General features: G+C 34.4%; 2 protein-coding genes across 2 annotated transcripts; one reads left to right on the top strand and one right to left on the bottom strand.

Moving 5' to 3' along the window:
- The first annotated feature begins 32502 nt into the window (after positions 1–32502).
- CSN1S1 (casein alpha s1) lies at positions 32503–47338 on the top strand. Its single transcript, XM_015074457.3, has 18 exons — positions 32503–32594; positions 33965–34027; positions 35574–35606; positions 36076–36096; positions 36514–36552; positions 37060–37083; positions 37718–37741; positions 37828–37869; positions 39066–39089; positions 40350–40382; positions 41191–41214; positions 41353–41397; positions 42390–42431; positions 43796–43813; positions 44250–44291; positions 45290–45448; positions 46071–46112; positions 46948–47338. Exons 2-16 carry the CDS (start codon positions 33977–33979, stop codon positions 45446–45448), a joined length of 621 nt encoding a protein of 206 aa, XP_014929943.2. The 5' UTR covers positions 32503–32594; positions 33965–33976; the 3' UTR covers positions 46071–46112; positions 46948–47338.
- Positions 47339–57835: 10497 nt separating this feature from the next.
- CSN2 (casein beta) lies at positions 57836–62060 on the bottom strand. The gene is made up of 7 exons (XM_015074456.2): positions 62010–62060; positions 61273–61299; positions 61151–61177; positions 60080–60103; positions 59939–59983; positions 58125–58646; positions 57836–57925 (listed from the first exon to the last, which is right to left on the bottom strand). The coding sequence occupies exons 1-7, from the start codon at positions 62058–62060 to the stop codon at positions 57836–57838; spliced, it is 786 nt and encodes a 261-aa protein (XP_014929942.2).
- Between the last annotated feature and the right edge of the window lie 10029 nt (positions 62061–72089).

Genomic DNA, 72089 nt, shown 5'->3' with positions numbered 1-72089 from the left:
AAGACTTGAATATAAAAAATAAGTATCTCAATCATGTTATCAAACACAGAGAACTCAGTATTTTTAAGGAAATATTTGTACTCTATGTAATAAAATTATTCTATATAATAAAATATCTGTAGAATAGGAGCACCTAGGTGGCTCAGTTGGTTAAGCGTCTGACTTTGCCTCAGATCACGATCTCTCATTTCATTAAGAATAGAACCATTGTTAATAATCTGGCCTATCATTTTGCTAGCCCTGATTGTCTTTGAAAAATAAAAAGATATCAGATTTATTCTTTTTCTGAGGTTTACTAGGAAAACATACTCACCTAATAGTTTTCCCTCTCATTTTTATGAGACATTACCACCGATTTATATTACTAGCTAACATAGATTGAATGTTACCATATGCCAAGTACTATTTCAACCCTCGGAAAACTCTATAAAGTAAACAGAATTATCATCTACATTTGGTATGTAAGGAAATAGAGTCACAGTAATGATAGGAATGCACGCAACATCCTTCACCTAGAAGGTAAGACAGCCATGATGATTGTCCCAGAATTCATACTAGTTGTTTTACTAAATAATATTCTAAAATTCTTTTTATTTTGTTTGTTTAATCAGGCTTATTGAGGCATAATGTATAGGGAGTAAAATTCACTATCTTTTATGGGCCAGGCGCTGCCCTTAATTCATTCTTTTCCTTTACAAATTTCTCAAAGTGGGATCCCCCGACTAGCAGTGTCAGTGTCACCTGGGAACTTGTTGGTCTTCCCTAGTCTTACTGAATCAGAAACTCAGGAGGGGATGAGATCCAAAGCATGTTGTCATATTTGCTAACGTTAACATCAACAGTGATAAATCATGATAGTAGTGTACATCCTTGAAATGCTGAAATGAAATAGCACTTGACCTGTGTGCTGCTCCTTCCCACAACTCGTGACTCCACTCTAATGATGAGGAAACATCAGACAAATGCCAATTGAGAGACATTCTACAAATAGCTTGAGAGTTACTCCTCAAAATTATCAAGGTCATCAAAAAGGAAAAAACTGTTACAGCCAAGAAGAGCTGTCAGAACAGCTCTTCCATAGACATAGGACATAAGAACTAAATGTAATCTGGTACCTTAGATAGAATTCTGGAACAGAAAAAAACACACTAAGTGAAAACTAAGAAAATCTGAATCAAATGTGGACTTCAGTTAATAATAATGTATCAATACTAGTTTATTCACTGTAACAAATGCATTATACGAACACAAGATGTTAATAGAAGAGAAAATTGGGCGTACAGTATATGAGAAATCTATGTTCACAATTTTTCCATAAATATGAATTTTCTGTTCTAAGATTAAAAGGCTATTAGACAATTAATGACATAATAATTCAACTTAAAAGTTAGAAAAAGAATAATATATCAGAATAAACTCTGCATATGCAGAACTCAAATACAAGTAAAAGCAGAAAATGAAAGAGTAGTTAGAGTAGAAAAACAAAAGCAAACAACTTTTTTTTTAAAAAAATAAAGATTAAAATTGAAGAAATCAAAGCAAAATGAACTAAGATAAAAGTATCACATATATAAACCATATTGCAAATGAGAACAACTGATTTATAAAATGAAAGTGATGAAGACATCTACAAACACCTTTGTTTTTGCCAGTAAATTAAAAAATACATGAAATGGAGACATCTCTGACAAATATGATTCTAATCAGCAAGAAATAAAAAGAAAACATCAATAACATGATTTTGACTACATTTCATTAATGATTATTGAATGCTATATTATAACATTAAGAAATGTAATAATTTAATAAGCAATTAAATATGACTATAGTCTTTAAACTTAAGCTATTTAGTACTTTAGAGAAAATAAGTATCAGATTTGACAGTTTCAGAGGTCTATTAAATATTCAAAGAAAAAATAATTGCTAATGTTTTAATTTCTTTTTTAACTTTATTTATTTTTGAGAAAGAGGGAGAAAGAAAGTGGAGGAGGGGCAGAGAGAGAGAGGAGAGAGAGAGAGAGAGAAAGAGAGAGAAAGAATCCTAAGCAACTTCCATGCTGTCAGCACAGATCCCAATGCAGGACTCAATCCAATGCCTCTGAGATCATGACCTGAGCTGAAACTAAGAGTTCAAGACTTACCTGACTGGGCCACCAGGCACCCTGATGTTTCAATTTCTGATGGTGTTACAAGTGATATTCTCTTTAGTTCCAGTAGGAGGAGGTAAAACTTAAGGATTCTTAATGGAAACATCAGAGAAGAAACATTGAAAGCTAAGAGGAAACCCAGACTTCAAGATTTATTTTAACTCCACACACTTTTGTGAAAGATGCTACAAGTCTTGAAGAGGTACCAAGTTTTGCTTTTCAGGTTAGGTGTTTTCCAACCATTCTAAATGAAAATATTTAAATTTTGTGTCTGGGAAAGAGTTGTGGTAGCAAACCAACGTTAAATAAATGGACTGGGGTACCTGAGTGGCTTAATCAGTTAAGTGTCTGACTCTTGGTTTTGGCTCAGGTCATGATCTCAAGGTTTGTGAGTTTGAGCTCCTCGTGGAGCTCTGCACTGATAGTGCGGAGCCTGCTTGAGATTCTCTCTCTATCCTCGCTCTGCCTCTCCTCCACTCATGCTCTAAATAAATAAATAAATAAATAAATAAATAACTTAAAAAAATAAATTAATGGACTAGGGGAACTACAAAGTACTGCCACTTCTCCCTTCCACTTCCTTATCTTCCTCTTCTCTTTCTCTGTCTCTGTCTTGCGCACACACACACACACAACCAGGGAGACTAAATCCCCTCTCTACCCTATAGATTTGAGAAAGGACAATAGATCTATTTTTATTTTGATTCCTTTCTTTTCAGAATGATATCACCTTTGATCGTTAGGTGGCACCAAAGACCAACATAATATGCTTAGATAAATAAATAAAATAAAAGGGAAAAACTAAATAGGTCCTGCAATAAATTATCTTTAATTGGGCAGGCAGGGACTCGATATCTGGACTGAAATAATATTAAGCAGACTTATTAAAATTTTCTGAAAAGTAACCTGTCAAACACTAAAGATCATAGCAAAATACTTTAATACACATAATCAAATACATGAATACATACAATCAAATATATGACTTTATCATAAGAATTATTTTATCTTTGCTGAAAAAAATATTACTAATTTTATTTGTCTAGACATTTGTATCAATGGATCAGATCCTAGATATTTAAAATCATTAGGTACTAGACCTCAAAATACTCAAATAAATTTATTACCTACATACATGTCCTTATTTGTTTCCTTGAGTTTATGTCAAGGCTATGGAGTTAGGGATGAATAGCTAATTCAATTGCAGTTCCATTTATATTTTAAGTGCTGTAAGTTGCTGATGAAACAATGATGTCTGTCCTTGTCCTCAAATAATTCATAATCAAGAAGGGAAGATAAATGTGTAAGTAGAAATTTAAAACATGGTGCCAATATAATACAATGCTGATTATGTGGAAATTAAACACTGTCCAAAAGACCTCAAAGAAAAGTCACTTAAACAGTGGAGGGGAAGTGGTGACAAAGCAGGGGTAGGCCAGGAAGAGCAGGGATGTATTGAAGTATATAACATGGAAATATTCCAGGTGAAAGAAATAACATTCATAGGGATGGAGGGGTAAGAGCTTCATGCATTCTTGAAAACAAAAGAAGTTTTCAGTGGTTGTATTCTTCAGAAAAGGATGAGTATGCTGGTTGGTGAGAGGTGGGGCTAAAGAAGGCAGCAGCACTCATATCATGCAGGGATTTATAGGTGAGTTTAGGTGATTAATGATTTTCCTATAAACAATGGGGAGCCATTGGAAAGAAGGGTTTTAATAAGACACCACGATCAGCTTTGCATTTCTGAGACTTGTTGGGCTAATGTGTGGAACACAGAGCAGATAGAAACAATATTCAAGGCGGTGACAAGAGTGAAGAGATGACTGTTCTAGTGAGATGATGGCAGCTCCCCTAGAAATGGAACATTTGGTAGGTAGACTCAAAACCATTTAATGCTAGATTGGTGGCTGGAAAAGAGACAGAGGTGTGTCTGAACTGAGCAATCGAGGGAATGATCCAGAGAAACAAGAGCTAGTATCAGGCAGAAGGCGATACGCTCTTTTAGACTTACTGGGTTTGACATGCCTGTAAGGCTTTCCTGATCTTTTCCACAGAGTTCACGGTGTCAGTGAACTCAGTTAGTGCCCACTAACATCCATGCATGTGTTATTTTCCTTACCCTCTATATCCTTGCTGCAAAGTTCAATACACATAATGAAGTCTCTTTAATCTGTCCAGTTCTTTCCATCTCCACCAACCCTCTTATTTAACATTATCATATCCTATTTGGGTAACTTCTGGTCTACCTGCTTTCACTCTTCCGCTACTGCATTCTCTTCTCTTCTCTGAAGTCAGGGTGAGCTTTTTAGTACATACGTCTGATCTTGTCACCTCCCACCATAATCCTCCTTAAAACCTTTCAATAGCTTCCTGCTGTTCCCAGGGTTAAGTGCAGATCTTTAAACTGGCCTACAAATCTCTTAATGGCCAAGTTCATATATCATATATCACCTTCCTGTTTCCCATCTCCCCCTCTGCTCCACTTCAACAAACATCAGGTTGTTTCAGTCCTCAACTGCATCTTGATCTTCCCTCAGCAGGTTCTGCATGTCATGCTCTGTTTTTGCCAGAAATGCTCTTCGATACTCATTTCAGCTCTCCCATTCTCTTGACTGCAGCTTTAAAAATGAGTTCGTCAAGGAAAGATGCTTTTACTGGCCTGTCTACATCAAGCACTTCTTTCACAGCACCCAGAGCACAATGCACTTCTCCTTCGTGGCACTTGTCCAAATTGCACTTTGCCACGTATATGCTGATAATGTCTCCTGATCCACTAAGTGTCAGGTTTCGTGAGGACAAGACTGAGTCTGATTTTAACTCATCTTTCGCTTTCTAGAGCCTAGGCTGATGTTGGCATGTGGTGAACACATATCTCTTACTTGTGGAATGAACAAATGAAGCAGAGAGGTACAGAGCATAATTTAGATACAGATATGGAGCTTACGAAACAAGTCTGCATGGTCATATGATTCAGGTGTCTTTAACATAAAAATTGCAGTCAAGGGATCATTTTAGAGTAATTGCAGGGTGGAAAAGAAAGAAAGAAAGACAGGAAGGGAGGAAAGAAGGAAGAAAGAAAACCAAGACTGTATTGATCACTATTCTCAGTTGCTGACATAAAAACCTATTCTCAGTTGCTGACATTAAACAGGAAAGGGATACATACACCGAAAGATTTTTTTTAACTTTTTTAATGTTTATTCATTTCTAAGAGAGAGAGAGAGAAAGAGACAGAGTGTGAGTGGGGGAGGGGCAGAGAGAGAAGGAGACGCAGACTCTGAAGCAGGTTCCAGGCTCTGAGCTCTCAGCACAGGGCCTGATGCAGGGCTTGAACCCACAAACCATGAGATCATGACCTGAGCTGAAGTCAGATGCTTAACCGACTGAGCCACCCAAGCACCCTGAAAGATTTTTAGTAATTTACAGAATTTGGTTTAGAGATCCGGGCCCGGCACTAGACAGAGCAGTGCTAAAACCTACACTCATGGTATTTGTAAGGAAATACTGAAGCTTACACAGATCATGCCAGTCCCCTGAGGACTGGTAGTTTGTATACATGATGCTGGAGAATAAACACCAGAAGGTCTGCCAGAAAAGAGCTAGAGCCCTCAGTCATCATATTAAGAAGTTAATTCCCCCAGATACCTACTTCTTCATGTTCACTGAATTTCCAATTATAGTACCTTGAGAGTGGATGTGATGGGCAGAACCTAGGTCACACGCTTCACTGTAGTAGCAAGGGAGGCTCACAGAGTAAATTTTTAGGTTTAGGTTTCTACCTTCAGAAGATGAGGAGTCATAATATGAGAAATCAGCAAAATACAGAGGTAGCATTCCAAAGAAGTTGAGTACCACTCACACACAAGAAATATCTACTATAATGGCTCAGAAAAAAACCCTGAAAATATCAATATATAAGGGACGGTTAAGGAAATAGAGCTAGCAAAAGAAACCAGCGAGAGAAGAGGAAAATCAAAAGGATGTTTTCTTAAGGATAACATATGAAGAGAGTGCTCTTTGAAAATAAGAGAACCAGTGGCATCAAGTGTTGCACAGAAAAGTAGCAGGATAGACTAGGAGTATCCACTGGGAATTGGCCAGAAGGAGGTCATTAGTGACCCTGGAGAAGGCAGTTTTGGGGGATAATGAGGCAAAGTGCAAATTATGGTACATAAAAAACTGAGTGGGAGGTAAGAATGTAAACAGAGTAAGTGTAGGACATTATTTCAATAAACTGTTGAAGGCCTAGCAGTAGAATATGGAATAAAGAAACCTTTGTTTTTATTGTTTCTTCCAAAGAATTTATGGTTCTGGAAAAAATAAGTAAATGGCCAATGTAGTGAGGTAAGTGTCGTGATAAGGAAGGCATGAGAGGTTAAGAATACAGAGGAGAGGCACCTAAATAGCCTTAGGGATTATGGATGGTTTAGGGGTTTAGGCAGGAGAGTGACCGTTTCATATTTAAGATTAGAAACTTCACTGTAGCTGCAGTATGAAAAAGTCAAAGTTAGTCCAGCAAATGGAGGGAGATGGAATGGGTGTGAAGATTATATTGAAGAGAATGGAGAGGAGACTGATTTGCAAGACTAAAAAAGTAGCTCTGATATAACTTGCACTTAATGGAATGTAAGGGTTACCAAAACATGATGAATCAAATACACCTTGACCTAGACCCCTGGGAACATTCATTGTTAAGACGAGTATCATAAAGGGGTCGCCTGACTGGCTCAGTGGGAGTAACATGTGACTCTTGATCTCAGGGACATGAATTCAAACCCCATTGGGTATAGAGACTACTTAAAATAAATAAATAAAAATTTTAATAATAGTATCATAATAGATACAGTTTTGCTAACCCAGTTGATAAATATAATACATTATTTCTTCCTTAAATTCCCATTTATTTAACACTCCATATAGTTGTATTAAGATGCAATTCCTTTTATTTCAAGTGAATAATTTAATATTTGGCAAAATAGTTCCCAGAATGTTTCAAAGTCTGGTATGTTTTTTAGCACAGTCACCCAATAATTCAGAGGGGTTGGGGGGAGTACTATTCATTTCTAAGAAGAAGGGTCAATGTCTATTAACAAACTGGATAAGAAAAGTATGTGTCCTTGAGTAGTTCAGTTGTAATAGCTTTGTGTTTGAATATTTTCTCCTTCTACTGATGAAAAAAAGTTGCTACTGAAAATACAGTCATTAAATACCATGGTAGTGTTAGCTCTGAGACTGTGTATCTGGGTCCAAATCCTGGATCTGCCACTTTCTATTTTGTCATGGGCAAATTGTTAAACCTCTCTCAGACTCAAACTCTACATCTATACACTAGACATAATTTCATAAGGTCCTTATAAGGATTAAAAGGCATAATTTAGGGGCACCTGAGTGGCTCAGTCAGTTGAGCTTCCTGCTTCGGCTCAGGTCATGATCTTACGGTTTGTGATTTCGAGCTTCACTTCGGGCTCTGTGCTGACAGCTTGGAGCCTGTCTTAGATACTGTGTCTCCCTCTTTCTCTGCTCCTCCCCTGTTTATGCTCTTTCTCTCTCTCTCAAAAATAAATACATAAACATTTAAAAAAAGTTTTAAAGACATAATTTAGGTACAGTACTTGGAATTTAATTATTCAACAAATATCTATAATTATTATAGTAAGCAATCTAAGTTTTTTTTAGGTGCATGGAAAAGAGTATAATACAATTATTAAAAATCTTGGCGTTCTTTCTGGGAGTTAAGATGCTGGAGTAGTAGGAGTGGTTATGCTTGCTTTTTCCCTTGAACACAGCTAGATAAATATAAAATCACTCTGAACACCCAGGAAATCTATCTGAGGACTGAGAGACAAACTGCACAACTAGTGGAAGAAAAGAGGCAACATAGTGGAAGGTAGGAGGTGCACAGATGTGATTTGGGGGAGAAAAGAATTGCCAGTGTTGCAGAGCGGAGGGAGACTGGATGAGGGAGAGAGAAGAGAGAGAGACAGAGACAGAAAGAAAGGGAAAGAGAGAGAAAAAGCAGGGTGCAGGGCGTTGCACAAGAAAAACGTCTCCCCAAAATCATCAATGGAGGAGCTGATTATCACAAGTTTTTACATGCAGCGGAGCTCAAAGCCTGGTGGTCATAGAGGTGCTCCTGGGGAGAAGGAGGGCAGAGGCCTGGGAGCATATAGCATGGTCTGAGGATCCCCTGGTTCACACTGGGACAGACTATTCCCCTTTCTAGAGTGCAGTTGGGAAAAGATGCAATTAGAAAAGGGACCAAAGAGATGGTGGGTACCATTGAGCTGCTCCATTCATTAGCATAGGAGCAGAGGCAGCTGCTGAGGGCAGCTACCTGGACTCAGACCTTTTGCCGCAGAATAGAGAACCCAGAAATGGGTTCTCAGGATAGAGAAGTCAGAAATGGACCCACAACTTTTTGGTCAACTAATCTTCGACAAAGCAGGAAAGAATATCCAATGGAAAAAAGACAGTCTCTTCAACAAATGGTATTGGGAAGACTGGACAGTTACATGCAAAAGAATGAAACTGGACCACTTTCTTACACCATACACAAAAGTTAATTCAAAATGGATTAAAGACCTCAATGTGAGACAGGAAACCATCAGAATCCTACAGGAGAACACAGGAAGCAATGTCTTTGACCTTAACCAGAGCGACTTTTTACTAGACATGTCGCCGGAGGCAAGGAAGACAAAAGCAAAAATGAACTATAGAGACCTCATCACGATAAAAAGCTTCTGCACAGTAAACAGTCAACAAAACTAAAAAGCTAACTTCGGAATGGGAGGAGATATTTGCAAATGACATATATGATAAAAGATTAGTGTCCAAAATCTATAAAGAACTTATCAAACTGAACACCCAAAACAAATAATTCAGTGAAGAAATGGGCAGAAGACATGAATAGGCCTTTTTCCAAAGAGGTCATCCAGATGGCTAACAGACATGTGAAAAGATGCTCAACACCACTCATCATCAAGGAAATACCAATCAAAACCACACCGGGATACCTCCTCACACCTGACAGAATAGCTGAAATTAACAACACAGGGAACAAGAGATGTTCATGAGGATGCAGAGAAGGGGATTCCTCTTACACTGTTGGTGGGAATGCAAACTGGTACAGCCACTCTGGAGAACAGTATGGAAGTTCCTCAAAAAAGTTAAAAAGAGAACTACCCTATGACCCAGAAATTGCGCAACTGGGCATTTACCCAAAGGATACAAAAATACAGATTTGAAGGGGCACATGCACCCCAGTGTTTATAACAGCATTATCAACAACAGTGAAATTATGGAAAGAGCCCAAATGTTCGAAGAGTGGATAAATAAGAAGTGGTATGTGTGTGTATATATATGTATAGGCATATATACATACACACACACACACACACACACACACACACAATAATTGAGTATTACTCAGCCATCAAAAAGAATGAAATCTTGCCATTTACATTCATGTGAATGGAGCTAGAGTGTATTATGCTATATGAAATAAGTCAACCAGAGAAAGACAAATACCATATGATTTCACCTTGTGTGAAATTTAAGGAACAAAACATATGAACATAAGGGAAGGGTAAAAAAAGAGAGGGAGGCAAAGTATAAGAGATCTTAACTATAGAGAACAAAGTGAGGGTGGATGGAGGAGATGTGGGTGGGGGTTGGGCTAAATGGTTGATGGGTATTAAGGAGGGCACTTGCAATGAGTACTGGGTGTTGTAAGTGATGAACCACAAAATTCTACTCCTGAAACCAATATTACACTATATGTTAACTAACTAGAATTTAAAGAAGAAAAACAACAAAAATAAATAAATAAAAATAAAAATCTCAGGGATTTTGCTAATAAAATTTCTGATACACACACACAAGCACAAGTGATTATTATCAATATAATCTCTATATCTATAAAGACCATACAAATGTTATATAAATATAACACAGACATACAAATTATATGCATATATATATATATATACATATAAATAAACCTAAATTACTTTAATGCCTAATACTAACAGTCTTATAGAGACATAAGATTTACCTTCTCAACACAATATAAATATCTACCTACCGATCTGTCAATCAAGTGTCTGTTCTGACTCTACTCTGTTCATCAAGATTTCCTGGATATTCTAACTGGAAATATATTTTCTCTCTTCTATGAAGTGATAACATCTCTTGTAATGCTTATCTTTTTCTACTTTTATTTCACCTGCTGTTGTGCTCATCTACCTCCATTCCTACACTCTGGTCTTTATAAAGATAAAGCTCATATTTTAAAGTATCTTTGCCTACTCTGTATTAGCTGTATTAGCTAGTATAATATTTTGCACATGCTGGATCATTAACAAGTATTTTTGAATAGATATTAAGTAAATATCACTTTAGTGGTTGGGCTTTGTGCAGACTCTAATTTCTATGGTGCTAGGCAGTTAACAGCAAAAGGAAATGAATGAAGCAGGCGACATATACTTTAAAAGGGTGTAATGGTAAGTGTGTTAAATCAAAGTGCATATCCTGTATAAAGCACATATAACCCAATTTCTGTCAATATAGCCCAGTAAAAATGAAGACCAGTTTTGTCAAGTTATCTGATATATCAAGAAAGGCTACAATTACTGAACTATGTATGAAAGTTTTTTTTTTTAATGTTGCAAACATTTAAATGTTTCAAGCAAAATAAAGTATTCTGCCTTTGGGATACTGGTTGGACATCTCAGATACTGTAAAGTGTGCCAAATAAGCCAGTCTCAAAAATTTATCTTCCTTATTTCCTCTCCTGCTTTTCCTCCTATAAATCTTATTTCTGAGGTTCTTTTCTTCTAAATTCCCAAATCCTTTCACATATTAAATTCCCCTCTATTCACATCTTTGAGATTTTTGAGTCAGTCCAAAAGGCATATGTAAGTGTATTTAGGAATGTCATCACCATTTAGCTATTCACAAAAGCAAATACCCGATCTTTAAACAAGTGGTTACAAAAGAGGAATTTGAGGATGAAGCCTCAAGAGATCAAGGAAGATTTGGGATCATCAGCTGAATTGGGGGGGTGGGGTGAAGCATAGTACAAATTTCATCTGGATAGTAAGGGGAAAGGGCCAATGAGATCAGAAAAAAAATACATTTTAAGATAGAAGAACTGGGTCCAAAAGCAAAAACTTGGTGAAACTGATTTCTTGTTTTTTTTTTTTAATTTTTTAATGTTTATTTATTTTTGAGAGAGAGAGACAGAGTGTGAATGGGGGAGGGGCAGAGAGAGGGAGACATAGAATCCAAAGCAGGTTCCAGGCTCTGAGCTGTTAGCACAGAGCCTGACTTGGGGCTTGAACTCACAAACCGTGAGATCATAACCTGAGCTGAAGTGGGACACTTAACCAACTGAGCCACTCAGGTGCCCCAGGTGAAACTGGTTTCTGATTGAGACTGCCAGGGGCCTCAGTAGCTGCTTTGTGGTTCCATGCTAGCCATTTACTTGTCACATACTTACTGGTAAGGTATGATCAATGGTTGCTAATTAGAAATTTCAACCATATTTAACAATCCCATTTGTTTAATAAATATTAAATATAAAAATATCACTTTTAGAATTATGTTTTCAGAATGGAAGTGTTTTTTTCTCATTATGTAAGCAATTGATCAGTGCACACATTCATATCATGAGACATCATAGCACTATTAATTATCTATCATGATCAACATTTTTCTGTGCCTCTATTTCTTTTTCAAATATTAAGTAATTAAACATAAATTTTTTTTTTCTGAGCTTAATTTGCCTCAACATCCTGAGAAGGATAAGTATTAATAAGGTTTGCCAAATTATATTTTTAACTGTCAGAACTGATATATCAGTATTAGCTGATGAGTATCAAAATTGAATTCTATTGCACTATATAATTCAATTAGATAATAATTTTCTAGCCCTTTCCTCTCCAATATTTTGATTCCAAATTTAAAGAGCCCATGTGAAGTGATTACTCTGCCTTTAGATTACAGTTTAATTCATCTATATTTTAGTTTCAAAGAGTGGCATGTTCTTATTCAGATTTACACATTAATCTTGGCTGAAAATAGATATTGACACTGTAGACCTCATGCCACTGAAATGTGCTTAGCAAAGAATTTCCTGGTTCTAAGTCTACCTTTATTTAAATAATCGCCAGTTAGTTAAGAACATTTCTAGGAAATGCATTGTATTTAGTTTCCAGGCACTTTATCTGTGACATCTACATTTCCTAATGCCTCATTTTAACCTTTTTTATTATTTCAGACTCATGAATGGTTATATGCCAAAAAAAAATAAACTCTTTGCATCATCATATCTATATTTTAATGTTTTTAAATAAAACTTATATAATTTATAAAGAAATATCCACAAACAACATATTTTGAGATCATAAAATAGTTAATGTACTCCTGAAATTGTACATATTAAACACTAACTTTAATTTCTTAAGTTTTCCTTTTAATTCCAGTTAGTTAACATACAGTGTAATATTAGTTTCAGGTGTACAATCTAGTGATTCAACACATCCACACATCACACAGTGCTAAGCACTATTTAAATCAATAGCATAAGTAAGAAAGAGAAAGCTAAATTTGATTTCTTAGGATAAGAATAGTCTTGTAAGGTATGGTGTATCAGTATAATGCAGTATAACCTCTATATTATTTAAGAATCTCTAAATTGACATTTGGTCAACATGTTTCTTTTCTTTTAACTATTGATATTCTATTTATTGGCTACATACTGTAGGTCAGGCATTTTTTTTTTTTTGGAACTTAGGTTACATTAGTGAACAGCGCTGGCAAAGATGCCTATCTTGTGATATTTCACTTATAAGAATGTAGCAGAACATAAACTTTTAATACACAAAACAAAAATTATATATTACATTAGAATATGGTACACGCTGCTGAAAAGAAAGGGAAAGAGAAAAGAAAAGAAAAGGAAAGGAAAGAAAAGGAAAGAAAAGCAAAGAAAAGGGAAGGGGCAGGGGAAGGGAAGATCACAGCAGGCTGATGGGGACCAGTATGGCGAAGGCCTCCTCGTTGTGAGATTAAGGTGGTTGCCACAGGGGAAGCATTTGTCAAATGGCAAATGTAATTCTCTTTGCTACCAATTTATTCATTACTTCAGGTAATAAAGTGTTTCTGTAAAATTAGGTCTAACACCAGCATAAACAACGTTTTCTGAAAGAATAGATTTGATCACATGAACACATACTTCAAAGGTTATCACTTTTATTTTATTTCTGAGCTCTAGAATTAAGTACACGTATTTGAAATAGTATTTGTTTGGTTTTAGATAAATACTAGTGGGTTATTCCTGTTTGTAAACCACCCTAACAAAATCTGAAACCTAATTCTGAGTGGCAAATTTTTTGGCCAATAGCTCAATTAAAATTTTAATTACGATATCATCAGTTGGGTTCATGCCTGTGGTTCCCCTTTTTATAACAAAGTAGTTAAATAGTTTTTATAGAAAGCTGCCTAGAACTTTTAAAGATTATCAGGGATTACTTCTCTTATCTTCTTATTATTTGTTGTATCTCTTCTCATCTTATTTTCCTACTCTGTCTCTTCATTGACTAATACACATACCAAGTTTCAGACTTCATTAAATGATTGAATCATTGAATAATTCTGGTTGATAAGAATGATATGCCCTAGAGGAGGAAAAAGACGTGAATAGCTATTGTTTGCACAGTAATATCATATTTGCTTTACACCTACAAGCTCAAGCCCATAATTATAGAAGTTGCTGTCTCTGATACACAAAAATCATGGTATATCTCAATCCAAGAAATGTAATACTTTGAAGTTTTTAATATATTTATTTCCATATATTTAAAAAAATTTTTTTTTCAACGTTTTTTATTTATTTTTGGGACAGAGAGAGACAGAGCATGAACGGGGGAGGGGCAGAGAGAGAGGGAGACACAGAATCGGAAACAGGCTCCAGGCTCTGAGCCATCAGCCCAGAGCCTGAGGCGGGGCTCGAACTCACGGACCGCGAGATCGTGACCTGGCTGAAGTCGGATGCTCAACCGACTGCGCCACCCAGGCGCCCCTCCATATATTTTTTAGAAATATTGCGTCTCTTAACATACTTTGAAGGTTACAAGCATAAATAATAATGTTTAACCTTTCAGGGAAAGAAAGAGAGAAGAGAAGAAGAAGGAGGAGGAGGAAGAGAGGGAGGAAGGGAGGGAGGAAATACAAGGGGTATTATGAAGTGAGGCTACATAAAGTATATCATTACAGATGCTACAATTCCTTAAATACCTTAATAGAAGTCCATTGTACTATAAAAGTTGAAAGTGAGTATAAGCTACTTCCTACTGAAGTAATCAGGGACGGTTTTGTAAATGAGAACACTGCATTCTTCAAGAGAAAAGGAGGAGTGAGGAATAATGAATTAAAAGTTACTGAGCACCTCTGAATTGGTGATATATTTCCAGATCTTTCATTTTATTTTATTTCCCTTCATCTTTATAACAAAGCTAGGAGTCTTTATCCTTGATCTCTACTTCCCAGTGGAGATTCATGAAATCTAAGTCCCCAAAGTCACATAGTAAGTTTTCTCCTTTCAGAGTCTATTATTTTCTCAAAGTATCTTAAGAAGACACCATAAAATCACAATCTGTGTCACCATAGGAAATTGAGACCCCCTCCAGAATATTGCTAATGGTTTTTCTAAACATTTTTAAATCCTCATTCTGAACTGCTGCTCCTGGCATCAACCCTGCTGATTGCATCAAAACTTCTTTACGTTGGATTCTTCTTACTATGTTATTTTTGTCCAAGCACAAACACATGCTTCCTCTGCTCCCCAAGATGTAAATTACACAAGGCTGTTGATTTAGTCAGAATTTCCTCACCACTTAATAATATCAGAGGGGACTACAGTACAGGAGAAAGAAAAACAAACAAAAAAACTTTGAAAGTAAATCATCATAAATGAACCTGACATCCATTAGTAAATGCCAATGGAAAGTCTTTCACAAGACTTCATTCTTCCTGACCCCAACTGTCTGTCATATGTTATAGTTTGCCTCTTTCAAAACCAGAATTGCTGATATCCTATCATATCTAGCTAGATTCAAGGTCCTAAGGGACCTATGTTTTTCACCAGTAACAGATATTCTTTTACATCATTTTACAAAACAATTAAACACCTCTTTACCCTAAACTCTATTATTCAAGATTTTGCTAAGATTTTACAAAACTAAACAAAACTAAACATGTTTTTAGGAATGACAAAGAAAAGAAGAAATGCCTGCACTTAATTTATATTAAAGACAACTTTTCAGGGCACCTGGGTCGCTCAGTCGGTTGAGCGCCCTACTCTTGATTTCAGCTCAGCTCATAATCCCAGGATTGTGGAATTGAGCCATTTGTTGGGCTCCATTCTCTCTCTCTTTCTCCCTCTCTCTCTCTCTCTCTCTCTCTGTCTCTCTCTGTCTCTCTCCTTACTTATAACACCAAGATTTGGAGATGAAATTGTATTCTTTTAATTCAGCATAATGTACACAAGAACACAAAAAGTCAGGTTTAACTTTTATACTTTACCTTTCCCAGGTATATGCCAACAATGTGGTCTTTGTCTTAAATACTCAAAACTTCAATGAAGCCTCTGCCATTGCTGCCTATTTTTTTTTTGTTAAACTAAGAAAATTATTTATTAAATTCAAGATAGTTAACATACAGTGTAGTATTGGTTTCAGGAGTAGGCTGCTTTAAGAAAAAAGAAAACACCGATAATACAAAAAAATCCATATTAGATTCAGGTATTGTTAAATTACCTTTCTAATGTATATATGACAATATATCTTTCTAATGTATATATGAGAATATATGTGTGTATATGTGTGTATATATATATATATATTTTTTTTTCCTCAGTGTTCTTTGTGAAAAGGGAAGTATTAGGACCGTACCATCCAGCCTAGACATGTATGCTTTTGGTCCTTGGTTTTCATAAGATTTCCCAATTTCAAGATATCAAAATCATTAACTAAATTCCAAATTAAAAAAATTAACTAACTCAAAATTTGTGTAGTCTGAATTTTCTAATGGTCCAAAATTTAGTATTTTGGCAACCCAGGTACATTTGGTAGATCACAAATTTTTTTCTAAGAAAAATATGATCACTATACAATGTTTTTTGTATTGTGTAAGTTTGCAGGTATTACTTTCACAAGGAAGATCAGCATTATCTCTATAATATTTGCCAGAAAACTTTGTTTTACAAGTTAAAAAATTTTCCATAAAAGGGATTCATAACTTCTAATCTACAATTTTTGTCTATGTAACATAATTTATTGCTATATTATATAAATATAATGCAGAATAATTATACTACTATGATAATATCATATCAAGTTCTATTACTGTTAGAATATTACAGCTAGAATGGTCTTCTGAATACTAAATTTAAGGGACAAAATATGAGTCTTAGGACATTAAATTTCTATAAGCAGTCAATTTTATCAGATATAGTCTTTTGACCTTCTAGTTCTCAGGGACTATGATCTGAGTATTTTAACTAGTCGTATATTCAGGTGTTTGTTCATTCAGTCAACAGTAACATATTAGTTGAATCTACTTGTATAGTCATTGACATTTGTTGACCAATTACTGATTTGTTTTTATTACCATCAGAATTACAATTTCTCTCAGCTACGAGATAATACAGTCTATAGACTAAACAGATCCTGGAAAAGTAAAGTCCTAGGCCATATCTTACAAATTCTCAAATTCTCTGTAGTCTATACTACATTTGGATTATAACATGGCCAAAGAATACTCTATGTCTTGGAAACCCTCAACTTGCTAACTAAAACTTTTTTTAGCCCACTGGGGGATTCATCATTTTATTTCAGAATAGTCAGTGAAAATGTATTTGACCACAGGGGAATTTGACCACAGTGTAAACCACCGAGGAGCTGGGAAGTCAGTATAAAAACAGAAGTCTGTGCAGAACTTGTAACAACATATGAAATGATGTAATAATCAAAGTAAATAATTTATTTTAAAAACTATGATGCATCAACAAGGTCTCTTTCTAACTATTTGTACTGGTATTTCCCCAAATTTTCAAGAACCTGTAATTGGTAGGTCAAAATAAAAAAAAGAATTCCTTTCTCAAATATGTTTTGGAAATACTACATTGTATAGCTTTTCTCTTTGAGATTTGTAAAGCAGATTAGTGAATTAAAGGATCTGAAAACTTTTTCAGTTAAAAAAAAAGACTTTGATAGTCATCTTTAACCAACACTTACCAAATATATTTGATCACAGATTTATTTTTAACTTTACCTGGTAACATTTTACAAAGTGTTATTTAGTTTAAAAAGTGTATATTCAGAGTTATCAATTGAATTCTGCAGAGAAAAATAAAAGTAACTTCCTCAAGATGGTTAGAAAACCACTGATTGTTCCACAATTTTAACTTTTTTAAGCAGGATTTTTAGAATGAAATAACCCTGACTACCAGGGAAAGAAGGCCTTTCTTGTGGCAAAACTTATAAGTTTCTTAAAGATTATATTTAGTTTCTCATTTAATCTTCATGGAATTTGAAGAGAACCCCATGTTACAAAAATTACTCTCACAGTTACAAGGATAAGAACAACTTTCCATAATAAATGCAATATATAAATGCTGTTTTAAGTGATTTCTTTTTATAGATTTGAAAAGGAGCCACATTTATTCAAATCAAAGCACTTCCTGAGCAATGTTTCTTTTGAAATCAAAAGCCATAGGACACCTGAATGTCTCAGTCGGTTACTCTTCTGAGGCTCAGATCATGATCCCAGGATGATGGGATCAAGCCCTGAATCCAGGCTTGATTTATAGATTACAAATATAAAACTACTAATTATTTTATTTCTTAGTACAGTTGAGATAATCTCCTTCTATGTTTGAGTAGGACTTATATTGTGTAAGCCATCAAACTTCCAGTTTTAAATAGCTCTCTGAATTCCTTTTGGAGATATTTCTTTCCTCTATTGTGTGTAGTTTTAGTGTGAAAGCATGTGCACATACTTGATTTTCTCACTATGGAAGCTCAAAGAACAAGATCCTAATTCTTCATGCTTTGTTATAGCCAACATGACCCAAGCTGGATAATCAGAATTTCTTACCTGGAATTGTGAATCTTGATTGAATAACCCAAAAGTGATAAGTTTATACATTTTGGTCCAACTGCTGTACAGGGGTCAGACTATTCCACTAGACGGCCTTGCTGTACTATCTTCCACCTTAGAGCTACTTGATCACTTAACATTAAATTATCCTTTAATTCTGAATCCTCCTCTTCAATAACCTTATTTTCAATGTAGCCAGAGTCAGTTTCAGGGATTTGTAGCCAAGAATCAAATCTTCTGGTGTTTGAAAACTTTCTGGCTCCCTAGTTCTATAACAAACACAGGGAAAGTTAGACGCAGAAACCATGACTATGGTCCTGGAATTAGACAAAATGATGAAACTTCAAGTTAGACACATTTCTAGTCTTTCTCTGATCACATAGGTGGCATTATTTTGTCAATACCACCAAACACTGACTAACTTCATTATGCCAGGATGTCCCATAACAGTATACCCCCCTACAAACCCACACAATCCAACCACTTTCTTCTGCTACTAACCTGTCAAAACCTTTCCCTGCCCACCACATTCTAGGTGCCCTAAGGCTCTCATTGGCATAATTCTAATCTTTTCTAAATTGCTTATTGTAAAAAACAAAACAAAGTTAACTGCATACAGACAATTAATCTATATCTTGATAGGAGTGATTAGTTGAAACATACTATCTTTACCAAGATACAGAATTTAAAACAGGTAAAGTTGTGAGGCACCTGGGTGGCTCAGTTGGTTAAGTGTCTGACTTTTGGTTTCAGCTCAGGTCATGATCTCACAGTTTGTGACTTTAAGCCCCATGTCAGTCTCCATGCACTGACAGCTCCAAGTCTGCTTGGGATTCTCTCTCTCCCTCTCTCTCTGCCCCTCCACTACTGTCTTTCTCTCTCTCTCTTTCTGTCTCTCTCTCTCTCTCTGAATAAATAAATACATAAATTTTTTAAAAATTTGAAAAAGACTCTTTCCCTGTCTCTCCCCTGTTCGCATGCTCTCTCTCTCTAAAAAATAATAAAATTAAATTAAATTAAAAAAAAAAAAACAGGTAAAGTTGTGATGGGGGAGGAGGGAGTCCCTTATTATGCCACAAAATCATAGTAACATAGGACTTGCTTATTTATTATACATCTTTTGTTTGTATCATAAATTTGAGATTTTTATGTATTTTCAGTACTAATCTTAACATTTCTATATTTATAGATTCCTTCATTCAGAATTTTGGATGGAAGAGAGTAAAGTCACAAAATTAAAACAACTGAAAGTAATGCAAAAAAAAAAAAAGAACAAAAAAAAGACTATAGGCTAACCAAATGTGATGATAGAATAAGAGGGGAAAAAAAACCAGAACTAAAGAAGGTAAAAAAAATAAAGGAGAGCCTTTTCACAAATATAAGTTCATTGCCCATTTAATCCTTTTTAAAAAATCTCCTTTGTTTATTTCTATCCCTATTTTCTTTTATCGCTTCTTTCTTCATTTTGGGAATTTTCTTATCTCATTTTTATTCATATTAATGTACAAAACAATTAATGTAAATCCAAAGGCCATGTGGTCCCCCAAAACTTGACTTCTAACTGACCAAAATGTGATAAAAATTATCAATAAAACTGAAGGCCTTGATTCACAACTTTTTAAGAGTTTTGATGACTTTTTTGAGTGATTTCCTATTTAAACATTTTATTAAATATCATCAAATTGTCAAACTTGCCATGTTGATTTCTAGATGCCAAGAGATTGACAATTTCCTGAATTGTATTGAAAAACCCCCTTAAAGAGTACCTGGGTGGCTTAGTTGGTTAAGTGTCTGACTCTTGATCTCAGCTCAGGTCTTGATTTCAGGATCATGAGTTCAAGCCCTGTGCTGGGCATGAAACCTACTTAAAAAAAAAAAAAAAAAAAAGGAACTAAGAAAGAAAAAAAAGAAACAGTAAAACCTCTTTACTCCATTATTGATTTGGTGGTGTAATATCAATAGTATTTCAAAACACCATAGAAAATTATTTACATGACAGTTAATCATTTTCCAAGGTAAATTTCCTTTAGTCAATGAAAACGAGCTTTGGCATTCTAGTCAGGTGGTGCCTTCAGTCTTGTGTTTTGCTACTTCTCTCATTATTTTTCCTTTATTTTTTTTTCCAAGTGGTTCATCAGGGAAAAGCTTGATCTCATTTCTGATGGTTTTTCTGATATTCATCTCCTTCCTTGTTTTCTTCTTTCCCAAAATCAAGAGCCCGAAACAAGATTTACAAAGTTAGCTTGCTTAAAAAGTTTCCCTGAGTGGACTCTTAAGTACTTCAAAAATTTTCAGAAATTTTGAAGGGTCTTATGATTTTATCTTACTTGTAAAAAAAAGAGACAGCCAGCTGCAGAGATACTGGCAGAAGACTAGACTCCTGTACACACAACAATCACAATAGAGTCTAAACATCTACACTGGGTCTTCCCCAGTTTTTACAGTGCTTTGTGAAGAGGGGCGAGTGATATCTGCATACACAGTAGGTGTGTTACAGGGGAGGAATTCCAAATTTTAGGAACTCAATTTTTTTTTTTATAATGAGCCTGATATTTACCCTGGAAAGAGCCATTATATTTATTATAACTGGACAGTATACAAGCCTGCCCTTTATTCTGAAAGAAGACTTCCTAAGATGTTTGCTATAAAAACATTCTTGAAAAGGTAGTTCAGAATAAAGGCAGCCAGTGTCTCTATTTGCAAGACATTCAGAAAAACAAGAGATCCAGGGGGTACTGTCTCTCAGTATTTGGTAAATACTCACAGGGAGTGATCAAATGCTTCTGGGAAGATACTCATTCTGATTTTTCCTCATGTTTTAATTAGTCTTTATTTTTAACTTTATATCTTCTTTCCAAAATGAAATCTAAATTTTAATACTGATTGGTGACAAATATTTAAAGGGAATTATTTTGTTATACATATAGCCCTTACTCTCAACCTTTCTTCTATTATATAAGAAGGGTAAAAAAAATAAAAATAAAAAGATAATGTAAAGAAATGAAGAGTGTTGCTTTTTTTTTAAGAGCAAAGAAATGAAAGCATGGAAAAATCATTGTCCTTATATTTGTATAAATTGCTAAAAAACAAAATTCAACCGAATAGATTTGAAAATCTAATTGACTTAATGAGGTGATTTGTCAATGGGCAGTATTCCTTCTAGCAAGCAGAGAGGACCTCTGCTGAACTAAACAAAAGAGAGGTTTTTAAAGGTAAAGAGAGGGCAAAAGAAAGAAAGAAAGAAAGAAAGAAAGAAAGAAAGAAAGAAAGAAAATAAATTGATTGGCAGTGACAGGAAGGAGTCTATCAGTAAATTTCTTAGTACTGACCAGGAAATTCCATGTTGACTGGTTAGTGGTTACGTTCCTGGTTGACGGTTGAAACTGCAGTTACGTTACATATAAGTCTTGGTTTGTGGACGTGGTGCCTTAACTGAAGTAACCCCATCACCCCATCATGGGCCGATGGTTTTTCATTTTTCCACAAAGTAAAGATTACATCCTATATTGCCCTCTCCCTAAAATGTGAACATGACATTAAAATAAGCCTTTGGAAACAACTATTATGCTTAAAAATTAATATTTAATAAGTTTAAATAATATATACAGTTCTAATTTTAAGATAAAGATTCATATGTCACATGTTGTATATGAATGATAATTTAGGTAAAAATTGCCCAAAATTGTTTGATGTTTTTTATCAAATTTATATGTTGTGCTAGAGAACTTTGGTAGTTACTGCTTTTCTGAGTTAAAAAAAAAGACACTATTCTAATTTTATATCATAAAACAGATATTTCATTGTTTCGAAGAACTCTGGCAAACTATGCAACCTATCTGAGACGAAGGCATTTTTAAGACTCATATTGGATGTACCACAGAAGAGCCATGGTTTTTGTTTTTTAACCGAAGTATGATTAACATACAGTGTTTTATTAGTTTCAGGTATACAATATAATGATTCAACCATTCTAGACATTTCTCACTGTTCATCAGAAAAGCCATTGTTTTATAGATGATGGATGTTTCTCTTATTTTCAGTGACATATCTTAATACTCTCCAAGATGACACAATAATTTCAGGGCAAATGAAATGTCCTTGACCTATGTCTTTAGTGTTAAACAAAAATAGAGCTGACTATTTTGACTTCCGGTTTTGTCCTCAAAATTAGTAACATAGAATTAAATGTAAAGAAGGAAAACATGGAAAAGAAACTGATATTACAAGCATAAATTTAAAAATAAGAAAGCTAGGATTAGAACTGGGTGTGAGGCCAAACCCACTGCCTCTGAAGGTTTAGGTGCTTAGGATTTTTCCCCTTGGATTCAAGAAAAGGTATGAGTTTTCAACCACAAAAACGTGAGTTTTTTTAAATCCATTACAATATCTACATTTATTATATAACTCAGTAAATATAACAATATGAAATAAAAAATACATATTTTTTAATTTTAAAGACAACAAAATTAGAAAAAAGAAGCACCATTCAACAAAATTTTGATTTGTTTGATTAAGCACTGAAAACATCTCAACATTAAACCTATTGTAACATTAAAAGGCAAATTGTATTTGTGAAAACATTGTCCACAAAATTAATGATAAAAGATATAGTTATGATTAAATAAAAACCTACAAAAATATAAAAGTATTCCCCAAGGGGAAGACAAAGGACATGAAATAATTCAAATGAGTAGACATGGACAATATGCATTTGGAAATAGCCAACCTTCCTTATAATAAAAGAAATTCAAATTAATATTAATATACAACTTTTGCCCATCAATTTAATAAATTAGCAAAGTCATTAACCCCAAAATTAAATTAAAAATATTTGATATAAACTCCTGGCCTTGGGGCGCTTGGGTGGTTCAGTTGGTTGAGCATCTGACTCTTGATATTGTCAGATATATATTAGATATTTAGATATATATATAGCTAAAAACATGCTTCACATTTTTTGCCAATGATTAGGTATCTTTGGCATGTAGGTTAATGAATTGTTTATCTTCTTCTTTTCTCTCTTATTGATTTCTTAAAAATTTTGTAAATATAGGGTCACCTGGGTGGCTCAGTCAGTTAAGCATCTGACTCGGTTTTGGTTCAGGTCATAATCTCACAACTTCTGGGTTCGTGCCCTGCATCAAGCTCTGTGCTGGTGGCATGGAACCTGCTTGGGATTCTCTCTCACACTTCCTCTCTGCCCCTCTCCCACTTGTGAAATAAGTGCTGTCTGCCTCTCTCAAAGTAAATAAACTTTAAAAAACAAAATAAAATTTTGTAAATATAGCCACTAAACTCAAATAGCCACTAAACTCAAATCTGCAACTGTCCTACAATAAATGAAGGCTCTGACTCAAACTCTGTATCTCAGCTTACAAGCTGAATATCAGAAACCTGTAAAACTGACTTCAGGGTTTCATTAATCTACTTGCTTATGAGAATTTAGAAAACAAAACACAGAATAACCATAAAGCTCTTTGTTGGATTCTTATCTAGAGCACAGAAAGTCTTTGGGGGCTATATTTAAAAAAATAAATAGGAGGGGGCACTTTGGAATAACATAGCCTGGTTCAAGCCAGATATACCATTTTTGTCTTAGCCCAAATAAGTTGTGTAACTATTGTTATCCCTAGTTCCTCCATCTCTAAAATTGAAATAAAAAAAATTACTTCTTTGGGTTGTCATGAAAAAATCTTTATAAGGAGGAAATCTTTAAAAAGTGCTAACACACACTGTATGTTAACTAACTGGAATTTAAATAAAAGATTTATTATTTTTTTTAAAGTGCTAACACAGTGCCTGAACCCTGGCTTATTAAAAGTGCTCAACAAATGTCAGGCTGTATTACTGTTGGAAGGATCTAACTGCATTAGAAGACTGGCACTACAATTAACAGTACACAGTAGTGAATGTTCTTCCTTGTCTCCTCAGCAACGTGCTTGGAAAGGAAAGAACCTAAAGGCCAGAAACAGGGCATGTGAATTGTTGGAACAGGGAGGCACCCAACTCCTGTGCCCTCAGAGAGCTTGTAGGCAGAGGAAGAGGAAGGCCCTGGAGGCACTTGGGCTGGAACAATCCATAACCATCCTGATCTGAAACAAGAGGAGGTGATGACATCCAGGAAAGAGCTGGGGTGGGTAGGGTGGGCAAAGGTGAAGAACATTACAGAGCTTCATCACCAGGCCCAGGGAGAGAGTGCCAGCCTTTCAGGCTTCTGCCTTCCTCATCAGAAGAAGAATTTCCAGTTCTCAGTATCAAATCCAAATTTCTCTTTGTACTACATAGCCTTCCATGTTGTGCTTGCGGCACAGACAGTTCAACACACCTCCCCACCTTCATCTGTAATTCACTTCCCCTCTTTCCTCACTTCCCCACTTCCTCTCATACACTTCTATTCATCTTCCAAGACTCCTTTCCTAATCTTTTCATGTTGAAGGTCGCACCTCCTTTTTTATGCCTTCAAAGTTCTTGTATTCCTCAATAACTGTAGCATTTTTCAATATATAAACTTTATTAATGTATAGATTTAAGGCACGTGGGTGGTTCAGTCAGTTAGGCATCTGACTCTTGATCTCCAGTCAGGTCATGATCTCACCGTTCCTGAGTTTGAGCCCCATGTGGGGCTCTGCTCTGGCAGTTTGAAGCCTGCTTGGGATCTGTCTCTATCTGCCCCTCCCCTGCTTGCACCGTCTCTGTCTCTCTCAAAATAAATAAATAAAAATAAACTTAAAAAATATAATAACATTTTAAAAAATGTATAGCTTCGTAGTCCCAACAGAATTATTTTAGAGTTTGAATTCCTGCATCCACTTGTTATTAGCACTTCCCTCATCTGTAAACTTCCTTCTCGCTTCTCAACTTTCCAAATCTTACCCAAATGTTAATAGTAATTTCAAATTCTTGACTAGCTCAACCCATTAGGTGCCATCTGTCCTCTGGATTTCTATTGTACTTATTGTATCAGCTGTCTAGAGGTTAATTCCTAAAATAATTTCTACTTCTTAAATTTTTATGACTTTCCATGTGCCTCTGTGGATCTTTTCCACTATAGTACATCCTTCATTGTTGTAATTTAATCACTGGCCATGTCAACAATCCCCAGCTTGCTATCTCTTCTTCTTCACTTCCCTCAGAGTTCTCTCTCTTGGAAACGCTCCAGCTCCACAGCCTCCTCACAGTCTCTTTCACTGTGTCTACAAAAATTCAGTAATATTACTAGAAACCCCTTCATCTCCTTTACTTCCAAGAAAGACAGAAATTTGAACCTGAATCTTCTCACATAAAAATACCCTCTAACTCCTGCAAGTTGGGGAAGGTGTCCCTTCCCTGTTGCCACCTGTATCTGGAGGTCCACAAGAGGAGAAGGAATGGTCATTCCACCACCACTTCCATTTCCTGAGGACTTTCTGCAGGGACTGTATTCTAGGGGCCTTGTTACCTGGAAGTCCTGTGAGTCTCCAGCTGGACCTCTTCTTCATCTCACTGCTGCCATCTACCGTCCATTAGAGTCCCTAATGCTATCCTTGTGCAGAGGGTTCTTCTTTCCATCTTTAAACCTGTCATGATCCTGGGTGGCCTATATTAGTGCCCACACAAATAGTCCAATCAAACTCCTGACCTCTTTAAAAGACTTTACCTAAAAATAGGTCTGACAGAGAAAGACGAATATCATATGATTTACCTATACTCTTAACAGAGAACAAACTGGTGGTTGCCAGAGGGGAGGGAAGTAGAGATGGATGAAATAGATGAAGGGGATTAAGAAGCACAAACTTTTAGTTATAAGATGAAGTGATGGAGATGAAAAGTACAGCATAGGAAATATAGTCAATAATATCATAATAAGGTTGTATGATGGCAGATGGCGACTATGCTTATGGTGGTGAGCACTGAGTAAGGTGTAGATGTGTCAAAACACGATGTTGTACACCTGAAACTGCTATCACATTATATGTCAACTATATTTCAATAATAAATGATAAAAAATGACTTTACCTCACTTCACTCATTAGCTTCTTATTGTCATTAGCAAGAGCTTCTTTATCTTTAAAATTTTTCAATTCTAAAATTGCCCTCTCTAGTCTAATATTCACTGTTAGGCACTTCAGTACTTCCATAGCAGTGACAAACAATCTTACTAGCTATTAAAATCTAGCTAATCGATGAAGAAGCATTAATACTGATAAAGGTGTAGTTGCTAAAAGGACATTGCATATTTGACAGTCTGCAGACTTCCCCAGAAGTACTGTGAAGCTTGTCGTTAGCAACGCTGTGACATTTTTTATTCGGATAGTTCCTCTTATTCTCAGACTATCCTCTGATGGTTTAAGTCAGTTCATCTTACATGCATGTTAGGCATTCTGCTCTTGCTAGGATTTTACTTCCTCTGTCTCCTATCTAAAGATACAATAACTTATATACATTAAATGCTCTTGTTGAGTGGTATATTAGCAAGAGCACGGGCTCTCATGTTGGAAGAAGCAAGCCATCATTACCTGTTAGTTGATGCATGACCTTGTATGGAAATTAATTTGCTTAACTTATGGAGGCTTGGTTTCCTCATCCATAAAAGAGAAAATAATTCTTGCCTTCTCAACAGTGCATGATTCTTGTGAGGAGCAACCAGAATAATAAATGTAAGAAGGCTTAAAACATTGTTAAGAACCACAGAAATTAATAAATGAATATATTCCATTTTTCTGATGGATGGCTTACTAATCTGGGAAATTATGGTTCTGCTAGGTAACAATGTCTGTTAAATACATTATATATCCCCATAAAAACATTGTTAGACAAGGACATACAATGATTAGACCCAGGAGGGCATATCAATTATGAAAACTATGTTCCGTCAAGTCAGAGGAAGGTATATTTCTGATAGGCAAAACTCCCTTTACACATCAGATTTCACAGTCTTTTAGAAAGAACTCACTAGGTAGCATTTAGTTAAATGTTAGCTTAATTTTCCCATATGTCCTGAGTAAGTAAAAGTGTCATTAGTGGCAAAATGAATGAATTTCGGTTGTAGGTATCCAGAAGGTGGTAGAATTGGTATTACATAGACAAACTGTTGCTAATAGAGCATCCTACCTACACAAAGAATCTAGGGTGAGGTGAGAAAATTCTTTATTCTAGACATTGTTATGAAGGTAAAAATCTCATGGAAATACGATTCAGAATTATTTAGCATCTGTTTTGGCTATATATGTTACATGCCTTTACATGATGTTAGGTACTTTTTTATTTTTTTATATGCAAAATTTCATCGTTGGTAAGTTTAAAGGAGGAGACTATATATTACATTTTCAAATCTCCTAGTTCCTTGCTGGTCAAAGTGTATCCCATGGATCACCAGCAAGAACACTACCCGAAAATTTGTTAAGAATACAGGATCTCAGGATCCATTTCAGATCTACTGAGCATGAATTTGAAATTTAACAAGATACCCTAGTGATTCATAAGTACATTAAAAGTTGAGAAGCACCTTCTAATTCACTGTGTTCTGTGAAAATATACAATAGTACAGCATTTCATTAATAAAAATTCTAAGCTCTCTTCTCTATTCCCTTTTCATATCCCATCCCAAAAGTTCTTTAGTTGTGGTCACTATTAGAAGTTTTGTCTTTACCTTTTCATACATTTTCTATGCACATATAAACATAAAGATGTCATTCATAAATTCACAAAGTTTACAAATCTATGAAATAAGAGGATAATTTGGGCACAAAATAGTTGAGGCTTTTATAAAATCATATTCTAATAATGATAATTTTAAATGAGCACCTTGCTTCAGGTACTGCAGCTATGTAATCTCATTTTTTTCTCACGTAGGAAGTGGATGTTTTTAAACAGATGAGAACATTGAGGCACAATGATTTACCCAAGATAGTAGCAGATTAATGAGTGCCAGGATTTAAATTGACAGTGTGACCCCAGGGCCTTGTTTGCAACTACTGAATTAAAGCACTTTACTCCAGTTGTGTGTTTTATTTCAGAACATACTAAAGAATTAAAAAGGAGATTTTTTCTAGATACGAACACAAAAGTAAACATAGATTCCATATTTCCAGTAATGTCATATATTCATAATAGACAACAACTCCCTGAAAAGGACTCTTATTTTATTTCTGAATTCCAAGATTCTATTCATACAATACCTGACAGTAGTTACCAAGCATCCATTGTGAATCTTCTGTTAGGTTCCAAATGATGTGTGGGTTTCCAGAGAAAAAAAAAAAGTATCTTTCACATTTCTCGGTAGGTTTCCTTCTGGAAGGTTAGCTGTTAGTCACATAATTAAAGGACACTTTCCTAGAAGAGTCACCAGCCATAAAACCAAACGTTCCTGAAAGAATTATGACAAACTAATTTTGAAACTTTATGTTCTGAATTATTGACAGTCTCATACAAAGTGAGTCCTTCAAAGAAGGTGTGAGTCTGGACCACGACATGCTGCGACAATATACAAAGCCTTGCATAGTAAAGTTTACCACTTAACTTTAATTTTTCAAAATCTGTGTCATTTAATGGCTACTGGCATTTCTCTTCATTTTTATGCTAATTAGTGTTTCTAATAAGTATGAATTCAAGAAGGAAATAATTTTTCCATTATCAAAAAACTAGAAAACAAGAAAGCTTTCTATTTAGTTGCCCCTCATCTACCTACTTCCATTTTCTTTTGTTTAGGGATTCTGTTGGAATTTCAAAACCAGTTGTGTGATATCGTTAGAGTGGTCATGCCACGGTGTGCCTAAAATAGTCCTAGTTTATGTCTCTTTTTCTATTATAATTACTGAGAGCATAACTTTTCATTATTATGAATGTTCCTTGTTGAATGATCAATTATATGTTCACCGTCCATGTGACTCTATTGCAATAGAAAATTGATAACCAGGTAATAATCTCATTTCTTTACTCGTGGGGCAAAGGCTTATCTGACTATAAATGACCTAAATATGTGTTTCAAATTTGAGCTTTGTTTTAATGGCTGGAACTGAACAAATTTAACTGGTAAAGGAAATGAAAAATATCAGTATAAAGCAAATGAACTTAGGCTAAAATTTTGTGGGACTTGGCATTGCACAAATGTATGAAACATGAAACCATCTTTTCTCAAGTTATAGGAAACAGTTATATTTTACAATGATAAGAATGATTTATTAAAAATTACAACTAGGGCACCGAAGAGGGATGGCTCAGTCAATTGAGTGTCCAACTCTTGATTTTGGCTCAGGTCATGATCTCAGGGTCATGAGATCAAGCTCAGTGTTGGGCTCTGCACTGAGCATGGAACTTGCTTGGGATTCTCTTCTGCCCCTCTCTCTGCCCCTCTGCAACTCATGTTCTCTCTCTCAAAATAAATACACATTTAAAAAATAAAAAATAAAAACTACAACCTAGTAACTTTCTTCAATACCTAATTCATAGGAAGTGGAGATTAATCCTTATCTATAGAGGATTATAGATAGAAAAATTGGGATTTTGAGTTTGTGAGAAATCTCATGATAGATACACAAGTTCACTAAGAGATGACTTGTTTAATGATGCAGATTAGACACTTCTAAAAGCTTGATTGTCTCCTTTTGATGACAAGTCTTATTATTATCAAACATTTCTAAAAAGTATGTTCCCAGTCTCAAGTGTTCATAGGTACTCTGGAGATCCTGTTCAAATCTCTATTTTTGGACTATCAAAAATATTAAAATTATTTGCTTTTTGTGTGTTGAGTACCCACCATAGTACTAGGCCAGGGATTTTGTCTTCCTCAACACTTAAAAAAAAATTTTTTTTAATTATTTTGAGAAAGAGAGAGAGAGAGAACAAGCAGGGGCAGGGGAGGGGCAGAGAGAGAGGGAAAGGGAGGATTTCAGTCAGGCTCCATGATCTCAGAACACAGCCCAAGGTGGGGCTTTATCTCACAAACCATGAGATCATGAGCTGAGCCAAAATTAAGAGTTGGACGCTCAACCAACTGAGCCACCTAGGAGTCCCTTATCTTGCTCAACTTTTATATCCACAGTACCTTGTCCAGTTCCTTCATCTCTGTGAATAAATAAGTGAACAAAAAAATAAATAAACAAATGAAGATACAGTAGTTTTTTATAAATTACAGTAGATTTTTATATAGTGTAATTCTAAGGGGTAAAATAAATCAATCATTCTGGATATGCTATCTAGAAAAGACAAAAACAAGGCACTATAATGCAGTTAAAGATGCTTGCATGAATCGGAGTAGAGGCATAGCCCATTTTATTGCATTTCACCTTACTGTATGTTGAAGATATTGCATTTTTTTTTTTTTACATATTGAAGGTTTGTGGCACCCCTGACTTGAGCAAGTCTATCAGCGCCATTTTTCAAACAGCATTTGCTCACTTCATGTCTCTGTGTCACATTTTGGTAATTCTTGCAATATGTCAAACTTTTTCATTATTATTATATTTAATTGCTGCAATTTAGAGATAAAGTTTAAACAGATGAAGAGTTGCTTCTTATGGATAAGCAAAGAAAGTGGTTTCTTGAGATGGGATCTGCTCATGGGGAAGATACTATGAAGATTGTTGAAATGAAAACAAAGGATTTAGAATATTAATAAACTTAGCTGGGGAAACAACTGCAGGGTTTGAGAATATTGATTCCAATTTTGAAGAAGTTCTACTGTGGATAAAATGCTATCAAACAGCACTACACACTACAGAAAAATCACATATGAAAGCAAGAGTCAATCGAAGCGGCAAATGTCATTGTTTTCTTATTTTGAGAAACTGCTACAGCCACTTGAACCTTTGGCAATCACCACCTTAATACGTCAGCAACCATCACTATCCAGGCAAGACCCTCCCCCAGTGAAAGGATGATGATTCACTGAAAGGTCAGGTGATGGTTAGTATTTTTTAGCAATTAAGTATTTTTTTTTTAATTAAGGTATGTACATTGGTTTTTAGACATAATGCTATTACACACTTAAAAGACCACAACTTCTATATATACTGTAAAATCAAAAATTCATTTGATTCACTTTTTTACAATACTCAGTTAATTGGGGTGGTTTGGAATCCAACCTATAATATCTCCAAGGTATGCCTGTGAATAGAAAACACTAGTAAGCTGTTAAAATTGATATGATGTAGTCAGCAAGGAAGATACTATGTAGAGAGGTTCAATATGGAAAACCAATCTCTGATTCCCATTGTAGAAAGCCTGACCCACTCTGGAATTTCTTTTTAATACAGAATAATGTTCCTGTCACATGATTGTGAATAAGATGTAAATATCATTAGTGTATTTAAAAAATTTTTTAATATATGGTATGTTTTTTTCCTTATAAAAATGCAGTTATAATTAACAGTATTTTTAAAAAACCTTCTCTATGTATGGAAATTTTCTTCAACATATAATATTTTTTTCTAAAATGTGTGATGCAAGTTCATTCTAGGAGTAAAATTGGGGATTGGAGACAGGGACTTTTTTTTTTTTTTAGTTTTATTTACTTTAAAAGATGGAAAATCAGAGGTATGATTTATTTTTTGCAACATTTAAAAATTTAATTCTTCAATAATTATTACTTTTAGTTAAACAATCTAGTAACTAAATTAATGTATGATATCACAACTAGAACTTCCAAAGCAAAGCAAATAAAAAATGATGTGATGAAGTTAACATGCCACCAAAATTTATAGGATAATTACATTTCCTTTTTGGAAAAAAAAATCAGAGCATATACAATGTAAGTACCCCACAAAGTGAATAATTAAAATAACATGTATGACAAATTGAGTTTTAAAAGGTGAAGTAAATCATGAATTCTTGCCATGACCTAGCATGGTAACAAAAGTTGAAAAATTTTGAAGACTCTAATTCATCCCGAGAATTTTCTTTATAGGCATTGGATTTTTCAAAAGATAAAAAGAGAATTTTACTTATATATTAGTCTTTCCAATTATTCACTTAACAGACAATCATGTTCCTATAATAACCATAAAGTTGGATATGTTTGTATTTTAATTTTGAGTAATGATATTCCATTTCCTCTATAATCTGTTATCAGAGCATGAATCACTCCTTTGTTGGAAGCTCTCCACAGAATTTCTTGGGAGAGAAATTGAACTGAAAATGAATTTCCTATTTGAGAGAATTCTTAGAATTTAAATAACCTATTGGTTGAACTGAAACCACAAAATTAGCATTTTACTAATCACTTGGTTTAAATAGCTGTGGAGCAAAGACATCTGCCATCATCTTGATCATCAACCCAGGTTGCTTCTTCTTCCCAGGCTTGAGTTCAAGGTATTGTGTTTACATATCACAAACTTACTATGATTTCACACTGTCTAATCTTTCTTTCCTTCATTTTCATTAAGATGCATTTGTAATTTTTCTATGTGTTTGCAAATATTGATACCTTCTTATGATTTAATGGTAGTTTAGAATGTATTTGCAAATTTTGACACCATTGATCTCAGAGATTTTGGTGAAAACTTACTATAGCTTTATAAAGATCAAATCATTTTTTTAAGACTTGGTAACTAAAATCTTATATATTGAAAAAGTAGGTACATAATTTCAAGACACTTTTGATGACGCAGTTTGAATTATTTTGTCCAGTTCCATGGAAAGTTGCTATGCAAAATAATTTCTGATCTTTTTAATTACTGTAACATTTCTGGCAGAAATGTTTTTATTTCATGTCATGTGACTAATAAAACTAATTATATAAAGAGTACATCAATGTTACACACATAAATGACTACTTTTGTAAAGATGTTTAAATTTGGCTATTTGGAAGGATACAAATGGGCAAAGATAGTAAAATCATTTTGGGCTTATAAATATGCCTTCTCTTCTAATGTGTTTAGATTCAACAGTTTGTTTTTAGATTCAACTGAAGCAGTATATATAAAAATGTCAGTATTAGTTTGTTGACTAAGGCATAACATGTATAACATGATTTTTAAAAATAATTTCCCCAGAAACCATATAAATGTCAGTAGTTACAGATTCTTGCAGTTTGATAGAACTCTGGAAATCAAACATAACAAGACATCTGAATCTTATGAATCTGTCCAATCATCTTCGTACAGTCATGTCATGGATAGATCAGTGTAGTCAAACATGAAGTGATAGCTAGATTTTTTTTAATAACTGATGGAGATTAATAATTTCTACAAATGCACTTATATCATTTTTCACAAAGATTCCAAAAGAACAGAATGCTCTAAAATAGACTTAAAGGAGAGATTTTCAAAAAAATTCAGATAAAATTAAATTAGTTTATTACTCATTTAGCAAATCTGATGATCTAAGAGGAAAAGTTTGGGTTTTTTAAAAATTGTATGTAAATATTGATAATCCTTTATTCCTCAGACAAAACCATATACCATTCCCCAAAATCAAATTTTTTCTTTTAGAATGCTAGTAGATGAAAATATTGGTCAGAAATTGATATTTCTTAAAATAAGCACTGAGCAAGATAACTAGAATCATAAACTAAATTTATGTTAAATAGAAAAATTAAAGATAATGTTAATTAAAATACCACTCCTCAAATGGACCTATTTTATCATAAATTTTCTTTTTTTGGAAATCAAGGATTTCTTTTTCATGAAATAAATTTTATTATAAGACCTAACTCGTTTTTATTTTGTTCTCTTACCTAGGCCTTGACCACCATGAAGCTCCTCATCCTTACCTGCCTTGTGGCTATTGCTCTTGCCAGACCTGTGAGTACAGTAGAGAATTTAGAAAGTTGAAGATTCTTGTCAGAAAGGATTTTATATCTTATCAAACATGAAATATGGAGAATAATAATCTTAAAGCATGGGATGATCTCTAATTAGTAAAGTCTTGATATTAAAACTATGGTAATATTTCACAAGTCTTAAGTCCAAATCCAATGTTTGACTTGAAATATAAGCACTACTCAATAAAAAAATATTAAAAAGTAAAAACAAAAACAAAAAAATTGGTTATTGTACAACATAATAAATAGCATCAAATAATGTAATTAGGCTCTTTCCCTTGGTCCATTATAGAATTAGCTTATTTGTAGACATATAATAGGTGCTGTATTTCCTTACCAAATATAACATAAAGTCACATATTCCAGTGTATTTTACTTTTGGAAATGAAGTCAACCTTCATCTGAGATAGCTGTGGCAACAAATTTTTGCTCAAGGTATAGAAAACAGGCTGATTCTTCTGATTCAGAAATCAAGTTACTGTGGTCACTGTAGACCATGAAACTAGATAATGTAAATTATTTTTCTTCTCAAAAATAAAAAGAAATGCTATTCTGTTAGTTACGTGAAGCAAAATGTTATTCGGTTTTCTTTCTAATGAAGGAGGGAGGAATAAACAAGGATGACCTGGAGAGAAACTCATCAAGTAATGATTTGAGATATTTGGACATCACAACCATCAAATAAATATGGAAGCAAAAGTTTCTGAAGTGCTGGCACATTATTCTATTGATGAGACTCTTATTCTCTAAATCCTTATAAGGATAATGAGTAATCACCAGTAACTCAACTTTTTAACCAAGAGAATTTTGTTTATGCTACACTCTAAGCACCAACAGAAAGAAATCTCTGACTTTGAGTTACAAAAAAAGATCCAAGTCCCCAGGAATGTGTCGTGGGAGTAGTTCTTATCTTGTCCTTACAAATGAAATGAATGCAAGTTCCTCAGAAAACAGATTCTACATCTCTATTCCCAAGAAAACATCAGAAATGTTTATGCTATCATTTAATCAAACTTAGCCTTGTCTCCAGAGTCAAGGTTCAGATTGAGAAAATCTTTTGTATAATTAAATTGATGATAAAAATAAAATCCAGACAAACAACATTTAATTAGGAAAGCATACATTTTGCTCCACAAATTTGTAATGCTTTAAAATCACCTTTAGAACGATCATGTAATAGTAGTTTAGAAAACTAAATAACTTATTTATCATTCTGGATTAATTTAAACTAAGATTTTTTTTTAGTCTTTTTACATACTTTTCCCAATTTTCTGTTGTATTCCAAAGAGAGAACATAATAACCTATTTTGTTTTGATATTTGTTAATTAAATAGTTATAGTTACTTTTTTCCCCCATTTTGCTACCAGGAAAATGTGGTTTCAGATAAATTTAGCTATTAAAATAAAAGCCTTGCTTAAGTAGTAATGTTTAAATTCATAGTACATATTTATTGTGAAATTATTATTATTGTATTTTGATTACTTTTTCTTTTGTTTTGTTTACAATTCACTATTGTTTTTCACAGAAACATCCTCATAGACAGCTAGAACTCGTTCGAGTGAGTATTCTATTCTGTATTCCAAGAACTCCCTCTAATTATATAATGTAAGTGATGATGTCTTGATAACACACAGACTCTACACCTGTTCTCTTCTCTATAAAACAGTTTCACATTCACTGTGATATAATAAACTCAGTTCAAGTGCTGAGAAATTTTTATTTGCTTTCACAAACTTTCTTAGAGAGGTGGGCACATGAACTTACATAAATATTTATGGTTAATAAAAATCTTAATATTCAAGAGAAATAATTAAACAGAATATGTTAACATGATCTATTTTAATGTATTCCTGCTTCTTTCTCTTCTACTTGAACTCCAACATGTGATTTATAATTTGGTCTCATTTACACACTGGATCTTCAATTAGATACCTGTACCTCACGTTTTTGCAAGAGTCATTACACCTCCACTCTGCCCACTAATTGAACTAATAATACCTTTTAATTTATTTTTTTATTCTTTGCAGAATGAACCAGACAGCAGAGAGGTAAGGCTCTTTCTCTACCCCTGGCTCCCAACTTTTTCTGTTAGCTATGATGAATGATGAATGTCTTCCTGCTCCACTTTTCATTTGCCTTCAAATGTATCCGAGTACTCAGCTACTTGGATTACTCTCTCAAATCTCTGTTTTGACTAAATCCTTATTCAATTCTTCCTTTGACATTTTGTTAAGCACAGACTTACTAAGTCTCTAAGCCTAGTAAAAAGAAACAACCAAATAGGGTGTCTCCTTTAGTTTTAAAAACTAGATTATAAAATTAAAACTAATTATCTTTTCTTCTACCTAAAAATTTGCTGGCTTACCTAATTAAAATTGAGAACTTGTGTTCAAATGGACAAACATGTTCCTTTTTTTGGTATGTTTTTCATTTTTTTTTTAATCATTCACACTTTAATTCTATAGGAGCTTCTCAAAGAAAGACAGGCTCTCAGGTTTGCTCTCGTAAGTGTTATCCATTTATTTTTCTTAAAAGACAAACACATTTTTCTGGGAAATGTATTTTAATTTTAGTTTATAATTTTTTTTTCACTTAGCTTGACCAAATATTTCCTTCATTCAGTCACCCAGGCACCCACAAAGAATATTAAAGCCAGATGTTCAAATATTAAAAAGCTACATTAAATTTTAATTTGTGCCTATGCATTTACCTCTTTGTAAAACACTTATGCTTTCCTTTGCATAACCTAGGTAGAATATACAATTTCCATACGTATTATGGATGGAACATTCTGCCTCTAAACAATACTTCTTCATGTATTGTATTTTCTACAATTTAGTGACTTAATTGTCAAATAAAACACAAATAGAAATATGACTTCATGACCACTATTTAAAAAGTTGATAGGCAACCCAACTTTGCCTGAATGGTTTTTAACATGACTTTTCTTCTTTCTCTCTTCCTCCATCCCTCTTTCCCTCCCTCCCTTCCTTCCTTCTTTTCTTTTGTAGCTTACACCAAGAGAATTAAGACAGGTAAGGAGATCTCCACAAGATACACCATAAAGTTAACAAACGGATGCAAGTGTTGTGCTGTCCACTTCTTTATTGCCTCTTATGGAAATAGACACTAGGTTTATTGAACCAGACAGGTGAGATCAAGAGAATTCAGAACTATGACTGAAATAAAATAAAAGATAACAATAAAATATAGTGGGACAACTTTTTACTTTTTTTTAAATTTTTATTTATTTATTTTGAGAGGAGAGAGAGAGAGAGAGAGGGAAAGCGCACCCATGAGTGCAAGTAGGGGCAAGGGGGAGAGAGAGAGGGAGAGAGAAAATCCCAAGCAGACCCCACACTGTCAGCACAGAGCCCGAGGCAGGGCTTGATCTCACCAAATGCGAGATCATGACCTGAGCTGAAATCAAGAGGTGACTCATTTTTTATTATTTTAAGTGCCTATTGCCCTACAGCTTAAGCAAAGAAAGCTTAGCAAAAAGAAACTGATGTTAAAAATGATATATCAAGAAATATTAGTGCATTCATGAGAAACATATTTATTTTTTAATTTGCAGCAGCACAATGCAAGGTACACTTTCTTACAGATGTTCACTCACTTACATCCCTATTCACTAATGTTGTTTCTCTTTTCTTTTCTATCCCTAAGGAACACCTCAGTGAACTGAGCAGGGTAAGGAACACCAATGGTATTTAAATTATTTTAAAAGTTTGTCCTTTCAAAAATATATTTTACATGCTACCCTTTATTGATTTCAGCAAAGAGAACTTCCGAGAGAAACACAGAATGATGAACCCAAGGTACCAAAATTTTTCTTTAAATAGTGTGGCCAAAAAAAAAAAAATGTATTCTTGCAGTGGGAAAATTATTTAAGTTTAGAAAAAAGAAGTTTTTCTATGGCATTTATAGTTTCTTAGAACTTTTCAGACATTCAAAATGTGACTTCTGCTGAGAATTCTAAAGAATACTGATTTTATTGATGTTACTTTACACCTATGGGGAGAAGAAACATTAGTATGAATGAATGTATGAATGAAGGAAGGAAGGAAGGAATGTGTGCTTGCATGGATGTGATTGTGGACTGGCCAATTGTTTGTACTTATCACCAAAGCTGAAGAAATGCTTCATTCAGGGTACTATATATAGCAATATATCTGCTCCAAGGATTTTTTACATAGTAACAGTTGATGATTTGCTTTATTTAAACATGATTTTTAAAATATGAGTTGTCTACTAGATTTTTAATAGATTTGGTATAAAGAGACCACACAGGTGCTCAAAATTTATGAGATAAATATATCTAACTATCCTTCATACCTGAATGATTATCTTTTCTTGGCAGAATAAATCAACTGATGCATGATCTTTTGTTTTAAAGCTGTTAAACCTAATATAAGGAAAATGAAGAAGTAAAAACATTCCTTTTACATACCCACACAAAGTAAATAATTCTAAGTCAAAACAAAGACAGATATTTCTAATTCAAGAAAAAAAAAGATATATCACACATTGGCCAGAATTAGCTGGATAATTACATCAGCACTCATATTTTCAGCTTAAATTTTATTGATAATGTCACTATATTGCTATGGAACATAGAGGGAGAAAATCCATTTTGCTTAAGTATGTATGTGTCATTGAGCCAATGGTTTGTGCACTTTTATTTACCACATGATCTTTAATCCGGTGCTGCTCTTTACCTTGAAAAAGCCAACTTAAAGAAAAAAGAACGTATACTGGTTAAAGTAAAATGTAGAATTATTTACATTGGTTTATCACAACATATAAGAATCCAAAATAATTTTTATTAAACTCTGAAATTCAGATTAAGGAGGTAAATCCTTTGGTTAGCTCAGGCCAGGGTAGGCAGGCCTTTTTATTTTCCTTATAACTTGTCTATTGCCTCAATTTTCTATTTTCTTTGCTGTCTATTTTTATCCAGCAATTGTTATTTTACATTTGAAACATAAAATTAATTCTTTTTTCTTTTCCTAAGGGACATGTTATGGAAGGCCCTGAGGTAAGACATTCTACACTTTTATATCACACGTAGTACACACTGTATGCTTTGTTTCATGCAAAACTATCTTCGCAAAGTGAGCAAGGTTAAACTTCTCAAGTCCAAGAATGTACAATGTCGTGCCATATAAAGTTAAAATTGGAAGAGGGAATATGTCCTTTGTATGATGATCAGTGAAAACATTGCTTATTTATTAAAATAAAGAGTAAAAAGCAAAATGTGCATGACTATTAACAAATGGAACATGAGGCTCCAACAAAAGTCTTACCTCTGCCATCTTGGGGTATGAGCTTTCTCAATGTTGAGGGCAGTCCTTGGGTAGAAAGAATTAATTGCAGCAATCACCGGGGATCACTGGGGATTGGCTCTGCTACCCAATCTAAAAATGTGGGAAAAACATGTAAGTCCCTAATATATAGTTAATCAACTCTCTGAAGAGATGAATAGTCTTTTGAATATTAGAATCAGTCTTTTAAAATTTGCACTTCAATACAAAAGTTATATCCATATATAAATATAAACATACATGCCTTAAAAGGAAACTACATATTTCAAGGGGTAGATGTTTTAAAAGCTAATATAATTTTAGGTCCATGCTGAAATTGGTTGTTGCATTTTTTTTTATTTAAAAATTTTTTTTTAACATTTGTTCATATATGAGAGACAGAGAGCACAAGCAGGGTAGGGGCAGAGAGAGAGAGGGAGACACAGAATTGAAGCAGGCTTCAGGCTCCGAGCTGTCAACACAGAGCCCATCATGGGGCATGAACTCACAAGCTGTGAGATCATGACCTGAGCCGAAGTCAGACAGCCAACCGACTGAGCCACCCATGCGCCCCAATTGGTCGTTGTATTTTAGTGTTTCCAGTTTATTCACTTCAAAATAGCCCCAAAGGTGCACGAGAATAAATGCTTAACTCTGGGTAGGTCAGCTCAATGGGGCTTTTTATTCAAATTTCATATTTATCACACACAAAAAATATCCATATACATTTTGCATTCTACTCAATCATATACCTGTGTTTGTTTTACTAAAAAATGTTTTTTTAAGTTATTGGGTAAGTTATTATCCTCTTCTCTCCATATATTTTAAATAAAATTGACACTTCAGAAAATACATTATATTGGCCCTGAAGCTTTTCACATCACTCATTTCAAATCTGAAACCGGGAGTTAGCAACCCAAGAGGAAAGTGTAGACCTAGTTTCCTTACAACTCTAAAAATACCAGGGTCAATGACACTGGTTTCCTTTCTCTTAGCAAAGGGAAACTAGCAGCAGTTCATCAAGCGAGGTAAGTGATTTTGATGTTAATTCAATATCCCAATTAGTTAGAAAACATTTATGAAAGCTTGTTGAACCATGAAGGTTACATATTTCATAAGGTCTCATTGTACAAGGTGCCATATATGTAACTCTATTCCAATATTAAGATGTGAATATCACCCCAACAGATGTAAGAAAACAACTCTTTGTCAGAGACAAAATGACAAGATTGTTGTTGGCAAACAATGGTATCTGGCTATCTGTGGTGCCCAAACATTTTTTCCCTGGTTATTTTGCCCTTCCCAGATTTCATATTTATTGAAATCTACCCATATTAGTAGAACTCAATCTTGTCATTAAAAATTACAATGGTGGCTATGTTTCTAAATCAATTATGTTAACATGTCATATTCTGTGTAGAAATCAACCCATTCGGGGTTAATTAATTACACATTCTTTGCCCCTTGTTAACCTAAAGAAAGAAAAAATAGCAGGCATAGAAGGTGATGAGGTCTTTCTTTTAACTTTGGGAGACCTTCATCCAAACTACAAAATAAGACCAACCCAAGTTTCTGTGAATTCACGAAAGGTGAATATTTTATATCCACCTTCAACATTCTGAATAATCTCCCTGCTGAAAGCAGTGAGAAGAAAGGGAATCTTGAATACAGTATATACCTCAAATTATTCACCTTGTCTCAGTTATGCAAAAATTTGTTGTTAAAATCAGTTAACCACAGTTATTTAGTAATAGTGTTTGGTTAATTAGCATTCTTACCTTAAATGTAAATTAATGTCATAAAATTAAAAGTGTGCTTGTTTCTATTTTTTTGAAGGAAGTTGTTCCCAATAACACTCAGGTAAGAGTTATTCGTCAAATTTAAAATATAGTAATATTACCCAAGATATGCTACAATATGCATATACATATATGTGTATGTATACACACACACACACACACACACATATATATGTTTGTTATTGTTTTTGTTTTTTAGCAGAAGCACATTTCAAAGGAAGATATACTCTCTCAACGCTATCTGGTAAAATTTCATTATGAGCTTATCAAAGGCAAATGTACCAAGAAATGAGTAAGAATGTTATATTGATAAATTGTTCTCTTTCTCATTATCTGCTAAAATGTAATCCATAGTAAGTAGTCTGATGGATTCTAGATAATGACTGCTTCCTGAAAATAAAATTAATGAGTTTTTTAATTCCAGGTTTTTAATACATGCTTTAAGTTGAATATTTGTACTGTATAGTCTGCTTTGGATCTGAATAGCCTAGTATTTAAATGACAGTCCATAGATTTGGCCAGACTTGAGTTTGCCTCTAAGCTTTGCCTTTTACCAGCATGTGATGTTAGTTTATTTATCTGCTATAAGTCTATAATCTAATTTCTAAAATGACAATGATAATAAATATTAAATGATATAAAAGCAGCTAATATAATCCATAGTTCAAAGTAAATGATCACTAAATGTGGCTAATGTCAGAAGCATCATCATTTTTTCCCCCCACTTCATCTAATATTTTGATTTCATTTGACCAAGTTTAAAAGCTTTGGTCAGAAAGCAGAAATCGTTTTTAATTTTCTTAGTATTCTGACACAAGATATTATATAAGTAAAATTGCCTGAATACTCATATCTGATTGTATTTTAATTTATTTTAACTTAAAAATAACTTAAGAGGCACTTGGGTGTCTCAGTCAGTTAAGTACCTGACTTTTGATATCAGCTCAGGTCACGATCCCAGGTCGTGGGATCTCAAAAATAATAATTAATTAATTAATTAATTAAATTAAAAATTAAAAAAATAAAAATAAGAAAACAGTTTTCTAATATTTTAAAAAGAAATAATTCAATTAGTCCAAATTATCTGTTGTAGAAATAACACTAAAGTAAGATTAATAGTTCCTCATTCTTTACTTCTAGAAAAAGCATTTTAGGATTCTAGCTTCATTACTTAAGAATGATGGGGTTGGACTGAATGGTATCCAAGCAACTGAGAATATTTTTTCTTTTGAATAGGAACAGCTTCATAGACTGAGCAAATACAACCAACTGCAACTGGTAATAGTTTATTTATTATAATACAAAATTGTATTCTGCAGAATTAAAATACATTAAATTTTATGTTGGGTGCACTTCTAAAGATGTATTCATTTTTTTCTCAGGAAACTATTCTAGCCTTGGTAGTTAACAATAATTGAAAAATTATTCATATGACTGCCTGTATATTTACTGTCAAAGCCATTTCTTTCTATTTATGCCTATACTAATGCTGTCTATTTTATCCATAATTACTAACCAAGGAGAAATTTACCTTGAGTAAATTCTACATCAAATCCTCTTATAGTCTCTGATGATACATTATATTTAGGACTTTATCATGTATTTATTTTCCCAAATTCAGTGCTGTATGGAGATTCCAGAGACATTCCTATTCCTGCTCATGAAAGCACAGATATGCCAAATAAACTTTCCATTTAAGGAAACAGTATAAACTCTGTAGGAGGAATCAGGAGTCCTAAACCTTCAAATTGTTTTTGTCAAATCTCTCTAAGAATTGTCAAGTTGAACTTACTGTCCCTGGACCTGTTTCCTTACGTGTGAAATGGAAACATTCTTCCTGGTGTTATTTTGAATATTGGATTATCAATCTCCTACTCAGCGAGCCCTAAATCTGGCTTGTAGCAAGTCCAATTCCTGCCCTGACCCTTCAGACTCTATAAAATTTGCTTTGCTCATGAGACTTCTAACAACATTATGAAGGTCTCTTATCAAGATGTACATTCAAACTATAATGCCATAAATTGCTTTTATGCTAAAGCATATCAATAGATCAAAAATATACCCATCAGCACAACCTTCTTAACACTATTTAGTTTTGATCCTTTTGATTTTTATAAAGTCATTCGCTTGGGAGGAAAAAAAAACCAAAAACCTTTACTTTTAGTCGCAACAAATCAACTTAATTAAGACTTTAGGGAAAAGGCCCTGTCGTAATTTAGTAAAATTATATTTTTCGTTTTCTTCTGTTATCGGTGTAGGAAGAGGATAGTCAATAATGAATTTAATTTGGGCCCAATTGTTACTCTTATTTGGTGTCTAAGTTGCTTATGTTTAAAATAAAGTCCAAATAAATTTAAATATATCACTAACCACCCCCCCCCCCCGGAATTCACCATTACTGATCTGAGAAATTACAGGAATAATATGTTTTATTATTTTAGGTATATGACTAAGCTGTTACCTCCACAAATATTATTACTATATTGGTCTTGCTCATAATGTTCATTGTATTTCATAATGTTCATTGTGTCCTCAGTGGCTAGCATAGTTATCCCTGAATGAGTGAAAGTACCTAATAAATGTTTGTTATTCATAAATTAATAAAGTCAATATACTAAAACAAAATATTTTCTCTTTCCTAGGAAGCTCTCCGTGACCAGGTAAGATTATTTATTAAATCTAGAATATTTTAATTTTTTTTAAAGTTTATTTATTTTGAGAGAGACAATACACTTGCTTGTTTGCATGTGCAAGCTGGGAAAGGGCAAAGAGAGAGGGAAGAGAGAATCTCAAGCAGGCTTTGAGCTCTGTGCTGAGCCCTACACAGGGCTCAATCTCATGACTGTGAGATCATGACTTGAGCCAAAATCGAGTTGGATGCTTAACTGACTGAGCCACCCATGCACCATTTGAATATTATTTTTCTAAAGTTACAAATTAAAAAGTGTGTTTATACTTTTTCATAATTCTGGCATATAATGCAGTTTATCCTAAATTTCATGGATGATGATATATTCTTGGTACATTGAAAAATGAATGTGTTGTACCAGAAGATGTCTAAGTAATTTAGAATGTACTATATTTCCTTTTATACAGCAACAACTGCGCAGAGTGACTGAAAACAACCACATCCAATTGGTAATATTTTGATTAATAAATTACAGAGTAATGATATACTGTGAAGTTTAAATATGTGTGCTTTTAAATAGCCTCACACTTTGAAGGGGTTGTTTTCTTCTTCAGAAGTTATTTCTCACTCCCAACTTCTGGGACAATTTATATTAATTGACAGGGGAGATTAGCAATACTTGTCACTAGTCTTTGGAAAAGGAGCTGCTTTCTGCTTTTTGTCTCAGCTGATGTGGGCATTGTATTTATAATCATAAGCACTATGAAGTGTTAATCTCCATGGTTACATTAATTTCTCTTTTAACACATTTCTTAATTTTATATCTTTATGCCCATAGTCCGATTCTAAAATTCAATTCATATTTAGGAATCTCAAACTCTCAAACTAGTTGACACACTTTTCTTTTGAATAAACCATCTGGAGAGATACTGAATGTCTCTGTAAAAATACTCTCTGATCCTGTTTTCTCATCTATGAAATGAAGTTGTTAGTAATACATAGCAAATACCAACCTTTCCCCTGCCCTAAATTCCATTGGTCCACAGTTTTCCTAGGGATTCTGATTTCATTTTTAAGGCAATAACCAGATACTATGAACTATGTGCTGCCATAACAATTCTGATTCTTGTGAACAATAAGGTCAGTTCCATATCAGTCACGAAGCCCCCCAGTCACTACTTGCCATTTAGCGATTCTTAATAAAGATCGTTGAGGATGTTCCATATGTCTTAGAAAAAATTGCCTCTAGGAAATACAATGGACAAAATTAGTGTCAGTTCCCAGCTCTCTTACATGAAAAGTATTTCAAATAGGTTGCTTGTTCCACCTTTGAAGTTTTATTCAGAATCTGTAATTCATATTCTCTTTTTCTTTCAAAGATCTCACCGAGTAATTATCTCTTGTGTTGCTAACAGCCATGTCTGAAATGATTGGAATGATTCATTTTCAGAGATTCAAAACAGCAATTGTTCATACATTGTTGCTTCTCAATGGTCTTTCCTTCTAGCCTTTCCAACAATTCTACCAACTTGATGCTTATCCCTATGCTGTGTGGTATTACCCTCCACAAGTCATGCAGTATATTGCTTACACACCATTCTATGACGTCACTAAACTTACGGCCCCTGAGAACACTGAAAACGTTGGTGTTGTGCCAGAGTGGTAGGTAAGTTCATTTACCTAAATATTGATGTTCTACCAAAGGAAATAAAAGAAATTCACTTACAGAACCTACCATAGAAACAGATTTAGAATATTCATGGCAAATCAGTGTTTAGTGACTCATGTGAGAATTTTCTGAAATGGAAAATTGACAATACTTTCTGGTATCTATGGCTAACAGTCCAAAAGTCAGGAGCATTTGGAGCAGCGTTATCTATTCTATAAGTGAAATTCATTCTTGATAAGGGTAGAAAAAAACTTTTCTCCAAATTAAAACTATAAAGAGTTCTGATACAGAACTCAGTTTTTTTTTTTTTCTTTTTGCACTTTTACTAATCTTCAAATGCCTTCCTTTGGGTTATACCCATGATACACATAACAATACAGCACAGATTTTGGTATTCAGTAGTTCTAAATTCAAATTCTGACTTTTGATTACTTGAAATAAGTATAACAATGCTTATTTTAATAACTCTGAATGTGATTAAATATAATCATCTTTGCAAAGTATAGTGCTGGGAAAATAGACACAGCAAATAAGTAGTGGTCATTTTGGGGGCGGGGCTAAGAAAATTTCATTGCTGACTACCTTGATCACATAATTTTAACAATTTTTATTCTTCCAGAAAAATTAAAAATTCTCAGAAACTCCACAATTATGGTACTTGGTAAGTTTGCAAATTACCTGTCTAACCATTAATCCTATTTTCATTTGAAGACAAGGTAAGAAGATATGATTGTAGGTTGTAAGTTTTTTTTTTTTTTCTGCTGCAGTCTAGTTCCTTCAGAACACGTTAGCACGTAAAGAATTAAATTGGCTTAGTAATGTACAAAGTTTTGTTTCCTGCTCATACTGCATTTAAACAGCAACTTAAAAAGTTACCTAACTTTAACTAATATAATTTATAATATTGGAAATCCTATACAAGTATAGGAGTTTGTATGTTACTAACGTTCTATGAAGATGTGACACTGAGACTCAGGTGAACCCAACAGTTGTATCCTGTTCCTTGTGCTCACTACAGAAGAAATCCTTAGCAAGTCACCTAGTGAAACCAAATGATTGCTTGTCAATAGGCAAACAGACTGAAAAGTCAACAGATTTGTTTTAATTACCTTCTCCCACTTGATTGGAGCTTTTAAATGTGTGTGTGTATGTGTGTGTGTGCACTTCCCTTCACAATGGTGTCAACTTTCTTTCCAAAAGATCAAACTAAAGAAAATGATAAAACTCTGACCCACATGAAAACTTTTTCTTCCAGTTGCCTTACCATATCTTTTATATTACTTCAAAAGAAAATACTATCTAGTAATAAATTATTTTCAAAACTTAAAAATCAGGAACAATGGATATATATGTCAGCCGCAGGAAAGCACAAATAACATTGTAAGCTTTATATTAAAATGGAAAAAATGGAAATTAAAATGTGCATACCATAAAAGTGTGTCTTCAACTCAAAATATGTAGTATGGCTAACCACATATTTCCTTTTCTCTTTACAGATGTGACTGAAAATTCCATTCTCTAAATTGCGCCTCTATTGTGTAGAACCATCCTAGCCAAAGGATTCGACTGTTATTTTAGAATAGGATAATCCCAAATTGAAGGCAGTCTTTTCTTCTTGAGTTCTCTACTGTGCATTAGATAGAATATCATCATTTTCATTAAGCTAAGTTTTCCTAACAGTTTATTGTCTAAATTTCAGTTACATCATGCCGGTGTGAAGGCCACTGAATCAGAGGGTATTGAAGTCTTTACTAAGTTTCTGTGATGGAAATTTTGTTTAAAAAGTCTTTGAATTGCTTCTTCTGTAAGTGCCATCATTTCATGTAATTGTGTGCAGTGACTGAGATTTTTCTTTTTCTTTTCAATAAATTATACTTTTAAGGCACAGTCCATACTTTCTGTCATTATTCCATTCAGCAACATTTACATAATCCTTTTCAGAGTATGTATATAATATTTTGTTTTCACTAAATTTTTCTATGATACTTTCAATCACATTTTAATGAAAAAGGTTAAAATGTCACTTCTGATTCTGGCAAATTATAAACGAGGTCCAAAATCTTTCACTTGAAGTCAGTTGTTTATAGAATATTTCCCATGAGGTGTGGCTGCAGAGAGGAACAGCAGTGTGGCATTTGTGTGTCAACTGGGTACTTGAACAACCTGGTGATGCAATTAATTTATGCCACCAGGACCTGTTTGTGCTCAACCCACCTGATTATAGCTGAGTTTATATGTAGGTAGATTAGACCATTTAAGAGGTCACCTTAGTACACACGGTCACCTAGTAGCCATGGTGGTCTGTTCAATATCCTTCAAAGCCCAGTGAGGAGTTATTTCCTGAAATGACAATTGTTACTTGCTCTGATATCCTAAAAGCCCCAGGTGAGATTTACTTTTCAGGGTATATTCCAGGTTTGCAGCCAACCCAACACGTCATGACCCTTTTAGAACTATTGTGTCTATAAGATCCTAACATACAAGAGATAAGGCCTCTTGTGGCATGCCCTAAGCCATCAACTGTTCGGCATCCTACCAATAATATATATTTTATATGCATAACACCCAAAGATGAATTTTTGGCCTTGAAAAGACAACCAGTTAGCATCGATTCTTCTGACTTCTCTCTGTGTTAAGAAGTACATGTGAAACACTTTGTTTTTATCTGGAGGTTTGCCAACCTACTCCAACTACTGAACCTGCAAGAAATTAGTGGAGAGTACAGGCCCTTGGGTTTTCATAAATTGTGTCTCCCAGCTTCTTTCGTCATGTTATTTCCCAAGGCTTCAAGGATACTTGATATTTCTCATGTCATGAATCCTATAGAAATAAAGTCATCAATTTAATGAATGCCCAGTGAGCCATGGAATAAGACAATCATGTTTCCTACAAGCTAAATTGTAGTACAAAACTAGAGTAGACTTGTCCTTAAAATTGTCCTATGAGGTAGAAGCCTCTGTTCTATAAGATTAAAGCAAACTGTTGCTGGTATTGTTTTCTTCTTTGGTTTTAAAGGCAAAATGAAGGGGAAAAATGTGAATATCAAGGATTTATGTGACACCATATTTAAAATACCACCTATAAGGAAGGTGGAGAGGATGGGAAAATGGGTGAAAGGGAGTGGGATATATAGGCCTCCAGTTATGGAATGAATAAATCAAAGGGTGCAACACAGAGAATATAATAACTGGTATTGTAATAGTGTTGTATGGTGACAGGAGGTAGCTATACTTGTGGTGAGCATAGCACAACATATAAAGTTGCCCAATCACTATGTTGTACACCTGAATAAAATACACTATGTTGTGTACTTCAATAAAAATAATAATAATTTAAAAATGAATTGTCACCATCTTATTAAATTTGCTATAATCCATTGTTACTTTCCAAGAAGCTATTGAAAAGGCCAAATGGGAAATCAAATAATGAAACAATCCACTCTCCTAACATCTTTTAGTTTTTTTTTTTTAAGTTCATCTATTTATTTTGAGAGAGAGAGAGAGAGAGAGAGAGAGAGAGAGCAAGTGGGGCAGGGGCAGAGAGAGAGGGAGAGAGAGAATCCCAAACAGGCTCTGTACCATCAGCACAGAGCCAGATGCAGGACTCCATCTCACAAACCATGAGATCATGACCTGAGCCAAAATCAAGTCAGATGCTTAACCAACTGAGCCACCCAGGTGCCCCATCCACATTTTTTACTCTTTAATAGTTGCTGCAATTTCCCCAGAGATGCAAAATCATTATTTTATTATAGAAGAAGTTAGAATGGTTTCTATTCAGTACTTTTTTTACCTTACTACTCCATACATCAGGGAGGTAATATAGGGCTTAAACCAGTTTCTAAGTATATCTATTCTAAATATACACTCTGAGCAGAGGACTTACCATTAATGGTTTGGACTAGGTTTGAAGGGAGACAAACTGTGCGGGCAACATCAAGTATTACTTGACTCAAATAAATTTCAATATGAATCACGGATCATCAGGAGATTCTCCATTGTAAGCAATGAGTGGTAAGACACAGAATGGATCTCAGAGTCTGAAAGAAGATCAACTAGTTCCCTTTTTTTATGTAAGTGCCCAAAACTCATAGATCAAAGACAAGGACTAGGATTGGAAATATATTATAGTAAAGTCCCTACAGAACTTTGACTTTTCTTACTTCAAGTGTTATAGATCCATGTTAATTCTTATTCAGAAATTGGGGTGGATCATCACTTTCTGTTGGTAGCTTATCCAAAAATCTGTTTACCAGACATATTCTGTTCACCAAAATATTTTTATATTTATATATCAAAAATAACCCTGTTGAAATTGCTATTAAATTTTTCCTAGGGATATATTGATTAGCTTCACACAGCCATCACTTCTGGTTTGACCATTTTTCATACAATAATTATCACCACCACCACTTCCTGACTAAATCTCTAAAAATGTTAATTATCTCCTTGCTTCAGGAATTTACCTACTATCACTTTGTTTTGTGACTGGGCTCCTTTCATCTACCTTAAGGTCAGAAATCCAATTTTAATTACTGTGAGACTCCTAATAGAATGCTCGGTCCACTATAGTTAGGGAAAAAAGACTTATAAAAGTCCATTCTTTCTTTATTATTTTAAATTTATTTTAGAAAGAGAGAGCACACACAAGCGGAGGAGAGGGGCAGAGGGCAGAGAGATAGGGTGAGAGAATCTTAAGTGGGCTCCACTCTCAGTGCTGAGCCCAATGTGGGACTTGATCCCACAACTGTGAGATCACGACCTGAGCCAAAATCAAAAGTCAGACACTCAACTAACTGAGCCACCCAGGCACCCCATAAAAGTCAATTCTTTAAGAAAAAGGTTAAAAAACAGTCATCTATGCATTGTCTGTAGAAATGGGTAAGTGGTAGGTCCTTAGAATTAAGCATATCTATCTACAGATATTTTTTTAATGTTTCCCTTTGTAATATGGTTACCAAACCTTCTAGAACACTGCAGATAACACAAATAAGTGGGAAAAAAGGTTAGGGGAAAAATGATGCTAATTGTGAACTGAGTATATGTCTTCTTTTGCCCCTCCTTCAAATCCATTGTGTGATATATGTCACACAGGCATATATCAAGTGTGACCAGATATTGAGACTCATAAGAGAAACTAGAGATACAAATTTGTGTAAAATTTTCTGATTTTTAATATGGCCTAGTTTTTTTCTTTTTCTTTTTGGAGAGAGAGAGAGAGGGAGAGAGAGCACAAGTTGGGGAGGGGGTCAGAGAGAGAGTGAAAGAGAAAATCTTAAGCAGACTCCATGCTCAGTGTGAAGCCTGATGTGGGTCTTGATCCCATGACCCTGGGATCATAACCTGAACCAAAACTTCAGAGTTGGATGTTCAACCAACTGAGACAGCTAGGCTCCCTTAGTTTTTTTAAATGCAAAACACACGGTCCCCTTTTCTTTGTTGACCACATCCAGCCCCTACAACACTAGTTTATGTACTCTACTGTACATTAAGGAAAGAACTTGTTAAGTTTTTTTTTATTCTTACTGACAGGCCATATCAAGGATGAAGCAACAGTGAGAAGCAGAAAATTAAGGCCACCATCAGCTATGGTAAACAAAGAAATCACGATTTTATCATGAAAAGGAAACACAGTGAGATCTTCAGGATCATTTAGGAGTTAGGGGTCTAAATCTTTCATATCTTCCAGTAGATTTCCTTTTTTTCCTAATAATTGGTATTTCACTTTCCTAAATTTCACATGAGACCTACAAGCTTGTGAATTTGTGTTATTTTAATTACTATAGACTGAATGTTTGTGTTTACCCTAAATCCCTATGTTGAAACCCTAATCTCCAATGTTATGGTAGTTGGAGGAGGGGTCTTTGGAGGCAACTGGGTCATGAGGGTGGAAACTTCATGAGTGAGACTAATGCCCTTATAAGAAAAGATGTGAGAGAGATGAGTTCTCTATCTCTCCCTCTGCCATATGAGGATATGGCAAGAAGGTGGCTATCTGCAAGCCAGAAAGACAGCCTTCACCAGATGCAGGATCTGCTAGCACCTTGAACTTGAACTCCCAGCCTCCAGAACTGTGAGCAATATTTTTTTTTTTATTTTTTAAGCCATTCAGTATATGGTATTTTGTTATGAAGACCTGAACTATAAAAGACCCACTATCATAGAACCATGACATACAGGAATTTTGTTCTGTTTGGTCAGGAATATCATGGTGCCAGTGACATATGAAAACATTAGCTCAAATTAATGAAAAAAAAAAGGAATTTATTAGCTCATGTAACTAAAAATTCCAAGAGGGAAGTATAGTTGTATTTAGGAACTTGAAGGTGGTCACTCACCATTTTGTTCATCCTTCACTTTCACTCTTCTTTGGACTGACTTACTTTGCAGGAGATAAAAAAGACGGTTTGCTCACATCTCAGAGCTTCATGGTTGTTCAGGTCCTAAATCTGGAAATGACTACACTGTAGCTTCCCTGAGTATTCACACATCAGCAGAAGAATGTTAATTAGCTCTGCTTGGAACAAGGACCTCTCCCTTTGGGTGTTATGACACTCCTGGCTTGGAATATATCCTCACTTTTTTTTTTAATGTTTATTTACTTTTGAGTGAGCGCGAGCAGAGGAAATGCAGAGAGAAGGGGACGGAGGATCCAAAGCGGGCTCCGCAGTGACAGCAGCGAGCCTGATGTGGGGCCTGTGAGATCACGACCTAAGCCAAAGTTGGATGCTCAACTGACTGAGACACCAAGACACCCCTATGCTCACTTTTTTTTTTTTACTGAAATCTTCTCCCTACACACTAAGATACACCAAATTGCAATTGTAGAAGTTGAGAATTAAGTCTCGAACATTCTTTGGGCTTTCATTGTTTAAAAACTTTTTTCTTCCCTGGGGGGGCTCGATTCCAATGTCTTCCCATTTGCAAACTTTGCTTTCCATAATTTCAGTAATGCAGAAATTTTTCGGTTTTCCATTTTTGAAATAATTCTGTCAAAGCTTTTCAAATAATTTCTTTACAGAAGTAACCAAAATCTGTATGCCTCATTATATTAGTTTCCTGCTATATAACAATGGAACACAAACTGGGTGCCTTAAAATAGCAGAAATTTATCCTCTCCTAGTCTGGAGTCTAGAGGTCTGAAATCAATGCGTGTTGGTATGGCCATGCTGCCTCTGAAGGCCCTGGAGATCCTTCCTTGGCTCTTTCCAGCTTCTGGTGGCTGTTGGCAATCCTTGGCATTCCTTAACTTGTGGCTGCATCTTGTAACTATTTAACCCCAATTTTTGTGTTCATCTTCACACAGCTATATTTCCTCTGTGTATGTCTGTGACCAAGTTTGCCTTTTCTTATAAGAAGAGTTTGCTTGGAAGCAATTATAAATTATGTAAATATATGCACCTTAAGTAAATGGAGGTGAATAAAGATGCAAAGCAATTCAAGCACCACTTCACTACAAGTTGAAGGCTATTCAGCAGGTATGCTTCATCAGCACAAAAATTTTCTCCAGAAATACTGTGTATAACACTGATTAATCCCAGTTGGTCTGGATGACTGTATGCTTATCTCTAGAGTCACTGGCTGTTGGCCAACACTATGGTATTTAATAACGAAAGGCAAATGATACTATAGAGATATGTCTGTGAGTTGCTTTGGGCAGGATACATCAGCCTGTCAGGATTGTTTAATAATAATTGCATATGGTTTACACTGGGTTTCAGTGGAATCTAGGAGTTGGGGAGTGAAATGGGGCTGGTTTTCAACAGGTATGACTAGTCATGTAGCCAAAATGTGCCTGCAGGACAAGTTTTTTTGTAAAAGACCCTCACGACAAGTGGTTTTGAGCTTCCTGGTACTGAGATGCTTTGCACAGCCTCCATTAGTGGTTTAAGATCTGGAGATAAAGTATATCCTGTATCAAGCAGTGGAAGGACAAGTAAGTTGCTCCCCAGATCTTAGCACTTTTTCACTGCACATCCTTTCCCTGTGTTGCTGTCTTCTGTTTTTCCCTGTAATATTAATCTGTTTTTATTCCAGTGGAAACTGTTTGAGTCCTCTAAATCCTTTCAGCAATAAAAAACTTCACATGATTATTATGTAATTAACAGAGGCTGCAAAGAACCACACCACTGAATAATATACAGAGGAAAAAAAAGCAGGAATTAATCTGCAAGTTCTCTCCCATCTCCTGCATTCCATTTTTCAAATTTCACCATAGTAGGGTCTAAAACACATTTTACAGTATCATTATGCAGCCACTCCATAGCTTCGGAGGAAACCAGGTCTATTGCCATAGAATGGAATGGTATTTAAGTCCAGAGGCAAAGAGGTGATTCTGCACCAGAGAACCCCCCACTTTTAGGGAAAAAGAAGGTAGGCAAGACACTAATAAAGAAATACATGATTTTACATTTAATATACATTTAAATTTTTAAAGCAACAAACAGCCATATAGAAAAGCACACACATCAAAATGTATTATCACAAAGAACTCATCATCCAGATTAAGGAAAAGAATATCACTAAGCATCTGAGAGCACCACTTAATGTTCCCTATCAAGTTCTGCCTCCCCTCAGATAACTACTATCCTAACTTGTTGCACTAGAAATCAATATTTTATAGATTCTAATATATAATATTTATGGGGTGTCTGTCTACTATCATCCAGTCTTCCTTATATAAAATTCATTCATGTTGTGCCATGTAGTAGTAGTTCATTCATGTTAATTGCAATGTTCCGTTCTTTGTATATCACAATTTATACAAAATAGTGTTGATTCCCATTAGTGTTGATTTGAATTTTGGATATTAAGAACAAGGTGTTAGGAAAATTGGGTACATATTTTTAGTGCATATGTATATATATGCATTTTTAGTGTAAATACACACACACACATATACATATATATGTATATACATATATATGTATTTCTGTTGGGTATATACTTAAGAATAAAATCTCTAGTCATAAGATATAAAGATGTTTATCTTTGACAAAGACTGACACAGGTTTCCAAGATGCTCATGCCAGTTTACATTTACATCAACATTGCTTAGCATTCCTATAGTTTGTTTTTTGCCAACACTAGATATGGCCAAATTTCTTTTTTCATTTTAATCATTCTGGTGGCTGTATCGTGATATTGCATGGTAGCTTTTAATTTGTATTTTCCTGAGAACTGGTGATTTTGAGTACCTATTAATACGTTTATTGGCTATTAAGAAACCTTTTTTTGGTGAAGTGTTTATTCAAGTAAGTCTGTTTCCTTTGTACTAGTGTATCACTTTTTTTCTCTTACTGAAATATGCCCAGTGAAATTTGAGCAAGTCAGAGACTGGATCCAGATGAAGAGTTATGCTTGTCCATGCCAGATTTGAGATATTAATTATATAATTAGGTGTGGAGACCAAAAAGGCAAGTTGAGTGCATGAATTTGGAGCTCAGCAAAGAATGCTTTTGAAGATATACATTTAGAAGATTTCAACCTATGGATGGACTTAAAGCCATGGAACTAAACACTATCAGCCAGACTAAGGCTAACCCTTAGGGTACTCCAACCCTTAAAGTTTGGAAAAAGAAATGCCGGAAAGGAGACTGCAAAAAAAATAAATACATAAATAAAGGCTAGTGAGTTAAGAAAGAAAGCAAGGGTTTGATGAGTTTAAGATTTCAAATGAAGAGAAGTATGATATTTAAAAAAAAAAAGCAATGATCAACTCTCCTAAACAGCTCTGCGAGGTTGGGTAAAATGAACACAAGAGTAGCAAGAAGAAAGCTGTTGGCAACCTAGGAAAAAAGTGATTTCTAGAGGGACAAAACCTTGATGGGGGCAGGTTAATGAGACCATAACATATTCAGTACGGATAGTTCTTCTATCATACTTGTCACAGAGTAGTCTAAAGAACTGGGAGGAGTTTGGAGGTATATTGTTACAAGATGGAATTTTCTTTAAAAATGAAAGATATAGCATAAGTTTGACTTACATTTGATCCTTAGGTAAGGAAAACAATTGCTAATGACTCACTGGGGGATGGAATTGAGCGTACAAGTGTAGTTGTTGGTAAAGGAAAAATTCATTGCAATGAAACAATTACTCTGCAATCAGAGAAAGTGGATATCAGACCTTCATATAAGTCTCACTTTCTTGGGCATTACTGGCCCAAACCATGTAACCCAGCTCATTCTGACTGTGATACTGGCTCTTGCTTCTCTGGTGTAAATGAAGTCAGTAATGTGGAACCATACAGAACAATTATCCTGTAACAGTGCAGTACACTGATCAGATTAAAACTTCATTAAAAACCTTTGAGTTGCCTATTTTACAGATGTGGAAATTGAAGCTCTGAAGGACTAACTTTCACAGCCCCACTTAGCTACCATTAACAGCAGAGCTGTGAATCAGCTTTCTCATTTGAAGTGTTTTTTTGCTTAGAGTGACTATAAAATTTAACATTCGATGTTGGTTACTTTAGATAGTGAAAGTCACAGGTGTACTAGTTTAACTGGGACACTAGGTGTAAACCAAGACTTTCCACAACCAAAATAGGGTATGATCACCCTATCCTTTCCTCCACTTTTTGGTATTCTTTACCATTCAACTCAAAGCATTCTATTCAATTTCAATTTTCCCATGTTTATTTTTAACACCAATAATCCTTGTTTTGTTGTGTTTTATTTGGTTTTGAGAGAAAGAGAGAGAAGGCATGTGCGCTCATGAGCAGGAAAGGAGCAGAGAGAGAGAGAAAGAGAGAGAGAGAATCCCAAATCGACTCCACTGTCAAGGCAGAGCCTGACAGGGGGCTCAATTTCACAAACCATGAGATCATGACCTGAGCTGAAATCAAGTCTGACACTTAACCAACTGAGCCACCCACTTGCCCTTTAACACCAAAATCTTAAATTAATAACAATCTTAAGGGCAATTAAGGCTTGAAAAATTATAATAAAGACAGGAAAACTTAAATATGCCTAAAGGATTAATTTATTGAAATGACTGGTTAGGAAATAGAGTCTCAAATAACAAGCACAATTCCAGAAACTATTTTTACACATATTTTTCACATACTTATGGTATTTCCAACTCAAAATTAAACTTCTATGGTGTTAGTGAATTAAAATTTAGAAAATATAGAGTTTATGAGCAAATTCAAATTAAGATGAATAACATATAATTCATAAATAAATAAAAGAATAAATTTTCATTTTTTCCATGTAGATTCAAAATTATTCACTTTTGGTAACGATGTAAAGATTGAAAGGATGTCACATTTCCAGTTGCAGTCAATTCTGTAGAATATAAAGCAAATATAGAACTAGTTATGTTATATGACATAAGTATTCATCCCTCCTCATTTGTAATTTTGGTGTGATTAATTTGTAAGACAAATTTTGTTACAAGTGCAAAATATTGAGGCCTACCGAGGAGGCATATAAAAATTCCAATATGATTAAATATTAGCCCACTGATACTTAGACTAGACTAGAATAGTCTACCATGATTGCAGAAATATTCATATTTTAAGAATCCCAGAGCTATATTCTCTCCCTTTTTTAAACCTCACACCTGGAAAAATTCATTTTATTTTGATTCATGAATTAAAGGATGATATGTAAATTTTAAGTGAGATAAAAACAATTGAAGTTACAACGCCTAAGTTAGAAATGAGAATGAAAGAGATCTTTAAAAAAATCTCAAATATATTCACATGGAAGTAGAAGAAATTATTTTCAGTTTTTATAAAAATGCTGATAACCAAACATCAGAATATAGGCACTTGAACACAAACCAGTCAAATCTGTCTATAGCACATAATAAAACTTTTAAATTCTTTGAAATAAAAAAGATACAAAATTTCAGGTCAGTAGATAATGATCAACCATTGAGACATCCATGATGCTTTTATCATTAATAAATAAGTAGGCATATTGATAAAGTTTGTCACTATCTTGGACTTAGACAATAGAATGAAATATAAAAAGATATTAATGAAAATAATCAGTCTAATCTGCAAACTCCCAACACTTACCAAAAGTAAGGAGGGGACATTAACTTTGAAATTCTCTTAGACCTTAAAAATTAAAAAAAAAAAAAATTAAAGAAAGCAAAATAATTAAATAAAAAATTCACATTTATGCAAAGAAACAGATGCTTTTCCTAAGAATTCGGAGTGATAAAATAAGCATCTCAATTATTTACCCTCATATGTACATATATCAAAACAAGATGTGAAAAAATTCTGCACCTGCAGAATAGATGTGCACAAGGAATACATCAAAATTGTAGAAAAAAATAAACCTTTTTTATTCCAAGCCCAATCAGATTATCAGATTTAATTCCAGCTTTAATAAACCTTAATCCTCTACCTAAATTCTCAACAGATCGATTAAATCAGAATCTCCAAAATAATTTGTTCCCGATGGTATCTTCTACATCGAAGATCAGAACAATTATATCGGAATCTCTGTGGGTAGGCCTAGACATTGGGATTTTGGAAAGAAACAGTCCTACAGATAGTACTATTGTGTTGCTAGGGTTGAGAATCATTGATCTAAACAATGTGCAGTTTAGATCTATTCATTATTCATTTATTCTTTCATTGTAGAACTCTTATTTCCTCTATCACTATATTCAGGTCATAAGTGAGACAGCAGAATTATTAAGTTTGGACTTACAATAATGGGATTGTAAGCTGGGGCAGTCGCAGGTTGGGCCTCACGGGTGGCATCCTGGTACAGCAGTAGGGTTTGCACGGGCATGTCTCTCTGGAGGTAGGGCACAATTTGCTGGGGAAAAGGCATGACTTTGGGCTGTGGGATGGACAGCAGTGGCTGAGGAGGAAGCATGGTAGTCTGAGGAAGAGGCTGGGGGATCTGGTGCATCAGGGGCTGGAGTAGAGACAGAGGCAGAGGCAGAGGCAAGTGCAGACTTTCAAGATCAGTGAGATTCACGATTTGGCTGTCCAAAGAGGGCACTACTGGAGATTTCAGAATGGGCATCACTTTGCGCCTGGGAAAGATGGTCTCCTTAACTTTGGGGATTTCCATTATTTCAGGCTGAAGGAAAGGCAGCACCATAGCAGGCTGAGCAAGGGGAAGGATGTTCTGTGGAAGAACAGGGTAAGGAATGGGCTCAGCATAAGGATAGACTAGAGGCTGTGGCTGGAAAACGGGGTGGATTTTATTCTGGCGTTCCTCCTGGAAAGAAGGAAAAGAATCTTTGTTTGAGTCCATGATTCAGCTATAACTGTCATTTATGATGAATTAACCTCCTGTCTTTTGAACACTCATAACTGAGTGAAAAGAGAAAGAAAATCTTTTACTGATCTTGGTTAAGAAATTATTTTCAGTCAGGTGAAGACTACTGAGTAAAACGCTCATTGAGGTATTTCTCATTTACTCCCTTTCATAGGTGAATCCACAGATCAAACTGAAATCAAGTTTTGGAGATTTCAAGACCTGTTTCACCTTTTTCTGAATTGCCTAGATAGCTATCCACTTTGGTCTTCATAAGTATGGACTTTTCAACATAATGTGTTCAAAATACAGCAAATTGTTTTCACATATGAAAGATCTATTTAAAAAGACTTAGAGGGATAACTCCAATGTTTATTTGCTGTTGTTGTTTTAATGAAAATGAAATCTTAATTTATGACTTAATTCAAGGAGTTTCTTACACTAGTCACCTTCTAGCACTACTTCCCTTGGTAGAAGGTAGTTATTTTGAGACTTTCAAGAGGCATCAATTTGTGAATTCATTCTGATTTAAAAATATTTGGTGTAAGTTCCAAACAATACAACTTCACTGATAAAATAGAAAAGATGAAATATTATTATTAGATAAATATGTTACCATATGTAATTTAATTAAATGAAGAATTTTATGTTGTCTAAGAAAATCTTTAATTTTAAGCAAGCTCTACTACTTAATAACTGTGTGATATTGTCAGATAATTGTGTACTCAATTGTTCTGTACCTCACTCCTTTCATCTGTGTAATGGGAATTCTTTGAAGAACTTCACCATTCATAAATGTTAATATAAAACATACAAAATATTATATAAAATCACTGAATATTCACTGTGTGTCAGCTCATCAAAACTGTGGGGTTATGAATGTTCTTGGTTTACAAATAAGAAAATTAAGTACAGAGAAACTTGAGGCCAAGGGTATACAACTAATAAATGTGTCATATTGCCTTCTTGTTCTCTTTCATCCGAATATCCATCTTGAGACTAAGGGGAACCTAGTTCCCCACTTGGAAATATGAGTAAATCAATAATTACCCTTAGGTTTTGATTTTATACTCTGCATATTAACTCTGAATTTGAAAAAATGCATTTATGTCTTAAAAATATATTGACTGTCGGAATTTAATTTCCTCATTGGCATTTATTTTATTATCAGTCTTTAGAGTGAACACATACATATTTTGTGTGTATTAGATTCCATAATAACTTTAGAAATATACTTATCACAAATAAATTACCTGTCTCTGCTGCTGCTCCTCACGTTTAAGATTCTCAAGTTTCTGCTAGAAACCAAATCACATGTAAAGAAATGTTACCACCTATAAAAATTAAATGTAGGAAATTTTGAAAATAAGTACACTTAAATATGAAGGTGTTACCTTGTTGATGTGTGTAATAGATTCCTTCAGAAAGATAAAAATAAAATTAGGTTTAGTTTCATGAATGCTTCTTACTTGTCAATACAAATCAGAAAATGACAACATGTAATAGGTTAACATGTACACCTTGTTTGATAATAGTAAAAACTCAGGATAATTGCTGAAACTTGTATGTTTTGCTGTTGTGCATAAGCTTGTTGTATAAAAGACGGATGAATGCAGTTAAATAAGAAAAGAAAATTAGTGAACATAGTGCAAAAAGAGGTATTTAATAGATGCTAATTTATCTCTATCACCACACTCCCTTCCTAGGACAACAAATGATCTCTGTCACTCTATCTGAGTCTAAAAGAATCATATTCATTGATAATATGAATTTCATCTTTTAATTGTTTTAATCATTCTTCGTTTACTTGTTATGTTTACACTTCAAATTAATCATAAGAAATAAATATCCCCCCTTAAGTGTCCGTTAACCTTGTAGAGAGACCACGTATACTATTTAACTAATAGGTAATGACATATCAGGGTAAATACCTACCTGACTCCACGCAGATTTAGGACTACACTACCTCTCACTGCCCTTTACTTAATATAGTGACTATTGCATTACAAAATATGTCCATTTGCATGTCTGCTCACACACTATGTTGCAAGCTCTTTTTTATGGACATCCCTGTTTTCAATTTGGACCACAGCTCCTAGTCAATAAATATCAATAAATATCAGAACAGTGAATAAGGCGCTCAATAAATATCAGAACAGTGAATCAGGTCAGTGTAAAAAGAGCTCAAGACAGAAAAAAAACCTGTACAGTTCATTGAAAAAAAAAGAGGGGGTCACAATGACATAATTTCAAGTAGTCAGCCAACTTAGAAAGTGCTAGTAGGATACTGAATTTTCCAGATGTTTATTCTGTCCATAAACATTTACAATGGAAATTTACTTCAAAACTTATGTCAGAACATAGCTGCATTATTAACCTAACTGTCCTAATGTACCAAATAGAAAGATAACATAGCATTTTACTGTTCCAATACTGGGAAATTGCCTCTGAAAACATTGTCTTACCTCACTGCTTGAAAGACTTTCCACAGTCTGTAAAAGAAAGGCAAAAAATAAAACAATCAATAACTATTGCAGAATGTTAATAATTTATGGTTGGAAATTTTTTCTGAATAAAAATATCTTACCTCAGTGGATACAGTGAGTTCTTCCTTCTGTAAAGGAAAAATAAAACACTACTTTGGTTTCCATATGTAACTCATCGCTAAACATTTTTCCTATCTAATTTTTATCTTCTTTATGCAGCTATTTCACAAATTTGAGAAATAAAAAATGCTATATTGAGAGACTTAGAAAGCCATTGTTTTTGTCTTTTATGTTTAGTAACTGTGTTAACATATTTTTATTTTACATGAATCAACAGTTTTTGATGGGCAACAGAAAAAAGTTATTTTCATTTATTTTAAACTTTATTATGATTACAAATACATTTACGATTATGATTATTGCCTGATAGTCCATCCTATCATTGTCTTTGGATAGATACAGGTAGAAGTGGACCCAGTGCCCTAAGATAAGAGCTACACGTATTTTATCACTGGAATAAGATATATTTATCTAGGTTGTACATGCACGCCATCATATTTGTGCAATATTATTATTGTCATTTTTATATCTGGTTCTTTTCATTTTGTCTCTTTGCTAATAAGTCCACTTGCTTTTCCCTAAGGAAGCGGTGGCACAGTGATAAAGAAAGCATTTGGCCCAGATTTGTGCCCCTACTGCACACTGCTGAAATACTGGGTGAATGTCAAAACAAATCTGTTGGAATTCTGCTTTATTCGTATTTTAAAAATGTTGATGTTATTCTCTACACATAGGCAGATAGTCCATTGCAATCTTAATTATTTATACACTTTCTTACCTCTCTTGCAAGAGCAAGAGCCACCAGGCAGGCGAGGATGAGGACCTTCATGGCTACCAAGTCCTGTCAATGGGGAAATGAAGGAATGGTAATAGATTGGTCAATCTATTTTCTTATTTAGCTAGCGTTACTTTCCTGTTAATGAAACTAAAGATAATATGTAATAAAAATCTCTGCATTTTAGGGAAAAAATACTAATAAAAACTTTATCAAGGTCAAAATCTCCCATGGCTCCTTACTCTTACATATTATTTTTATACTTCATGGCTAACTGTTCAGATTTTCTCAGGTATCACCTCCACCCTTCCTCACTCATTTTCATCTCATTCACAGTACTATGGTTTTCTTGTGTTTTTGAAAGACAGAAAAAAGTTATAAGTACTAGAAAAAAGTTATAAGTAATTACAGAAACATTTATTAATTGATTCATTTGTTCAAAGATATTTATTTAACACCTTTTATTGCCAGATACTGTCTAGGTGCTGGGATTGTATCAGTGATCAAAATATTAAGATCTCAACCCTGATAGATCCTCAGTTCCATTGGGAGGAAACTGATCAAAGAAAATATATGCAAAGATCAAATTTTAGTTTTTACTTTTTTTCAGTGAACCAAACCATTCCCATGAATATTTGTTTTAATCATATCTCATTTCCAATAAGACTGAGATTTCATTTGAGCATTTCCTTTATTTCCTCCACTTATCCAGATGCTCCACTGATTGGTTTGTTTCTTCTCTATTTATACCCACTACTCAGTCTTTATCCCTACATATCCAATAATGCCTCCTCTCCTTTGTGACACACAACTTTAGAGACAATACACTATGCTTTTTTCTCCCTGATTTCTTGATGATTTACCAAAGTATTAGGTCCTCTTGCCCAATCCCCACTCCAGGCTACCTCTTCTTATAGTACAACATATATGTTAACACTTTTAACCAAAATGTACTAAATGCCTGATTTTGTTGCATTTCTGTAATTTCTTGTACAAAACAATGTTTGTGCTACTAAGATAGCTTGACATACAATCTTCAATCTCAGTTATTTAAACTAAACTTCTGAACTAAAAACATTTCACGAAAAAATTCCCTAATTTATCTGCAAAATATCCTTTCCAACATTTGAAGGCTGAAAATTATTCTCTTTATTCAGGAAAAATATTTTTTTCTAGGTATTGCTCATCGGTACTATATAAATCTTCATAATTTTACTTTGCTAAGAGCACCATAAGTTTCCAAATAATTTTTTTTTAATTTTCAGGACTCAAAAAAAAGAATATGGTACTCCATTAGAGATCATTATGTATAGGAAGGATCTCATTTCATTTTCTGTATTTTATAATTAACATTTTATATACCAATTTTTTAGCCAGAACTTCATTTTGACCAATCTTATTCAAATCTTCTCTTTGTTTTTGTTTCCAAGTCATCTCTGTCCCATTTAGAATTTTCTTACAAAATAAAACATTTTCTTTCTTTACTTAATTCTGTATTTCATATGCCTATTTTAACAATATTTTGAACTATTATAGACTAAATGATCAACGGGCAAGTTGACTACTCTACATAAGTTTGAGGAACACCCACTTCTAAAAAAGATTTATAAACATCTCAAGTAGTGCACATCCCGAAACAACTCCTGAAGTTTCTTGACTCAATGTGCCACCTCTAAAATTGCTGTTGGATAAAGGTTACCCATTAATTATTCAGATCCCCCTAAAATAATTTAAATATATTTTCTTTTATTGTTGTGGTTAGAAGATTTATTAATTCAAGAAATAGATTTTTTAATGTAGCCTGTGAACTGGCTTTGGACCAAAAAATAGTAATCATCATTACTACATTTTTTTAGACTCATAGAGCTTATGCAGTCATAATTTTTACCAAATCGTTATAGACATTTCTATTTTTTTAACCTAAGTGTTGGAAATAGTGCCAGTACTACTTTAAATATGCTCATTTGAAAGACTAAATTTTAAGCAATTATTTTCTTCATATATCTCAGCCTACTTTGAAATAAAGGTGAAAAGAGGATATATCAAATTTATATCTGAAATTCTTACCTTTTTCCAAGGTGGAGGACAGGAAGTGAAGGGGAAGCTCAGTGGATGATGGTCTGTCTGCTTCTGTGGTGGCTTATATACTGTATTTAGTGGTATGCTAATTTTGTGGTTTGAGATAAAATCAATAGTGAGCTTCAATTCCAAGTAGTCCACATGATTGGAAAATGATTTCTGCCTATTATCTATACCCAGAAATTCTGGGGATCATCTTAACAAGGGAGCAATTCACAATTCAATAAAGGAAATCTGTCCAGGAAATGTAATTGTCTAATAACTGAAACAATAACTGGAAGACAGTGAGTCTCTGGCCCAATCCACAAGTCATTGTGGATGCAATTAAATCTACTTAGCCCTTGGTGGGTCCTCATGATCTCAATTGTAGGGGAATTCTATATGAACATCAGAGATATTCAGGGTCTTCACAAAGGCCATAATTTCATGCTAACCTGAACAGTTATTAGTGTTTTATGCTGCAGTGGAGAAACTGACAAGATACAAGTCCATGATGATAGCTTGGTCATGTAAGGCAAACTCCAGGACTACTTGATTTGGGAAAAACAAATCATTCACTTCAAACCAATATTCCATACACAAGAGGAATAAAATTTCCTCTGTAATGAAACATCTCAGAAAAAGAATCTATCTGAACAGCTGGTATAGTTAAAATCCTTGGCAAATCTGTTAACAAAAATATTACAAAATGTCATGGAAACTTATTTGCCTGATAAATATTGATTACCTTTTTCTATTTCAGGCATAATAATAACCTTTATTTTTATACTTAGTATCACCCCTAGTCCAGGCACTGTGCATTTTGCAGACATTATCTTGTTTAATCTCTACAAAAGCTTCATGGGGTAGTTCTCCTCTTCACATTTTGATTAAAGAAATGGAGACAACAAAAGATTGAGTAACTTTCTCAAAATAATATTGCTTGTTAATGGCAAAGGTATAATTTAAAACTAAGATCTGTCTGACTACATTTATTTCTATTTGATCATATGTAGTGCCCATGTTTTAACCCCCTTTATAAATTCTGTTATAAAATTTAGCTATCGGGGTTCCTGGGTGGCTCAGTCTGTTAAAAGTCGGACTTTGGCTCAATTATGATCTTGCGGTTTGTGGGTTCGAGACCAGCATAGGGCTCTGTGCTGATGGTTCAGAGCCTGGAGCCTGCTTCAGATTCTGTGTCTCCCTCTCTCTTTGCCCCTCCCCTGCTTGTGCTCTCTCTCTCTCTCAAAAATAAATAAATATAAAAATTGAATAAATAAATAAAATTTAGCTATGAATGTAGCATATGTGGTTAAATGTGTAGAATTTATTTATGCCTGAATTGGAGAAATGGGGCACCGGAGCTGAGTGTGGACAGGAGAATCTGGTTACTAAAGAGCTGCTATTTTAGTTAGACCTTAAAAGAATAAGTAGAATTTTAAGAGAGATTAAATAGGAATAGGGGTGCCTGGGTGGCTTGGTCAGTTAAGCGTCCGACTTTGGCTCAGGTCATGATCTCACGGTCTGTGAGTTCGAGCCCCGCATCGGGCTCTGTGCTGACAGCTCAGAGCCTGGAGCCTGCTTCCAATTCTGTGTCTCCCTCTCTCTCTGCTCCTCCCCTGTTCATGCTCTGTCTCTCTCTGTCTCAAAAATAAATAAATGTTAAAAAATTTTTTAAAAATGGGAATAAAGTATTTTGGCTGAAGGAAAGACAGGAGTTTGAAGAGAAAAATACCAATTTTGATAGGTTCTGTACTTCAGGTTACACAGAAGGTATAGAATATAAGTTACCATTGAAGGGGTTTGATGGAGTCAGATCACAATGTCTTTGAATTTCAATCATGAAGTGTGACACAATTCACTAGAAATGAGGGAAGATACTAGATATTTGAAACAAGGAAGAATTGTAAAATTTCTTGAATTTTGTAACTTTATGACAATATCTCCAGTAACCAGTAAAGGAGGTTATTACAGTAACATGGTATTACAGTAGTCTAAGACAGACAGTATGACGATGTCAACTAGAAAGATGGTACTGGGTATCTTAGGCAATGAGAAGACAAAAGTGTTGTTAAAATATGAGAAATGTGAGAAATCAGGGAAATGAATAGAATATGCCTGGTGATTGAAAAGTTAGCTCCGTTGTAAACCAAGATAAGAAACCAAGGTGAAATTAGAGGGTTAAATCTTATACATGAAGCTTGAAGGTGTCCAGGAGGTATTGTCAGTTAAATATGATGCTCAGAGAAGTCATAGGTATAGTCATAAGTACATGTGTTGCCAAGGAAGGCAATAAATGGAGATGAAACAGAAAAAGAGGAAGAGGTCAGATAAAGAAGGACAAAACATTCTGGGCTCCTAAGGATTATGAATTTTATTCTGTAGACAATGGGGTGGAGAGTAACATTTAGAGAGTAACTACTCCCAGAGTTCAAACACTAACAGCACACATTTATTCAAATAGGACTGCTCAGGTTTGGGGTTCATATTTTTGGCAGTAGGCCAATGTTTGTCAGCTAATGTTTGTGGAAGAACAGAAGATAGAAGGCAGGAAGGAAAGTGAAGCACAGAGAGGAACAGGGTTTGCACTGCAATAGTCTGAGGCACAGCACAAAAGTATTTAATGTGTACCTACTTACAAGAGCAGTCTTCAGATTTCTTTGCCTCTTTAGTGGTTGATGTTCATAATGTAATTGTCTAATTGTATTTAACTCTACTTATTTTTACAGTGTTGTTTTCTTATCATTGCCAACAATAGATATAATCAGGACTTAAGCACAGATAGATGCTTTTTAAAGTGAACAAGTAGAATATAAGCATAACTCTAACATGCATTCATATCATGCTACATGTATGAGGGAGGGAAATACTCCTGATTGTCATATGTTTTATATTGCTTGGAAAACTTAAGTCAACATCTACTGTGTATTGGAATTATTTAGCTAATATTCATTCTAAGATTATGTTCATATTGAACTAGGATGAAGGTGTGGAAAGAAATAATGAAATGTCCCCACTGTCATAGGTCCAAGTGAAAAAGGCCTTAGCTGCCCAGGGTGCCCTTATATGTTAGTCCTTGGTTGCCAAGGCCATAGGCAAAAATGTGTAATTTCTAAGAAAAGGAATAAAAAAGCAAGCATGCCATACCCACTAAACATTTCTTTTTTATTTTCTCAGCAATATGCTGTACATATTATGCAATAAATACAGCATTTTCTTATAACTCTTCCTCACCAATTTTGAATTACTGTAGTCAGTATAGTTATGGACTCAGATGGACCAGAAAAGTAGGCAAGTGATCAAGGAAATCACTAACAATACACTAGAGAAAGAGGCTTGCCCAAGGGAAAATTGAAAAGCCAGAGATTTAAGATAACACCTGATGCCACTAGCCAGTAAGCATCAGAACACAAGGACAAGTAAGGAGCCAAGTATCATGTGGGCGATCCAAGCCTTCCCAATGCATAATTTAACAATTGCCAGTTACTTAAAGTAAAATGAGAATTTCATCCACTGAAATCTTATGTAGCAACCGTGAGGGAAGAGCAAGCTATAATAAAAACAAGATGTTCTAGGACTATTTGTTATAAACAGAATTTGTTCAGCTAAAGTTCTTTCCTATATTGGGCAATGAATCTGAAATACGCAAGCATGAGATCTGGGTGAGGCGCAAAAGTCGATAGCTGAAGCCATGTAAATAACATCCTCAAGAAAGAAAGCAGATCAACAACAACAACAACGACAACAAGAGGATAAAGAGTACAGTAAAGGGACCAAAAATGTTCAGAAAGTAAGAACTGGGAGAGACTCTAGATATCATTCATATGATATTTTAAATATATTTTACAAACAAGGATACTTAGGATCTGAGAATTTGCATTATTTGCTGAGGATACTACAGCTATTTAGAGATAGAGCTGGTACTAAAAAACCTTTTCCTGAGTAACATTTGAGAAACTGTTTAATAACTTCCAAAACATGGTCGGGGGATGGGGGGAGGAAATAAAATAAATAGTTCAGATTTGTATAATGATCCAGGTTTATGCACAATATAACATATAATTGATTAACCCTGACAATTTATTAGGTAAAAATAGATATCTTAGCATTATTTATTTAGATGGAGTATTTTAATTCTCCCCATGAGATTATTTGAATATAACAAAAAACATATTTAATTGAAATATAGTTATTAAAATGTATTTTAAAAAGTTACTCAAGAATCATAAAATAAGAGCAATGTTCTCTAAGCTGGCAGACATCATGGAAGCATAAATCCCAAGGTGCTGATTCACAAAACATATCCTTTTTTTTTACGAAACATATTCTTAATTCTAATCACTCTTAACTTTACATTCTGGGCAGAATAACTCTTTTTTTTTTTCTTAAGTTTATTTATTTATTTTTGAGAGAGAGAGGAGGGGTGGAGTGAAAGGGAGAGAGAGGATCCCAAGCAGGCTCCGCCTTATCAGCTGGAGTCTGACGTTGGGACTGGATCTCAGGAACTATGATATCATGCATGACCTGAGCCAAAATTCAAGTCAGACGCTTAACCTACTGAGCTACTGGGGCTCTCCTGTTTGTCTGTTACTCTTGAGTGGTTATTCTTGCTCTTAGCAAAGCCAAACACTACACTTGCTCACTAGACCAACCCCTCGTACTAACCCAAGGACATAGCATTGCATCCCCATTCTCCACTCTGATACATCCTTGCCAACCTTCTGCCATTTCTTTCATCTTAAAAAGAACATACTCCTTCTCTTGACCCCATTCCTTGGTAACAAGGATACTTAGGATCTGAGAATTTGCATTATTTGCCGTTTCTTTCCCGCTTCTTTTCAGGGGTTCAGGGTATAATTTTTTTTTAATTTGTCCATACTTGGTATCTCCAGTTGCTCTTCTCCTTCATCTTTTTTGTTTCCTTATAATCAGACTTTCACATCTGCCAGTCCACAAAGACTCTTAGTGAGGTCAGAATTGACATTTGTTTTTCTAAACCCCATGGCCATTTCTAGGGCTTCCTCTTACATGTGCTATCAACAGCATTTGACATTTGTGACACTTCCTTCATTTGGATCCTGGGTCACTACACTCTTCTCATTCTTCTAACTTTTGGCAACCCTTTTTCAGATTTACTGATGGTTCCTTCTCATTTACAGGACACATGATGGACAAAGGCTCTAGGAATCAGTTCTTGGACTTCTCTATTGTCTGTACTCACTTCTCTGTTGAACTTATCCAGGCTCCCATTATTAAGCTTATTAAGCTCCCAAATTTAGCTGCAAGCCCAACCTCTCCCTTAAATTCCATACTTGTATATGCAATGGATTATCACCCATCTCCCTGAATGTCTTAATAGGAAATGTTAAACAACATATCTAAAACTGAGTTATTGACCTTCCAAAAAACTTTCTGCTCTTAAAAGATTCCCATTCCAAATGCTTCTCTGCCATTCCTCGTTCCAAAAATTGCTAGTCATCTTTGACTCATCTCTCTTTTTTTTTTCACACCTACATTTGATCCATTAGCAGATCCCTTGGGCTCTATTTTCAAATGGTATCCAGAATCTGACACTCTCATGACCTTCATTGTTACCACTATGGTTCAACCCAGCATTATAACTTGCTTTATAGGAGTAGCCTTCCAACTGGTCTCACTGCTTCTTCCCTTCTGCTATTTTCAAATGAGAAGTCAGGGTGATGCTCTTAAATGCAATTCATAGTTTATTCTCAGTTTTTAAGAGTCTCTTATGGTTTGGCTCCCTCCCTCTCTAACTTTTTTTTTTCCTTCCCCCCCCCCCCCCGCCTTGGCCTTCTGTCTGCTGGGGGCAGACATTGGTCATATTTGGAAGTAAAGGGTGGGAGAAACCAGTGATATAGCTGAAGAAATAGAGAATTATGAGATAGTATTTGTAGAATGTACGATGAGAGAAATTGATAGTATGTCTTGGGAAAGAAGGACGAATGAAAATTAAGTAGCGATTTAGAAAGAAAGGGGCTAAGACAGAAGAGTTAGAGGATGTATTAAGAGCAAAACTACCCAAGAGAAATGACTGATCCAGACCTTCTCTCAAGTTCCAGAAATGAAGAAGCATGGCTATCAAGCCCCAATATAATTGATGGGGATGAAAATTGAATAAGACTGATTTCTTGCCCTCGAGAGACAATGCTTTTTAAATAGATTCATACAAAACAATGGACTGATAGGAAGTCATAAAAACTGAAAGGCAAAACAATATGATTTATAGGAGATATAAAAATCAGAGACTATTTAAATTACATAAAATTTATATATAATGATATAAGTGATATAAAAAAACAGAAATTTTAGGAACACATGATAAACCACTTTAAATTATTCAATGGCTATAAATAACCTATAGAGTAGTAATTGATCTTCAGAATGTAATAATGTGTGGTAAAATTTTAAAATCCTTCTACATAAAATGATTAGGGATTTTTAAACATCTTTATACTTAAAAGTTAATTTTTAGACTAAAGATACCACTTAGCTTGCCAAAATGACCCATTATCCAGTAATACAGAGACACAAGCAGTACTTTGGCAAAACCCAGCCCTTCAATATGTTTTGTTGATGCACACTATTTTGAAGCATGTTTTAAGTAGTTGACAACATGTAAATATCAGAAGTTTCATATTTTTAAAAATCAATACTTTTGATTCATCTCCTAAAAATAATTTCAAGGGTCTGGCAATACAGAGCACTAATTCTTACATGTCAAAAATTGGCTGGAGGTGAATATCAATTGTTACGTTACTTTCACCAAGGCTTGAACTCCAGAAGGTCAAAATCCTTATTTTATCTTACCTTTTGTAGATCTAATTCTGTTTTAAGTTTTTTATTTAAATTTCAGTTTTTTAACATACAGTGTAATATTAGTTTCAATTATAGAATTTTGTGATTTTTCACTTGCGTACAACACCCACTGCTCATCACAAGTGTTCTCCTTAATGCCCATTACCCCTTTAGCCCATCCCCTGCCTACCCAGCAAACCTGTTTGTTCTCTGTAATTAAGAGTCTGTTTTATGGTTTGCCTATTTCTTCTCCCAACCCCTCATTCATTTGTTTTCTTAAATTCAACATATGAGTGAAATCATATGGTATTTTTTTCTCTGACTGACTTATTTCACTTAGAGTAATACACTCTAGATCCATCCATGTTGCTGCAAATGGCAAGATTTTATTCTATATATGGCTGAGTAACATTCCATTCTGTATATACATATATATACCACCTCTTCTTATCCATTCACCAGTTGATGGACACTTGACTCCATAATTTACCTCTTGTTGATGATGCTGCTATAAACATTGGGGTGCATGTGTCCCTTCAAGTCTGTATTTTTATAATCTTTGGGAAATACCTAGTAGTGCAATTGCTGAATTGTAGGATAGTTCTATTTTTAACTTTTTGAAGAACTTCCATATTGTTTTCCAGAGTGGCTGCACCAGTTTGCATTTCCACCAACAGTGTAAGAGGGTTCCCCTTTCTCCACCTCCTCCCCAACATCTGTTGTTTCCTGTGTTGTTAATTTTAGCCATTCTGACAGGTGCGAGGTGATATCTCGTAGTTTTTGATTTGTATTACTCTGATAATGAATGACGTTGAGCATCTTTTCATGAGTCTGTTGGCCATCTGGATGTCTTTGGAAAAATGTCTATGTCTTGTTTGGAAAATGTCATGTCTTCTCGACTGGATTATTTGTTTTTTTATTGTTGAGTTTGATGAGTTCTTTATAGATTTTGGATATCTAATTCTGTTTTACTCACTTACCTGGCGTCTACAGTTCCTTGAATTTGTATTTTCTGATTTAGCATCTTTCACCTAAATAATAGTATTTTCTATTATAAACATTATTAGTAAACTTTACAATAACACATACACACATATTGTATATATTGTCAACATCTTACAGATGTAAAACTTGAAGATAAAGATTATTTTTTCAATGTACAGTGCTAATAAATAGTGGATAGGAGTCCTATTCTATTATGTGGCTTGT

Source organism: Acinonyx jubatus, chromosome B1 (assembly GCF_027475565.1).
Source record: "Acinonyx jubatus isolate Ajub_Pintada_27869175 chromosome B1, VMU_Ajub_asm_v1.0, whole genome shotgun sequence".
In the NCBI taxonomy this organism is placed as follows: domain Eukaryota; kingdom Metazoa; phylum Chordata; class Mammalia; order Carnivora; family Felidae; genus Acinonyx; species Acinonyx jubatus.
This window is presented reverse-complemented; position numbering and strand designations above follow the sequence as displayed.

Bases quoted from the DNA above. Each gene is read 5' to 3' on its own strand.
- CSN1S1 (XM_015074457.3), top strand. From the start codon at position 33,977: ATGAAGCTCCTCATCCTTACCTGCCTTGTGGCTATTGCTCTTGCCAGA. The intron at 35,607-36,075 runs GTGAGTATTCTA...TATTCTTTGCAG, and splicing joins GACAGCTAGAACTCGTTCGA to AATGAACCAGACAGCAGAGA. The intron at 36,553-37,059 runs GTAAGTGTTATC...TTTCTTTTGTAG, and splicing joins AGGCTCTCAGGTTTGCTCTC to CTTACACCAAGAGAATTAAG.
- CSN2 (XM_015074456.2), bottom strand. From the start codon at position 62,060: ATGAAGGTCCTCATCCTCGCCTGCCTGGTGGCTCTTGCTCTTGCAAGA. The intron at 61,178-61,272 runs GTAAGATATTTT...TTTCTTTTACAG, and splicing joins AACTCACTGTATCCACTGAG to ACTGTGGAAAGTCTTTCAAG. The intron at 60,104-61,150 runs GTAAGACAATGT...ATCTTTCTGAAG, and splicing joins AAAGTCTTTCAAGCAGTGAG to GAATCTATTACACACATCAA.